The sequence below is a fragment of the Hydra vulgaris genome, chromosome 12 (genome assembly GCF_038396675.1).
Source record: "Hydra vulgaris chromosome 12, alternate assembly HydraT2T_AEP".
NCBI classification, from domain to species: domain Eukaryota; kingdom Metazoa; phylum Cnidaria; class Hydrozoa; order Anthoathecata; family Hydridae; genus Hydra; species Hydra vulgaris.
The window spans coordinates 56,222,801-56,291,799 of record NC_088931.1 but is presented as its reverse complement, the minus strand read 5'-3'; the positions used below and the strand labels follow the sequence as shown (position 1 = coordinate 56,291,799).

General features: G+C 27.5%; 1 protein-coding gene across 2 annotated transcripts; it reads left to right on the top strand.

The window, feature by feature from the left end:
• The first annotated feature begins 10,766 nt into the window (after positions 1-10,766).
• On the top strand, positions 10,767-51,863 carry LOC100211135 (dnaJ homolog subfamily A member 3, mitochondrial). Of its 2 annotated transcripts, XM_065813790.1 has the most exons (14): positions 10,767-11,006; positions 24,735-24,782; positions 30,461-30,546; positions 39,772-39,852; positions 45,996-46,062; positions 46,176-46,309; positions 46,429-46,584; positions 46,673-46,820; positions 46,928-46,992; positions 47,131-47,259; positions 51,030-51,145; positions 51,220-51,314; positions 51,497-51,598; positions 51,792-51,863. In XM_065813790.1, the coding sequence occupies exons 1-14, from the start codon at positions 10,877-10,879 to the stop codon at positions 51,836-51,838; spliced, it is 1,404 nt and encodes a 467-aa protein (XP_065669862.1). In that variant the 5' UTR covers positions 10,767-10,876; the 3' UTR covers positions 51,839-51,863. The 2 variants fall into 2 exon arrangements, with proteins under 2 accessions (XP_065669862.1, XP_065669861.1); XM_065813789.1 differs by having other exon boundaries at positions 51,497-51,863.
• Positions 51,864-68,999: the final 17,136 nt, after the last annotated feature.

The window sequence follows — 68,999 nt, the reverse complement described above, 5'->3', positions numbered from 1 at the left end:
GGTTTTACATAAGCAAGTTAACACAAACCCACTCAAAATGTTGGTTGCGATTGATGCCTTTAAGCAAGCTTTTTCCAAATGTTCCGCTAGTTCAAAAATGGAAACTGTTTTTCTAAGGTTATTCATGCGCCAAAAATAATTTTACTATAATATAAACGTTTAAATGATTCATAAACATCTTGAGCTTGAAGTTTGCGTGATGTATGATGTAGTAAAGTTAGCAAGTAAACTCAATTTTCTTTTGCAAAATCAATAAAGTTAATTGTCAATGCAATTCATGATTGTCTAAAACTAAAACAATCAGATTCTACTTTGACAAATGTGGGAAAGAAAAATAGTAAATGAACCACACCTTGAATGTTTCCTCTGTCATTCATCTGGTTCGCTGGGCTGCGCCAGCGCAAGCGGAAGCTGGAGGTCCATTTTTTAGAAATATGTCCTTGAAATGTAACCGTGGAAATATATAAAACGGGAGTACTGAAGTACCACACGCATTTATTGCGTTCCACATAGTCACCATTTTTCCACGTTCAGCACTGATGACAGCAGATATTTGTCATTCACCTTTTTAAGCAATTACGGGTTTGGACACTTGAATTATCCTCGTTTCGTCAACATTTCAGATCTGATGAGGCAAAAGCTGGAACTGTTGCAATAATACTTAAATATTGTTGTAAAATATGTCAAGATGAGTTCTGGTTTTGAATTAGTCATTGAATTTGAAGTGTACGGATTGCATTCAAACTTTCCATTTGCAGATGTTCAAACTGTTATTTGTGCAGTATTGACCTGTCAACTTAAAATGTTTTGGCAGCTTTGTGGAGTGTGTGTGTGTGTGTGTGTGTGTGTGTGTGTGTGTGTGTGTGTGTGTGTGTGTGTGTGGAAAAGGGTGGGGGGGGGGGGAGGGGGAAAGAGGAGGTGGAGGGGGAGATGAGCCTACGGGCTAGGTTCATCTCTCGCTCCACCTCCATATATATATATATGTATATATATATTTATATTTATATATATATATATATATATATATATATATATATATATATATTTATATATATATATATATATATTTATATATATACATATTTAATATATAAGTTAAATTATAATTTTGTTACCAAAGTTTGAATGCAAAAATTTAAATCAAAAAATTTTTTAATTTTTATATGGTCATAATTTTTGAGCGCTGAGAGATAATACTATGAAACTTAAAAATTATTGATGAATATAAGTCTAGTTGAGAATATTATAAAAAATATTTCATCAACTTGTTGCTCTCACGTTTGGGGCAGGTGTAGCAAAAACTTTAGGGCTTTTTTGTTCCCAGCCTCCAATCATCGCAATTTTTTGCAAACCCTCATTATTTGTTATAAGTATAAATATATAAATGTTTGGAGTTAGCTCCATGTCTTGAAGTTAGCTATCTCAAAGATCAAAAAACGCTGGATCCGTCCCTGATATATATATATATATATATATATATATATATATATATATATATATATATATATATATATATATCTATATATATATATATATATATAAACTTTAAATTTACTACTTATTATTCTGAGTAGGAATCGACAATATGCTTATGTATTTATCGTATTGTAGTGTACTTACGTTGATTTGTTTTTATAATTAGTGTCAGATAAGTTTTGTAATTTAATTATTTGTTTCAATTTGAGTACTTCAACACACCAAAAAGGAAGTGTTCCTTTTCACATAATTTTCCAAAAAAATGACCCTGTATTGAAAAACGAAAAAAATGAATACAAAGTATTTTGTTCCATCATAGGAAATATCGTTTTTTCTGATAATAAAAAATTCTCATGAAGATATTTTAGCATGTGCTGCAGAATTAACAACTACATTTAAAACTATTAAACACCATTAGACATTCAATTCATTAGACTGCACAACTAAACTCAATTTCATCAAGTTTCCTGATTCCAATCTGGACACATGCAATTGCAAGCAAACAATTTACTGCAAAAAACTGCTTTAATCAAAAATTTAATAGTACCTCATTCCGTAGAGATAATTAAGCAGGAATTACAAAAGATTCTTTTTTTATGGAATTTTACAGATTTAAATAATCAAAAATATATGAAGATGTTTCCAATACTCATCCAGTATTTCATGGAATGTGATGGCTTAAAAGTTAAACTCCTTGAGTTCCAAACCTTGCCTAATAAAACTACCCATACAATAGCAGCGTTTTGTAAAGATTCAACAGTTATAACATTCCAATAACATACTAATAAACAATAATAAACCTTCAACAATTATAATATTCCAGCAAAAGGCCATGTCGCATTTAAGGATGATAATATTAGCACTAATTTTGGTAGGAGAGAAAGGTACGCAACAAATAGTGTGTTTTACAAATTAAAAAAAACTTTGTCTGCAAATATAGAAGTATAGCGAATATAGAGTCGTTGGGCTTTTTAAAAATTTATTATCGGAAGAATATACTTTATTTGAACAAAACTGTTTTTATTTGAAAAACAAATTAGGAAACGAAAAAAACAAAAATTGTTATTGAAGTGAAAAACATTTTGGAGGATTTAAAAAAAAACTTTTTTATTCTTGTAAAAATATTGCACCAAATTATTGGACCCGTTATAACAAAAGTCAGGAAAATTGATAAAAATGTTTAAAAGGTCCGCCAACAAAATTATTACAGTACGTAAAAATTGAGCTTGGAAAGGTCCATCCATTTAATCATAGACTGCAAATCCCGATGGAGCAGTTTGTTGCTGATGCTAGACTAATTGGTGAAATTAAAATTAAAAATGTTAATGTGATAAAAAAGCACTTCTAAATTTAGAATTGAATTCCAACATCGATGATTCAATTAAGATGAACAAAACGGAATGTAGAATAACATCTGGTTTAATAGTACTTTTGAATTCCGTTAAAGCAACTTAGATAGAATTTTGTCGACGAGACGCAATTTTAAGTTCATGTTGACAAAAATAAAAGAAGATCAATCTGAAATCGGAAAGCATGTATGATACTATGAGTCACCAAATTAAAAGAGAATGACGCCGTTAAGGACATTAGGAAATCTTCATGGCTTGGTTACTTCAAAGACAATTAAGTTTTACCAAATGTCAAAATAATTAGTGAACAATTAAATAAAGTTATGGAAAAAGGATTGGCAGCAATACGAACACAACCTATAAAGGTAGAGAGTATAATTTTTTAAATTCAAAAATGCTGTTATTTGAAAGTGGTAGGTCAAGATAGGATCACCTTTAAAAAACCTATAACTATATACTATCTATACGCACGGCAAATGTGGATTCCGAGCGAGCATTCTCAGCCGCTGGGTTTTTATGTTCAAAAAATCGAATACGATTAGGCAATGAAATGATTAACGCTTTGGTTATTTAGGGTGGTACTTTCAAAAATAAGTATAACTCATGTATATTCTAGCACACGATTCCCGGGGACAAATTTCTCAATCCCGAAAATATCTGGGATTTATGCCATCCCTAGTGGCTATCAATAAATGGTCTTTTACATTATAATTAAAAAGGTGATAGTTATTTTTACTTTATAATTTACTTTATAATTTACTTTATAATTTACTTAATAATTTACTTAATAATTTACTTATAATTTACTTTTAATTTTGTAAGAAGTATGAAGAAAAGAAGTAAAAAAATCCTGATTGTTGTGAAACATTTTAAGTAATTATAAGTTAAAATTTTTTTATTTTTAACTTCATTGCATACCAACGCTAGCTTCAACGAAAAATACTGCTTTATATTGTATCATGGCCTACTGTAATTATACGGCCTGTTGCAATTTTCCGGAAAAAATTAAGAAGCCAGTTTTTTTACGGCTTATTTGTAAATTTTAAATTATGTATAAAAGGTTTTAACAACAACAACAACAATAACTATATATTTACCAGTGAATATTACACAAAAGTGTTGAATAAAATATTAAATTATAATATTGTAACAATTACTATATAAATATTTGCTTGCATGCGTTGGTTTATGCTTTTATAGTCATTTAATATGTAATGTATTCTGATCTGATTAATATGTGAATGTATTCTGACTGATTGCCTGTTTCATTATATTCCATTAGAGAGTGGAATAATGAAAAAGACACACAGACAGTCTATTATTATTACTGTATATAGTCGAACTGCTTTTTTATGAGATGTTATTAAAGTGGAGATAATTCCAATAATAAATGTAAGTGAACTTTATATTTAAAAATAACTGTTACATTTATTTGATTTATTTTAGTAATAAATGGTTAATAAATGTGTTGTTACAAACTGTAAAACTGGTTACTCTAATGGTCCAAAAAAGTCAACATTTCATTTTCCTGAAGATTTTGATTTGCGAAAACAATAGATATACTTTGTTAATAGAAAAGAATGGGTTCCATCAAAATATTCAGCTATTTGTGTGAATCATATGATGAAAATTTTATTAATTTATTAATAAAATTTTCATCATATGATTCACACAAATTTATTAATTACGGAAAGAGATGCACCTTGAAATGGAATCTTCTTCCAGTTCCAACTATTTAAACCAATGAAATAAGTGGATCATCGACTCTAAGGTTCCAAAGTTGCCCCGAAAAGAACCAACTTTGAGATGTTTAGGAAAAGATGAGTTTGAAGATTTTCAAAGTGTTGATAAAATAATTAATCTTGATTCTTTGACAGAATAACATTCTCTGCCAGGCTTTACATTTAGAAAAAATTCATGATAGTGTGGTTTATTATAAACTATGTTTTGATGAAAAATCTGGCATACCAACTGTTTTTGAGTCAATAACTGTAAATAAAGATCTTTATGTTTCATTGTCATATAAAGGTTATCATATTTCTTTATCTGAATGGTTTCGTAGTAGTCATAATTGCAAATTAACAAACTGTAGTATGTTAGAAAATTTTCCTGTCTATATTAGAAATAAAGCCAATGATATGAATTCAATTTTGACAGAGTTAAATAAAATTAGATACTATTCTCAAGGCAGACCTCCATATTCTGCATCTCTTAACGTTATGCACTAGTTTTACGTCACACTTCAGCACAGTCTTATACGTTATTGTTAGAACAACTACCTTTACCATCTTTTAGTTTATTTAGAAAAATCCAAAGTGATATAAATGCATATAAACGATATAAAGTGATATAAATGATATTAAGTGATATAAATGCATATAAAACTATAACAGTTTTGTTACAAAAACATTGTGTATCAAGTGATTGAGTGCTTCTTGTGGATGAAATGTATCTGAAAAAAGCAGCCCAATATCAAAGTGGGAAATAAATTGGTGAAGATTCAGAAAGTAGTCTTTATAAAGGTGTTGTTGTTTTTATGATTGTAGGGCTTCAAAAAGCTATTCCTTATATCGTGAGATCATCATCTGAAGTTTGCACAATAGGATCATGGTTGAAAAAAGAAATTGATGAGTGCATTACCTCATTGCACCAATCAGGTTTTAAAGTAAGTTAATGCATTTTCAGAGTTAAATAAATCTTATACTGGAGATATAAAACTATTTATTTATCATCCAGCTTATAATGGAGTTTTAAAAACATATCTATTATATGATATAATCCATTTAATAAAAAATGTTAGATATAACTTGGAAAACATTATGCAAGATATTGCATTGTTGTCTTCAGAGATATTAGAGTGTCAGCTTTCTGAAGATAGCATGGAAGTTGCTGTTACTATAGCAGGCTACATTGCTATAAATATTGAAAAAAAGATTTAAATGTCTATCTTGTGGTCAAAAAATGGTTTCTACAGACCAAGATGTTCTTAATAACGAATATCTGAAAATATTATCCAGAGGTGGATTTATATGTCCAAGTCAATCCTTGTCTGATTTTATTTATCATCTTTTTAGTATTCTAGTATTAGTATTTTTAATATTATTTCTCCTATTCTAATCAAACATTGCACTTATTCTTTATCACTTAAAAGTTTTGAAGAACAAATTTTTAAGATTTATTATAGCAGTGATGATTTCACATGCGAGTATCACCAAGAATTGGGAATTAAATATGGATCTCGAATCGTTATTAATATTTTTTATAATAATTTACAAAAAGAAACTACAGATTCTGTAAGAAAAGATCAGGTAAAAGAGTTTAAAAAAAGATAAAGAACTGATAGCTAGTGCTAATTAAAAAAATTTTCTTAAATCCTTGATACATATAAAATTACGAACGTTTTTTTTTTCATTTCCTGATAAGAGTTGTAAGTAGTCTTTGCAATATGTAAGTTTGTTTTAGTAGCATTTTGATACATAGCTATTTGAACGCCTATTTCAGTATTTCATATGATATTGGAATATACTGAAACAGGAAATCAGTTAGCGAAAAATATTGTATAGCATAATGTAATTACACGATGATAATCTCAGGTATTCCTCGACCATTTTAATAAAATAAACATTTGCCGTAAAAAAAACTGGCCTCTTAATTTTTTCCGGAAAATGCAACAAATCAGGCCGTATAATAACAGTAGGCCATGATTGTATATTGTTTTCAAATGTTTTAAAATGTTTTTTGTGTTCAAAAGTTTTGAAATGTTTCCATGACAATTAAGAATATATAATATATAATTTATAATGTTCAAATAAAAAATAAAAAACTTTTTTTTTTGCTAATCCATCATTAAATGTAAAAAAAAGAAAAACAATAAAAAAGAAAACAACATTTTCTCCACTTGTAAGTTTAAATTTATTATGTCATAAAGAAATCGACATTTTCTTTATGACATTAAAAGTTAAAACTTACAACTTTGGTAGATTATATTGAAAACCTTACTAGAAAAACTAAAATTAATATTTATTTTTAAAATAGTTCCTTTTTAAGTTTATTAGATATTATCGATGCAAAAACCAAAGGCAAAATATCAATAAATTCGAATGGAAATAAGTTTAAGATTAAGTGTGCGCTCCCACAAGCAGCCGTGGCGCAGAGGTAGCGCACTTTCCTCAGAAACAAAAGGTCTCTGGTTCACCTTTGGGCAAGTTTTGCGTCATCGGTTAGGAAGGAGACGTGAACTACCAATTAAATACTCATCCGCGGGGTCTGTGGCAAAACCGTAAGGACTTCTTGGGGGGGGGGGGGCACTTTAATAAAGTTAAAAACTAGCTATATTAAACAGTTGCAGCTAATATATCTATAAATAATAACGCTTATCTATAAATAATAACGCTTAAACTTAAGCTCTATCTATAAAAAGTTCTATCTATAAAAAACAACGCTTAAAACTTAAATCCGCTGGCAAATGATTAAAAAGATGATATGCTGTTTGCAGTCATACAAAAAATTACAACTGAGAAATTTTCAAACTTTGAAACATCGTTATTCAAATTTTGAAACATGATTCGACTCCATCTTTCTCTTATTTGCAACTTTAACTTTTTGCAAATTATACAGACACAAAAATATAAATAAATTTAAAATTTTGGTTTTTAGATTAATAATAAATTAAGCTGGTATGGACATTACAAAGTAAATTTCATACTCACAATCAACAAACTCCATTGTTTAACTTCTTTTTTTTGTTTTGTTTTAAACCATATCATGTTATATATGGTTGAAAACCTAGTTAAATTTTAAAAAAATTGGCTAATAAATTAAAAATCAAAATTTTGACTAAAACCGACAAGTTTTTACTACGCAACCGCCTTAAGACAATAAAAAAGTATAATCAGCCACAGTTCACATCAGGGGCAAATCTAGACTATCAAGTAAGGGGGGGCGTTTTTCAGCAACCACATATATATATATATATATATATATATATATATATATATATATATATATATATATATATATATATATATATATATATATATATTACTATTTAATTTTTAATTTTAATCTTTAATTCTAAATAAACTACTTTAACCATTGTAACTATGAAATGACGTAATAAATTGATATCTTAGTAGTCCGGTTTAAAATTTGTGCGGCACAATTTAATTGAATCACTTTTAAATAGTAGGGGAACCTGTTGTACCTTTGACCACTTTTTGATTTAAGGCGTTTTTTGCGTAGTCTATTGAGTAAATTTAAACCATTCAAACTATATAATGTTCTCTCATATTTTGCTCAAAAGTTATACTTAGGACTTTTTTTTCATTCAACCAAGAAGTATCTTTTTCCCGAGTTTAAAAAAAAAAAGTCAATTGGTCAAAGGTACAACACGTACGTTGTACCTTTGACCGATGCGCGTTGTTCCTTTGACCAAAATGTTATTGTTAAAAAATCATGCAATGTTTGAACCTCTTTAATATTTTAGCTTGTTATATATTATATAGCAACTTCTGGCCTATATTATTTCAATAAAAAAAACAAATCTAACTATTTTGTAATCAATCCTAATTGTCTAAAAAAAAATTAGAAAAATCAATTCTTACAATCTTGCAAAGACTTGTGTATCGAAGTTACGATACTCAGTATTAATAATAGTATTACTAATTTTTATAAATAAAATCAGTTATTATAACTATTTAGATAAAGTCACATATTTTCTTTAGTTTTTGTTGGTCAAAGGTACAACATCCTAGTCAAGTCAAAGCTACACGATATGGGTTTCTTTAACAATTATCGTCTTAATCCCCATTTACGGTCAGACATAATCATTCAAACTTTTCCATAACAAAAAAATAATGCTGGGTAATGTTTATAATGTCGTAGACGAATCAAACAACAATTTATCACATTTTTAAAATCAGAATAAGATTAACACAAATATTTACTTTTTAAGAGCCAAAACTTATAATTACTTGTGGATCGATAATATCTATCCCAAGTATGATGTTTTACGGTAAGAAGAGTCGTCATAGACTATTATTTCAAAAAAATAATAGTAAGCCAACAGAGTAGAGTGACCAAAGGTACAACGTGGTCAAAGGTACAACAGGTTCCCCTACATAGCAAGTTTAAAAGCAAAAAGGAATTTATAGGAAGATCTAAATTCTCAATTCTTTTTATTTAATAACTTACCATGGTTTTTGCTTTTGCAAATAAAACATTACAACACATTTTTATTTTATTATTTTACTTATCATTTAGTTTTTTAAAAATGATACAATTTAATATTTTATTATTAATTTGATATTAGTAATGCATGCTTCAAATATATTCAAAGTGATATAATAAACTGAACGTTAGGGATAGCCAAAATGTAGAAACATTCATTAAGGTTTTTAGTTTCCAACAGTATACTTTTATTATGTTATTCTGCTATTTTCTGTCTTGTTCTCTAATATTTGTTTAAATAATTATCTCCACAATTATCTCAGTTAATCTTATTGTTTTTTATAATTTTGAAAGAATAATTTACCTAATACAAACCTGTTAAATTAATGTAATAGTTGTAAGTCATGTCCTGTAAATGTGTCGCCAGTGCTGAACGTAGCTTCTCAACCTTGCGAAGAATTAAAAATTGGCTGAGAACAGGTATGACAAAAAACAGACTAGTCGGATTGGCTTTACTTAATGTGCACAGAGAAATTCTAGTAAATATTAAAGAATATAACTTGAAGAAAAATATTAAATAAAAAGAACTAGTATAAGCAAAGTTAAGAGAAAAATGTTCTTGAGATATTCGAAAATAAAAAACTTCAAAAAGTTATTAAAAGAAAACAAACAAAAAAACAACAACTTTTAAGTTTTATTAATTTACTTTGTTTGCATTGTTTATATTGTTGTGTGTTTTTGTGTATTGATTATATTGTCTTGTATTTTTGTGTATTGTTTATATTTACGTGTTCATATGTGTGTTGTTTATATTGGTCGCGCATTTTTTTTAATTTTTTTTTGTGTGTGATGTTGCTGCTAATTATTTTTATTATTGTTGCGTTTTTCATTTGTTTCTAATATTCAAGTGATTTCGTAGTTTTTTGTCTCATCATAATATTTACTTGTATCTTTTTGTTTTCATTTAATTTTCTTATAATGAATGAATGAGATTTTAACTAATCTTAATTAATTTAATTAATTAAATAATTAACGATCTTAATTAATTAATGAATAAGAGTTTAACGATCAGAATCTGATCGTTAAACGTTGTGTTATCTCATTCTTTCGTTATCTCTCATGTCAGCTCATTCACTTTTTCATTTTTTTGTTATTAGTCTGACTTTTTTTTAATAGTTATTGTTCTTTTTTTTATTATAGTTATTTTTTTGTCACTATCTATTTTATTACTTTTTGTTGTTTGTTTGTTTTTTGCTTTATTTGTTTATTGTATTAAGGTGTTACTCCAAAGACTAGTTTTTTATAAATTTGTAAAATTATAAATAAATCTGTAATTTTTTTCAATTTTATGGTTGAATAAATGGATTTAAATAAAATAAAAATAAAAAATTGTAACATAAGTTGTTAAAATAATCAACAACTCAAGTATGATTTTTCGGCAATTTTTTTTTTACAAATACTAACATACAAAAAAAGAGGGGAAGGGGCGATCGCCCCCATAATCCCCATATGGATCCGCCCTTTGTTCTTATGCACTTTTATGCGTAAAGTTAAAGTTGAACGGCGGCTTCTTTGCTTTCTAGATTCTTTAACTTCATAGGTTGTTTCTACAAAAAGTTTTTAGAGTTATATTGATTAATTTTGCTTAGTTAATTAATTTAACCCTAACTACTCTGTACGAAGTAAGAAATAAAAAATAAAAAAAAAACTAAATATAAAAAAAATTATCGCGGAAAATATCACAGTTGAAAAAACGGGATTGTTTCGAAGGTCTCGGAAATTTTTCCGCTCCCAACATGTAAAATTTAGTAAACATAAAATGCAATTTTAAAATTATCTGTAGCGTAACGTGCTCTGTAACAAATTTTGTTATAAAATTAGTTATGGCAACTCCAACTCGTCGTTTGTGGACAACCATTTTTAAAGATAAAAGAGTTTTCCCAGCAGTTCTAAAAAAGGCTTCTTATAATATAAATGCACATTCGTGCTGTCTTCTATTACCTAACAAACCAAGTACGTTTGCCTTATTAATATAATCATTTTATTGAAAAATATTTAAAAACTTGATATAACAAGTTATGGAATTATCCAAATCATTGAAAACCTCTATTTTGATATTTTTTCTATTTTTGTACTTTTTATTTTTATTTGAAGTAAGTTCAAGGAGGGTTAAAAAATTTAAAAAAATATTTTTTTTGTAAAAGTTATCGTGTTGGGCAAATCATCAAATTGTTTTCAAAAATGATAAGTTTTCTCAAAAAATCTGTTTAAAAAGGTAGTTTGAAAATGTATACAAGCTTTAAACAATTATTACATTTTAAAGTTGAATGTCCTTAAAAGTCTTTTTTTCCAAACCTTATTATTGTGTATTTGAATTTAAATTAAAGGGAAAAACAGAATTACTTACAGAATTTATTTACTTATATTACTTGAGTTTTTTTATAATACTTTACGATTTTAAAAAGATTAATGCTACACTAGCTGATAGGACCAAAAAAAAGTGAGAAATTACAACAAAACTACCAAACAAATTTGATAAAAATTATCAATGAAGAAATTTAAAGAATTTTGAAAATTTCAAATTTTTAAGAACATTTAAAAAAAAGTTTGACTGTAAAGTCAAAGCAGAAGTTAACATAAGGAAGATTATCATTGATAAAGAATTATAAATGCTTTCACACAAAGTATAGTTAATAGGTTTTCAATTTCTTGGTTCATAGACAAATTATTTTTATTTTGTAATTATTATTTTATTTATTATTCTATAGTATTTTTAATACAAGTTGTTAAAAATTCAAAATGATTTTATTAGTAAAAAGTTACTTGAATATTTTTTAAATAAATATTCCAGTTTTTGTATATTAAGACATGAGTGATTTTTTTATTAATATAGAAGTTTTTTTTTTAAATTGTTGTTTCATATATTTTTTTCTATAAAAAAAAATTGTTTATGTTATTGGTAATATTTAATTACCATTATACCTTTATCTTTTTATTTCTGATAACAAAATTTGGTTTTGGACACCCTGCCAAGATTTTTGGATCATTTATATATTTTTAAAAAGGATGTTACTTAACTTTCCATGCATTGTTAAGTGCCATAGATCGAACAGCTAATAATAAATCATGGTTCAAAATGGTTGAACAATCAAAGATTTATAGTTACATTTTAGAAACTGGTTTATAAGTCCAATAAATCCATTTATAAATTTTAGAAACTGGTTTATAAATACAATTGTATATTCTCTTAAATATTCTATAAATTTAGAAAATATGAACTCAAATAATAGTTTAAATTCATGTCTTCTATAGAAAAAGGGCCTCAAGCTGCAGAGCAATACTCCAAATAAGAAAATAGAATATTTACAAACTATTGCTTCAGCTACCTGGTTGTGCCACAACCAGGAAGCTAAAGCTATAGCAATTGTGTATCATAGCACCAATCAAGCTCTGTGTAGAGTTCTTTAAAAATATGTATGATGCTTGTGTCTGTTGTGGTAAAGTGAAAATGAGAATCCTTAAATTTGTCAGCAGGATTTGTTTCATAGAAGTTACTGTGATGCTTTTTAAAAAGCATGTAATTGTCTTTGTTAAAGCTTATTTGCCTTTGTTAAAGCTCATAAACCATTTGCCTACAACTTATCTGTTAATCTTGGTTTGTATATGCATGACTATTGAGGCACATCACTGAGAATATTAACCCAAACAGTTATGCTAGAATAAATTAGTATATTTGATTATTTTTTTAAAATTAAAACAAGCTATTATGCATTTTTATCTTGTTCTAAAATAAAAATGTATTGCGATTAGAAAAAGCACTTAAAATAAACATATTTGTATGAACATATATTTAACTAAAATATTTTATGATGCTTTTAATATATAATGTTCTATGTGCATTCTCTTTTTTTTTAAATAATGAAAGTTGCACCTTTAAAAAATGTTTTTTTTTTCTTAATCAATACTTGTTTTTCAAAATCTAACTTAAGTTTAGTAGCCTGTTAGTTTGTAATTAACACACACACACTCACACACACTCACACACACACACACACACACACACACACACACACACACACACACACACACACACATACACACACAAACATACACACACACGCGCACACACACACACACACACATATATATATTTATATATAGGGGCAGACTAAGGCTTGAAATTGACCCGGAAATTTTACATTTGTCCGGCCCACATCAAAGAAAAAGAAAGTATACAAACCCAAAGTTGATTAAATGCTCCACCTAGAAAAAATAACAAATAGAAAGACGCAAATTTAATTTTAAGAATGTGATTAAGAAGATACTATTTTATTATTAGTTTTTTAAGCAGATCACTTGTTGAAGCTCGTCAATTATTTTGTCTGCATTTAGGTGCATCAAAAAAAATTTTTCTGTGTTCATCATTATGAATGATTCTAAGTTGTCTTGAATCATGATGCAAACGGTTTTTAATGAATTTTAAAATGGAAAAGCTTCTGTTATATGCAACTTGAGTGGATGAAAGCGACAAAATATACTTATATGCTAAACCAATTCTTGCATATGCTTTATTTACTAAATTGTATTGAATCAAAACCAGGAAACAGCAATTTTTGCAGGCAACACATGACTTATGAAAATTATTTCTAAGTTCTTCAACATTTTCTGAGTTTTCTATCGCTATGTCATACGTACTTAAAACAGAGTCTTTAATGCTATCCCAGTTCCAAATGAAACTGGTAAGCTCTGTACGTAAATTTTTTGTTGTTGCTTGTTCATCAAATGGCAGTAGATGTTCACTTAATTTTTCACAAATGGTAGTTTGTACATTTTGAATTTTCAACTGTTCAAAGTTTTTAAGGCTTAAAAGAGAGAAATCAGCATAAAACTCTTGACTTCCTTGAAAACGCTTGCTTATGCTTTCTATGATGGTTTTAAATATTATGTCATGAACTTTTACTTTATAAGAAGTGAGAATATCAAGAGGAAGTTCAGGTTGGCTTGGACCATCTTCATCAGGAAATAGTTTTTTCTTTCGGATTCCCTTTTCTGGCAGAGTACTTTTTGCTTCCAAATCATGTAAATCAAGTTTTTCATTAACTTTACTGACAAAATTATTTATAACCGCTAATACAGTATCAAACTCCGTAGAATAAGTTTTTAGTTTTTCTGTAGTTTTTGTTACCATGTTATAAGCGATCAAAATGTTCATATTAACGATTTGCAAATATTTCGACAGTGGTGTTGTTAACTGAAAAATTTGTAGATATATCTGTGCAGTTAAGATCTTTTCATATTTCAGGAGTCCATCTTTGAAGCCTTTCACCTTTATACAAACATCAGGTATAAACTTAAATTGTTTTTAATGTGAAACAATGTAATTACAAATTTAACCTATAAACCAGAATCTGGATTCGCAAATTTGCTAAATATTTTTGTAAGTGCAGCATTGACCACCAACATGTTTCACCAATAGTTGAAATCCTGCAATGATGTTTGTTATTTTGATTTTTTGCCAAAAAAATGTCCATTCTCTGATATGATCCACAAATAAAACGTCATTCAATAAATTAAATAGTGAAATACTAGAAAGTACTGTACTACAAATATCTGACATAACCAAATTAAGAACATGAGTATTACACCAAACATGTATATGGTTGGGATTTTCTTTGAACATCCATGCTGCGAATTCTTTGTATTCTCCATTCTTGTTGGCAGCTCCGTCTGTTGCCTTACCAATGCACTTTAATATATCAATGTTCAATGTATGCAGAGTTTGCGACATTATACTCGATAAATATTCCCCAGTAGAAAATTCGTGCAACCATTGTTAATAACCTTTCGTAAATTCAGTCGGTTACATATCTAACGACAGTTAAGGATTGATCCTTAGTCATTATATATTGTGTTGTATCAATTTGCAGCGAATACATACCAGCTGTGTTAACTTCTTTGGTAATGGTTTTCTGTATCAAGCGATACATAATTTGAATTAGTTTTGTGATTGTGCTCTCGGAGAGCAAAGTTACCATGGAACCTCTTCCAGTACTTCCTGTTTCTTTTCGTTTTGCACTTTTCTCTATGCAAGTATTTATATGCACATTAAGGCAGATGTCGTATTTACTTACAAGCAACACCAATTCTAAAAAGTTGTCATGATCAAGCGATTTATCTAAAAATGTGTATACCGCTTCAAACTCCTGTCCTCTGTAACTCAGACCATGTTTACCAATCAGCTTTATTATTTCTATCACTCATAACATTACCTGATATCACTTTTAAACTTGTTCTCGTTGTACTGATAATTGTGTGGAAAACAGTAAGTTTTGAACATTAGATTCTGAAAAATATTGAAAATATGCTCTGTTGATTTGTTATAGCATGATGTACGCTTCTATTCTTGGATGAATGTGTTATTTGTCTGTCATTCCTTTTATAAAAGAGTTTAATACATCAATTGAAGAAAATGCTAAGCATATTGAACAATATAATGCATTATCGTCCTCAGAATAAAATAACCATTTACCATTCGTACCATTATGTCGCACAAAAGATTTCATAATAATCAGATATGTAGCAGTTTGAACTGGATGAACTTCAAAAAATTTGTTAAGAAGGGTTGATGGTGGATAAGAAAACCAGTGTATATGTTGTTCTGCTTGATCAACAACAATTTTAACAATTTGTTCACTTATGGTTTCTATGCAGTTAGTGTTTGAATTGATTTGGCTCTGAGTGTGAGTCTCATTTTGCATATATGCTGACAAACTTTCAACTATTACCTCTGTAGTACTTAATACTTCATCAACTACCTTAGTAGCATCATGCACTATTTCTGTCGGTGTTGGTATGTGATTAATATTTGAGCTGACCATAGCCTGTTCAGCCTTTTCTATATTTTCATGAGCTATGCTTGTACTGGAATCTCTTTTAGAAATGAAGTCACTTATTTTGAGATATTTATTAGCTGCTGATTGAATCAGTTTTTGTTTTTTATCACATAATTTTTCAGCTCCTCCATTTCTTTTCTTGCATTCACTCATTTTGAAATTTTTGACCGACCTGATTTAGGTCGGCCCACCTGCCAAAATTCATACGGGCCCACTGGGAATTCTTCCGGTGCTCCCTGGGGCCAGTCCGCCATTATATATATATATATATATATATATATATATATATATATATATATATATATATATATATATATATATATATATATATATATATATATCAGGGATGCGGAGTCCCAAAAAGACTTTTGGTTTATAACTTTATATTTTTATGATCTCTAGTGGCCAGAAGCTCTAAACATGTTGGTTAATTAATGACCTGCTATAAGAAAAAAAGTTTTGATGTATAATGACTTGAAATATATTGTTTTGGAGCCCCGGAGTCCTTGCCACCATTATACCTGAGGACTCCAGGTTCAAAAATTGATTTTTCTTCTGACCTACAAGTCTTGATTTTTTCCCCATTTTAGCCCATAAGCTTTTTTATATTTTTAAAGCTCCTGGATACCAAAAACTAGAAAGAAGTAATCTTTCTAGTTTTTGGTAATCTGTGACTTTCAAATCTGGAGTCCTTTTTGGGACTCCGCATCCCTGATATTTATATATATGTGTAAGTGTGTGTGTGTGTTATTCACTGTTCCGTAAAAGTTTAGCAGAAAATTGGCGTTTTTTCATGAAAAAAATAATATTTGCCATAAAAAATGTAAAAATAAATAAGGTCCTCAAATTTTAATTTAGGCGGTGCCCAAATACGGTTGATGCTGTTGAAAATGGTCTATAATAGCCCCTGATATATATATATATATATATATATATATATATATATATATATATATATATATATATATATATATATAATTTTGCAATTTTTCCACAAAGCTTTTGAATAGGTTTCCAATCAAATACCTATAGAAATTGTTTTTAGAATAATAAATTTTTATTAAAGAATTCAAATTAGCGATCTAGCTAAAAAGCATTGCAAAAAAATCTAAAATAAAATATGAAAAATGTCAACTTATTTAAAAGTCGATTCTAAGAAGATACACCACTAATTTGGTATAAATGCGCAATACTCAAACAATGATGAAATTGTTGTGATCAATCTTGGCACCATTGATACAAAGGGAAAACAAACAGCAGAATACACTAAAAAACGCGCTATTCAAAAATTGGTTGTTTTTTGCAGCAGTTTTTGTGGATATTAGGCATGACTGCATGCTGACAGTGACTGAAGACAGATTTGTATTTTTAATGAAACTTTGTATGTTTTTTTTTAAATATATTTTATAAAATTCATATTCAAAAAAATATAAGTACTTTTATAGATAGCTGCAGTTGAGGGTCTTTAGAAAATTAATTACAAACTGATTCAACTGGCTAATATAACTGGCTAATATAAATAAGAATGGAAACTGACTAATATAAATAAGAATAATGAACTCAACAAAACCAAAAAGGCAATATTATGCAACTCGTTAGCATGTATCAGACTCCGATAAAAAAAATGAGGAGAATGTTTAACCAGTCACAAAGGGACAACCAAATTTATTTATACTGTGTGAACAGGAAATAGAGAATTCTTCCCAAGAAAAAATTCAACTAGATATAATAAAACAGAGTTTCAAGCAGCTCTAAAAAAAATTCCAGAATTTTGTTCAATGTTTCTATTCCTCTAACCTAGACGAGTTTTAAAAAATTAACCCATTAAAAGCAAATGGTAGGTTCCCTGAAGTTTTATGGTATGCCTGCTGAGTCGCGATACGCCTGCTGTTGTCACTACCTAAATCCCAACTAAGTGTCGAGCAACTGTTTTCGGTCTTAAAGCACATGACTCCAGACCATCATAGTCGCTTTATATCTGAGTTAATTGACAATATGCTTTTTTTTATGAACAAAGTTTTTAATTTGAATATTTTTGATGATATAGATATTGTAACAATTTTTTCTTTATGCATGTAATTAGTAAAACTAAAAATTTAAATCTTTTTATAACTTTATGACTATATGGTTTAAAACAATCTGAGAAAAAAAAATTTGTGCATTAAATACAACATATTTCTCAAATAAAATCTATCTTTTGAGTTCTATTATTCTCATTAATTCTCACTATCCTGGAAAAGCGGGATAAATATACTTTTCAGTAAACAGCAGTTATGTAGTGGTAGCATCATTTTGGATTTAAAATGAGTAGAGAAAACATAAGAATTATGTTTTCTCTACTCATTTTAAATCATTACTCATTATTATTATTATTTTAAAAATTACTCATTAAAAATTATAAGAGAAAACATAAGAATTATGTTTTCTCTACTCATTTTAAATCCAAAATGAGATGCAATTTTTCCACAAAGCTTTTGAATAGGTTTCCAATCAAATACCTATAGAAATTGTTTTTCGAATAATAAATTTTTATTAAAGAATGGCAAAAAAAAATAATTTTTTAAATTTTGAAATGTTATGCAGCTATGACTTTTTTTGATATTTAATAATAAATAATAAAAAAATAAATAATTTAAACCTGGAATGAAAGACATTCAACTAAAACCAGCTGGTTTAAGGCTTCTAAAAACTGGTCTTTTTACTATGTGCAAATTTGCTGCAGCGCAAAACACTTTAATATGGATTGCTGTGAAGTGCTGTCTGTAGAATTAAATCAAAGAAATTTTGGAAAAATGCATTGAAATTAAATGTTAGTCCTTCTGTAAAAGGAATCATTACACAAAAGAACTTTTATTTATTTGTTGAGGTATTTTATAACCTTTTTTTTTTGGTTTTTTGTGACCTAGTTAGTATGTTATGATTTTTTACCTTGTTAGTTTAACTTAAAAATTACAGAAACATTTGATTTTTATTAACTTTTTTTGTTGAATTTATGGCTTTCATCCTGTTAATTGACACAATTTTTTTATTGCATGTAACTAATTTGTTAGTTAAATAATTTTGCGTATCTAAACCATAATGCTTTGTTTCAATTTTTCATTAGCCATTATTAAAATAAGAGTTCTGCATTTTATTAGCATAGTATACCAAAAAATCAATGCCTTCAAACAATGCCCCAAAAAACATTGAATTATGTACATTAATTTTGGCATGCCACAGTTTGTTTTATTTATCATCTTAGCAAGCATTTGTGGTGTGATGTTTTGCATATTGGGATTTGGCCATCCACAATTTTAAAACGTGATTTAAAAAATATCTGCTTTGTAGCAAATTCCCAGTCAATACTCAATCTAACAAAATGAATGAATTTGATAAGGAAGAAGATGATCTTTCCGGTTAAATGCTCTTTCCCAGTGCTTTGTGACAAGATCATGTTTTTTTGAAGCACAATAACAAAACAAAAATGGAGTCCCAAAATTTTTATTGACTTCCAGAATTTTTTCGTTTTTCTTAAAAAATTAATTAGGTTTTAAAAAGTTATAAACATACACACACATATATATATACATATACATATAAATATATGTGTGTGTGTGTGTGTGTGTGTGTGTGTGTGTGTGTGTGTGTGTGTGTGTGTGTGTGTGTATATATATATGTTATAGACATGTGTATATATATATATATATATATATATATATATATATATATATATATATATATATATATATATATATATATATATAGAACCCTTAGATGTTGTCCAAAAGTTTTTTCCATATTTTGTTGACAATAAGTAAAAATTAAAATGCAAGACCGGAATTTTTTTTTTAATAATGCTAGACTGCCTGCCCCAACCAAACCCTCAGTCGATGTAGCAGCACTTCCTCGCGGGTCAGGCTAATTGTCAGTCGGTGTAGCAGCACTCTCTTGCAAGTCAGGCTATTTGTCAGTTGATGTAGCAGCACTCCCTTGCGAGTCAGGCTATTTGTCAGTCGATGTAGCAGCACTCCCTTGCGAGTCAGGCTATTTGTCAGTCGATGTAGCAGCACTCCCTTGCGAGTCAGGCTATAAGATAGTCGATGTAGCAACACTCCGCGCATGATTTACAGTAAAAAAAATAAAAATAAAAACATTTTATTAAAAAAAATAAAAATAAAAACATTTTATTAAAAAAAAATAAAAATAAAAACATTGTTTATATTGTTAAAACATTCAGAATGTTTTTAAAAACATTCTGGTCAATTAAATTTGCGTTTTTGTGGTTTTTTTATATAACAATTAATTTGTAATTAAATTAATGGTTTTGACTTTCGTCCAACACGAAAATGTTGGACGAAAGTCAAAAGTAATTAAAAGTGACGTATGTGTTGGCGTAAGAATCACTTTTTTCCTTCCGCTCTTCCCAAAGCCAACAAACTATAGATCTATATATATATATATATATATATATATATATATATATATATATATATATATATATATATATATATATATATATATATATATATATATATATGTATAGAGTATCCAATGCCGGTCAAAAAATCAATACCGGTATTTCGGTATTATAAAAGTATAATACAGGAATACCAGTATTAAATATTTTAAATTTTTAATGCAAAGTAATTAAATTTAAGAATCATAAAAACTTAAAAATAATGCAAGTTTATTGATCTATTTGGTAGAACCTTTATCTTTTATTCCATGAAAGTAACCTCTTAAAAAACAAAGAGCATCAAGAGTTTTGTTGCCCATTCTGCACCGCAACTTGTTTAAAATAATACCTGCAAGCAGAATATGCTCTTTCGAATTCAATGCTAATTATCCAAATCGTTAAAAGAAGATCATAAACCTGTTGAGATATTTTCCTCACACCTTCATCTTCAAAGAGACTCATTTCTTTTTTTAAGACACTTGATTATATCACCAGCGTGTTGTGGTTGTTTCCCAACCTTATAGTTTATTTGTTTACAAATGGCCTTGTACATGTCTTTTTTTCATTGATTTCTCAGAATTTTTTCCTTCGTCCATCTCAACTTGAAGAACCTCAAAGTGAAGAATTTCTCGGGCTCGTTCTTCAACAGCAGTGCTTTGATTCCAAAGTCCCTTTTGATTTACAATGCCCAAAATTGAGAAAACTCGCTTTTGATGCACATGGAAAGTTAATGCTTAATAAGTTTGAGTTTCCAATATCATCTTCTAGACCTTTATGCAGATAAGAAATTAAATCGGACAACTACGTTCTTCTTGCAGTAATACGTTGTTTTAAAGCACTCATAAATTCTATGCTCAATGAGGACTTAATTTCACATAGCCTGTCAAACATAAAAGTCAATGCTGCATCCGCAGAAATTAAGTAAGCATCCTTGCAACAAAGTGACTCAACGGCTAATTTTACCGGCAAAAGTGCTGAGATAGTAGTTGAAACTGTTTCAAAATCAGTTTCTGTAAAGTTTATATTAAGTTTTAAATCTATATCTGATTTTTGAATGCATGACTTTAATTTGTAAAAACGTTTGAGCATTGCTAATAGGCTATTCCATCTAGCTTTGGAATCTGCAATTAAGAAGTATTCTTTACAAAATTCGAGCTTAACATAATTCTGTAAAACCTTATTTTTTTATGGTGAAGGTTTGAATATTTGCACAATTTTCCTTACTTTTTGTATCAGGGGACCAATTTGACTATGTAGTGATTTCTGTATCTTGTTCTTGTATATTGTAATCCATCGCTAATCCTTCCTCGTATATATTTGAAATATTTTCAAAGGCACCATTGTCTTTGAAAATAATTCAAAAAGGAAAAATTGCAGTTTTTGTGCTCTTCCGCATCTGAATATGAGTCGAAGTCTATTGATTCATTCGAGCAAAAGGTTCTTTTTTTGGTTGTTTCTTTTTTATATAGAACATCTACAACTGCAAGTTGAATTGCATGGGCCAAACACAACTGCTGGGCAGCCAGTATTAATTTGCCTACTTTTTGTATAACTGCTGCACCATCATTTGTTAAACAAACAATATTCTTTTCTAATGACAAGCCATACTGATTCAATTTTTTACTTAAAAGTAAGACACATTTTTCTGCAGATAAATCTCTATTGATTCGGAGAAGTCCTAAATTCCAAAACTTTGACTCCAAGTGAAGATTCGCGTTTATGTATTGCCGGCTCCATAAGGAAGTCCACTCATCAAAAGTAATACTAAAACTTTTTCCATTTAATTTATATTCTGATATTTCTTTAATTACTAACTGTCGAATAGTTTCGCTCTAACTTGTGACAATTTTTCGTATAGTTGTGGCAGATTTTAGAAGTTATCACTTAAATTTAATGCTTTTAATAGTTTTTGAAGATCATTGGATGTTATGAAAGTTCTGAATGGAAGCCCATCAAGTGCTGTCATTCTAGATCAGATTTCTGCCAGGGAGTCTTCTGTAGTTTTTTAAAAATATATAGTAATTTTTGGAGGAGGTGTATCAGATATGGAACTAGATTCACCAAGAGGTTCAATAGCATCTCGTTTTCGTAATATTACATCATGCTTTGTTTTTAAATGCTTATGAAGGCCGCTTGTTGAGCCACCTGCTCTTTTTAAAATTTCTGCGCACTTCTTACACTTTGCATTATTCCCTTTTTCATCTTTGAGAAATAAAAACCAAACAGAATATTTATCTCCGCCTTTTAAATGCTCAATAAACTTTTTAATTTCACTCTCCATCTGCTAAATTAGAATATTATCTCTATTTGTAAATATGTGTCACATTTTATCTTCACAATGTTTATTTCATATGTGACTGATATAAACATTTAATATTTAAATGAAATGAATTTAATTAAGTTTAAACTTAAAATTTTTTTAAACTTACCAAAGTTATTCTTGGTAATTATTTAAAAAAAACTATAAAAAAATCAGGTATATAAAGATTTTGTAATTTGTAAAAATGTGAACTTGTTTTTTACTTTTAGATCCTCGCAGTATAACTAAAAATATATAATATAGAACTCAAGAACTAAAAAATGTTTAATGCATTGCTTTAAAGTATACACACTTATGATTGTTTCAAAAAAGAATAAAAACAACAACCTGTAATTATAAACGTCCTAGGAATTTAAATGATTTTAAAAATGAGTCAAGTAATAATGAGAAGAGTTTCATCAAAGAGTTGTCAATGAATCAGAGTTTGACAACTTTACTTTTATATATTAGGTTTTTACTCAACAAAGATTTTAAACACATTATAGAATAAAAAGTATTTCAAGAATAAGCAAGAAATGTTTACGAATTTTCGTATATTTATAATCTGAAATACAACAAATTAATATCTACTTAAATGTTGCAATACTTTAATTAAAAATTTTGTTATAAATCAATTAAAAAAAGTACATGAAGTATACAAATATTGCTAAAAATAATAAATAAAAAAACAACCATTCTTATACTGAAATACTGGTATTTGAGCCTTTTAATACCGGTATTTGAAACTAGACAAAATCAACTGAAATCCCGGTTTTCGGTATACCGGTATGGGATTCCCTATATATATACATACATGTACATATACATATAAATATGTGTGTGTGTATATATATATATATATATTTGGAGCGGTAGTGGTGTAGTGGTAAAGCGCTCGCTTCATAAGCGAGAGGTTCCGAGTTCGATCCCCACCACGTCCCTGGTAGTACCGCGCTCAACTTGTTTCTCCACGCAGCGGCCTTGTTTGTCAAGGTTCATGTTTTGGAGTTATAGAGTTGAGAGAGGGTTATAACCACTATTAAGTAGCCTCCTCATCTGTAGTCTGTAGTGGCCTTCTCGGCCTTGAGGAGGTGAATAACAAAAGAAAAAAGAAGAATATATATATATATATATAAATATATATATATATATATATATATATATATATATATATATGAATGTGTGTGTGTTTGTGTGTATATGGATCAAATCATTATATTTCAACCAATGGCCTGTGGGTCACCATTTTCCTGATTTTTACGTATTGTTATGTGTATTATGTAGATAGGTTTAATTTGAAATTTCAGACTTCCGAGTACAACGGTTTAGAAATTATAGCCTTAGAAACATGACACAGTAGCTTCCCTCGATTTACAAATGGTCAAAACAAACTACTTTAGAGCTGTATAACTTGTCTCTCATTTTTTCTAGAACTATTTTATGAATAGTTCTCTCTTTAAAAAGTGATTTTTATTAACTTGTGTTAAATTAGAAAAAGTATGACTTCCTCAATTTTGGAAAAAATTGCTAAAATATGCCAAAATGAAACTAACTGTAGCATTATTCTATTCATCCACAAGTCTTTACAGATAAGTTTTCTGATTAGCTTTTACTATTTGCAATAAATGGACAAATTATAGGCACCTTGCTGCAGTTTTGAACTTAAATATATCTAAAAGCAAAATGTCCAATTGCCTACAAAGTCTAATTTTCAGCCATTTTATGGTGCTTGTAAATTTTTCTAACACTTTGTTTTGATCTAAGATTAACAGTATATAAGACCATTACACCCAACTATCAGATAATGCAAACATAAACTTGTCAAATCCACACCAAAAATGCCAGCATTTTTAGATAACCCTATTTTTCAATTATCAACGGTTAAATGTGTTACTAGAAACCAGTGCCCCTCTAATCTGCCATCTGGCCTATGTGAAGGATGCTAAGGTGAGGATGAGGGGGGAGGGGATTTGGGGTGGCACCAATCAAAGAAGGGGAGGGAGCAACTTCTGATATGCTGTGTGTGTGTGTATATATATATATATATATATATATATATATATATATATATATATATATATATATATAACTATTGTTATTTATTTATATTTTAGAATATTTTCTACCTCAATCATCACTTAAAAGGCATCTTCATTCAACTGGTAAGTTTTGTTTATTTTAACCAAAATTCTCACTATAAAAAAAATTGCTATCATGTCTGTTTTTTTATATACACATGTGTATCTTCATAATTAGGTTTGTTTTTATGTAATACTGTTGTTAAGACATAGAGAGACATAATTTGCTAAAATACAGCAATCAGAGTTGAAAAAAAAACTTTTTTTTTAAAAGACCCCAAAAAACACGGTTTTTTAGGTTTCAACTCTTTTTTTCATAATAAACTGTGTTTAGTCAACTTTTTTAATGAAAAAGAAAGCAATAGGGGTTGTCTATAAATTTTATCATGCTGTAGGAAAGGAAGGAGGGAGGAGTTAGTGGTTTTGTGACAACTCTTAGGGAACTTTTGACTAAAGAATTACAATGTTGTGGCAAGGGGTTAAAAATAGCCAAAAATTGTGTGAAGTAATTTATGGGCGACCTCTTAAAAGTTTTGCTTGAGTAAATGGTATTTTTTATCAATATTACTGCTTTAATTAATCAGTTAACACATTATTATTTAATGTTCTCTATATAAAAACAATATATGCCGCTCTTACCGCTCCTGTCTTTCTTAATTTCTTAATGTGGTTTAAACCATGGTTTAATCCAGCCTTTTTTTTTAAAGAAAATTTATATTCACTAAAATGAAACTCAAAAAACTCAAACTCGAAACAAAAATTTCTTTTTGTTACGCTTTTAATTGCATTTAAAATAAATTACTTTAAAACTTATCTTTTAAAACATTTTATTAAAGTTACGCAAAATGCTTTTACAAATTGCTTTCAATGATTGTTTAATGAATAAACAAATTTTATTTAAATTTTTAAAAACTGTTATATATATTATTTTTAAATTTTATAAACTTTATTTTTTTTTAAAAATTTGCTAAAAAATGTTAAAAAAATACCTCAGTCTATTTAAAATAATTTTTAATCATTTCTCCGATTAGTTAGTCATTGTCATAGTTAGTCAAAATAAATAAAAAAAGTTTTGAACAATTCTTTGTAAAAATAGAAACAAAAAAAAATGAAGCAATTAAATTAATCCACCGCAACGGAAGATTTAATTAAACTTATTCATAATTTAAAGTAACTTAAAACATTATCTTTCAAAAGATTTTTAGAAAGACAAGGAAAAATAGTTTCAAACGTTTAAGTTTATCAAAAAAAATATATCCATACAAATTTAAATATAACATTATTTGTTAATTTACACAAAATTGTTTATTTTAAACAATCACTATAATTAATTTTTTATTTTATTTAAATCCTTCGTTTAAAATAAAAACTTTAGAAAAGATCAGCAAGTAAAAGTTATTCATAACGTAACAATTTTTTAAATAGCGTTTAAATTGTTAAAACATCAAAACTGTCATGCTCAAATTGTAAAGAAAAAAATTTATAAGCGTGGTCAGTTACAGCGTGCGATCGCACAGCATTCTTGTCCAAGACTGTATATATATACAACGTATGTGTGGGATTTAAACACAATTTTTTTTCTTTAATCATTACAGAGGTATAGTCTGCATGGCAAATCCAACTTTATTATAGCAATAAGAATTTCTAAAAAATGCAAAATTTAGGAATTTAATAAAATAATTGCTGAATTTCATTTAGTAAACAACACAAAGTTTCTTTTTTATGAACAGGTTTTTTTTTGAAAGACAATGATTAACATTTTTCGTATACTTTCCTTTAATTTTAAGACTTAACTGAAATGGCTTTGATAAAAAATAAACATACAAACAAATTTAAAAACATTTTTATTATTTTAAAATATTTACACTACAAATGTATAAAAAAAAATTTATTTTAATTGGATGAAAATAAAGTTTGTAGAAATCCTATAATTTGTAATTTACTATGAATGCTTTATTAATTTAAATAGTTTCCCCTTTATGCGTGAAGTAAGAAATGGTATCAAATCGAGGAAGAAAAAAACAACTAAATTTGTGACATTCAAATAATTGATTTTCGTTATCAGCTATGGGATCATTTGATGATTTTTAAATGCCTTTTTGTTTTTGAATTAAAAAATTTTAAATAGACAAGTTAACTCACATAAATAATAGACAAAGAGTTAAAATATAAGTTAAAGAAAAAAGCAAAATTTTCCTTCTCAGCGTTCAACTACACAACATAAAGAGTAAATTCGATTTTTTACATCTTTCTCTATTTAAAAACCTATTAATTGCTTTTTCTCTTTTGTTTACATTTATTTAAAAAAAATTTATTATATTTATAATTAGTGAAAAAAAATATGAGTATAAAAAAACAAACTCTATTAAGGGTAATTCCATGTCAAATCAACCAAAAAAAAAATTTTCTGCACCATCCATTTCAGATTTTGATGATTTTCCGAATACAAGCTCATAAATAAAGAAAACTTCACTCCAAATTTTAGTGTCTAACTCCATACGGTTTCAGAGATATCAATACTCAGTCCCAATCTCTTTTTTGATCATATAGTCCCAATCTCTTTTTTGATCAAATTTTTGCATTGTTTTAAAAAGATTTTAGAATCTCAGGTACAATTCTAATATATAAACTTGTTTGCATTTCACATTAAAGATCTTTACTTTATACAACCTTTATGCTTAATGAAGGATTTTCTATTTACAACATTATTTTAGGGAAAGGAACTCAAAAATGATGGCTTAAACACTAAAAAATTATAGCTTCTATATGAAAATTCAGTTTCAAAATAATGTTAAGTTTTTTGATGCCCCGTACAAAATATGTATATCTTGAGATGCCTGAAAGACATGATTATAAATTTTTTTTCTAATGTTCTATATATAACAAATGCCATAAAACAAAAAAACTGCAAGGGTAATCTTTTTAAATCAGATTTATTTGCATTTAAAGTTTTATATTTCTAAACCCTAAAAGTATTGAAATTCCAAAATAAACCATGGAAATAATTGTAATAAGAAAAATAAAATTAAGGCAATAAGAATTAACAATCTTTAACCGTTTCATAAAAAATTAGTCCTCTGGTTTAAAGTTTACTCAGCTTTCCTTTAATGCTTTGATGATCAATTTCACTGATTTTGTATTGTCTTCCTGTGACAATTATTGGAATATTAATCATTAAGAATAAGTTTGTTGATGGAACCTAGCACACACCATCTCTAGAAGGCTGGCAATATAACTTTGAAGGGTAAAATGGATGCATGAATCTAACTTAAAAGTCTTTAATTTCAACATCAATATCCTCCACTAGTCCAATCTATGGATTGTTATTATAAATCAAACATTTCAATGCTTATATTAGGCAAGCAATCTTTAATAATCAGTTTAAAAAACTGATGAGATTATTAAAGTTTCAACATTTTTGTTTAAAAGCTTTGAAAAAAATTTCAATTTGAGTTATCATGTTTGACTCCTTAGATACGTATCAAAAACTAATTCCTATGATTTCATTTTGGTAAAAAAAAAAACATTCCAGATGCTGTAAGTATGATTTGTTGTTGCTCAATGAAGACTAGCAATTGAAGTTTGTCTTTGAACAGTCCTACCAAAATCATCATAGGGTGATTTACCATGACTTGTTGCAAAGAAAAATCATGTGCATTTCATAGCAAAATCTTGCCCATGGTAGCATATATTTATGAAGTGTTCGCAATTTTGTACTGGCCAGCACACCCATCTGAAAAGTAATAAACAGTTTCTATTTGGTGAGAAATATTGCTTTTAATATGTTCCATTGATAACTTCATACATGATATAACATATCTACATCATGCAGTAAATCATCTGAGAACATATTGAATCATATTTAATGACATTATTTACTTTATAATAAACTACTGTAGGATGCAATGTTGTTTGAATTTTGTTCCAGTGAAAAATTTGTACTTCGTCTTGTACAACAAACTCATAATTTTCTGAAAAATCACAAAGGAAAATGACCTCAGTACTACGTAACTCATTTTTTAGTTTCTATAAAAAATCAGCAATGTATGAATGTTTTGCAATGTAAAAATGAACAGTAAGTTTTTTAACTTATTTATTAAAGTATTAATTAAGCTACTTGATTTCTGTTAGACTTACTAGCACAGATCAGTCTGTTGTCTTCCATTGTTTGTAATCTATACAATAACCATGATCTTCATCAATATCTTCTTGAGAGTAGAATTCATTTTCAAGATAATGTCTTAATATAGAATCTTCTGGACACAAAGGGCAACAATGTAACATGCAATTCTTGTTAGCCCTACTAGAAATAAATCAATAAGTTCATGATAAACCTTGGATAATTCAACCGCACTAATCATTAATCAGCTCACACTGTAATGCACCATTTTGGACGATTTGAGCAACAGAGAGAAAAACAAGTTTTTATATCAGGATAACTGATTTTAAACTTAGCATACAGTAAATGCACATAAGTACAAATGAGTTATTTCCTTTCTTTTTCTTTTTTCAGGGAAAGATAAAACACCATTTTTCAGCAGCAGTTTGCGTGATATCTGCACCATATAGTTAGTAACACTAAATTCTTTTTCTATACATTTGTTTGACCAAGGCATTGGAACCAGTAGTAATTAAATTTTCTGATTCCATTTGAAAGTTAAGATTTTTTCTTTAATTTTTCCTAAAAGTATATATCATTTCAAGTATATATCATATCCATATCATTTGCTTTTTATTTAAGTTTATATATTAGAACTGTACCTGTGGTTCTAAAATCTTTTTAAAACAATGCAAAAATTAGTGTATATAGTTTTTTTTTTTCATTATTAATATCAATTTTTTTCATTATTAATATCAATTTTTTTCATTATTAATATCAATTTTTTACATTATTAATATAAATTTTTTATTTTTTTTTATAAAACTTTCAATGCAAAAAATTCAGATTCAAAAAAGAAAATCTCTGCAGTTTTTTTTTAATAAGGAGTTTTGTTATATATAGAACCATAGGAAAAATTTCAGAACCATATCTTTTAGGCATCTCAAGATATTCTTTTTTTTGTACGGGGAATCAAAAAAACTTTTAAAAGGTATTACACCATTTTGAAATTGAATTTTCCTAAAGAAGCTTTATTTTTTTAATGTTTTAGGTATCATTTTTGAGTTCTTCTCTCTAGAAAATAGTTAGGTACAAATTTTCAACACTATTGAGCAAGTATTTCATAAGTTAAAGCTAATATTGCTATGTAATTTGCTTAAAAAGTAAATGGTGCTAAAAAAAAAAGGTTAACAAAGAGATTTGGACTCAGTATTGATATCTCTGAAACCGTAAGGATTCAGACACTAAAATTTAGAGTGAAGTTTTCTTTCATAAATATGAGCTTGTGTTGCAAAAATCATTAAAATCTGAGATGGCATGGTGCCAAGCATAAATTGAATTGAGTTGGAATGAAGTAGTATTTCAGAAGTATATAAGATAAGTCAAAAGTATATAAGATTCAGAAGTATATAAGATAAGTCATTAAAGTTGATATTTTTGCATTTTTTTTAAATCAATAAAATTTAATGTACTGATATTATTGTAATGGTTTTGACTTATAGCTGAACAATAGTTGCAGGTTATTAAAGCATCTATAATAAAATGTTACTGCAGCAAAAGCAAAAAAAAATTTTTTTATTACTATTCTTGGTTCTAATTTTTTGTTTATATATTTTTATATATTTTTTTATATATAGTTTATATAGTTTATATATTTTAACAGCATCATTGAACAAGAAAGATTACTACAAAATTTTGGGTGTTCAGAAAGGAGCTTCTGCTACAGATATCAAGAAAGCATATTATCAAGTATATAATAATAAATAAAAATAAATATATTTAAAATTTTTATTGCTTAACTGTTACTTAATATAATTGTAATACTGTTATACCGCCTTTACCTAAAAATATTTATCAGCATTAATATTTGTTGTTATTTTTGTTTATGGTAATTAATTTTGATTTACTTTAATTAGATTTTTTGTATCATTTAAACTTTTCATTTATATTAGATTTTTATGTAATATTTAAACTTTTTTTTTTATGTATCATTTAAACTTTTTTTTTAATGTATTATTTAAACTTTCTTTTTTGATGTATCATTTAAACTTTTCATTTATATTAGATTTTTTGAAAGTTTGTTCAATTAGGTTTGTAAATTTTTGCAATCAATTCATTATTTGTTTTAAATCTTTATCTTTAAAGGGATCTAAAAGTGCAGAGACAAATTGTTTTTTAGTTCATAAAATTTAGTTCATAAAAATTTAGTTCATAAAAAAGACATTAGAAATTAAGTTTTGAATTAATTTTTACAGAACAAATTTTCTATTGAGATATCAATAAAAAACTTTTTTTCTCACCATCATACAGATTTTTGACCCTAAAATTAAACTCATATGAGTTTAATTATAGGGTCAAAAATCTACAAAAAAATTTTCTGTTATAAAAATATCTGGTTTCAAAAATGTGTGCACTCATTGCAGAGTTTCTTAAACAATTTAGTTTATATAATTAGATTGGATTTTCCTTTTTTATAGTTAGTCTGCAGTAATTATAAAATGCATTTGCATGTTATAATGTTATATGCTATTGCAGTGATTATAAAATTCGCATTTACATGTTTTTGTTAATGTAACATTAAATATTTCAGTTTATGACTTGACAAAATGAAAATTGTAATTAAACACAACAACTTTCCCAATTAATTATTCTAATTCAAGAAATTGTTTTATACATCAAAAATATTATATACATCAAAAAAGCCTAAATTATTTTAATAACTTTATTTTTTTAAATTCTGATTCACTCCCAACGAGCCTGCAAGCTACCACTATTAAGTTGGGAGTTACTAAAAATAAAGAATAGAGTTATAGAGCAAGGAAGTTGACAGAATCCTTAAAAAGTTGTTGATTGTTTGAGTCGGAAAAACATAAAGATTGGAGAGAGTTCTAAAGAGTTGAAGTGCGAGGAAAAAAATAAGACAAATAAAAGTTTTTAGAGTATACAGGAAGATAAATACAGTTAACAAATGAGACTTTGCTGAATGATGAGTCAAGTGACAATTAGTTTTAGTTAATGGAACTAGAGATGATAGCTCCTTTGGGCATCGACCATGAAAGTATTTGTAGAAAAAATAAATTTTTTGGACCTTGTCTAGAATAGAAAGATCATCTCTAGAAGAACTAGTCCAAATAAGACAACAGTATTCCATACAGGGACGAATAAGAGTTTTGTAGAGGTAGAGAGTGGAATCAGGAGTAAGAAAATGGCAAGTACGATTAAGAAAAGCAACCTTAGTAAGTGCATGTATATATGGTTTCCAAAAGAGGTCAGTAGTGAATGATAATCCAAGAAGACATAAAAAAGAGGACTCAGTGAGAGAGTTGTCATTCATCAATATAGTAATGTTGACAGTATAGTTGTTTGCAGTAAATATCTGAGTTTTGTTGGAGTTAAGATTAAAATGCCACTGCAAGCCCCGTTGCAGAAGTAAGATCAGATTCAAGAATAAATCCTTGAAAGAGTTGATAAGATCAGCCCTATGAATAAAAGGTAGGTCTAACATTCCACTATATTCCATAAGGTGGAATGTTTGACCTACCTGTGTTAATGACACGATTGAAGATTTTCCAAAAGTCTCTGGAGCCTAATTTCTGAGATAAGATCTGAGATATGAAATTTAGTGAACTGAGAATAATGAAACTTAACATCAGAAATCACATCAATTTCTTGTAATAATGTCCGTTTGTTCTCAAAAGAGTTATTCTTTTGAAAAAGATGAAAAAAATTACAATTAATTATAGCAGCTGCGCAAGAAGGTGAAAAGCATTGAATAGAATGAGACTTGACTTAAAACCAATTAGAAGAAATAAAAGCTTCCATTCCTGCCTGAATCCAGGAGGTTAATTAAGAAGTATCAGCTAAGAAAAAAAACATCAGCCCAAGGATCACCACAAAGAAAATCATGAAAAGAATCCCATATATATAGATAGACAGATAGAAATATGTATATACATATATAAAGACATATGTATATACATATATATACATACATACATACATATATATATATATATATATATATATATATATATATATATATATATATATATATATATATATATTTATATATATATATATATATATATATATATATATATATATATATATATATATATATATATATATATATATATATAGCGTCATCAGGTTTTGAAAAGATTTTCAAAAAGATTCAGGTTTCAATCAGGATTCGAAAGAAAAACAAGAACTGTTTTTTAAAACTTTAAATGAACATAACCCCTCTATAAAATATACTGTTGAACTTAAAAATGGAAGAAAACAACTTAACTTTTTAGATATATCTATTACCAATACAATGAACGGATTTTATGAACTTCTAATACACTGTAAGGATGCGATAACCAATGTTCAAATAAAACCAAACTCTAACATCAACCCAAGCATAATTACTGGCGTCTTTAAAAGTTTTCTTTGTAGAGCAAAACAAATCTGCTCCCAAAAACACCTCTCACAAGGAATTGATTTCCTCATAGATACATTTTTAGAAAACGGCTATAACAAAAGTAATCTTATTAAAATAACCAAAAACTATTTAGACAGCGTTTCAAAAAATACTACATCTAAACAATTAAATAAGCAGTTTGTTAAACTACCTTGGATACCTATTATTGGCCCTAAATCCCGAAGAGAATTTAAAAAGCAAAACATCAGAGTTATATTTATTTCACCTCCTAATTTAAATAACATACTATGCAACAACAAAACAAAACTACCACCAAACTCGAATCCGGGTGTTTACAAGCTTAAATGCTCATGCAGAAGTATATATATTGGTGAGACCAAAAAGAAAATCATTTCAAGAAGTGCAAAACACCAAAGAGCCTGTAAAAATCAAAAATGGTCAAGTTCAGGAGCCACAGAACATTCTAGAATATGTCGTGGTACTTTTGATTGGCTGAATCCTAAAACCTTGGCAGTCATTCCAGATTACAGGATAAGAAAAGTTAGAAAATCCCTGGAGATAAATAAAGCAAGAATTCGACACAAGATAGGTATTGGGCAAACTGTTCCAAATAGAGATGATGAGGATAATGTGAAAACAAAATCTTTAGGACCAATTTTGACAAAAATTTAACTGACGTCACTATTATATCATTTGATTGGTTTTTATATTTTACGCTTTTTAATGTCTTCTTTTTAAATGGTTGGTTTTATTTTGTTTTGTAGCATTTTTTTCATTACCATGACCATGCGGGTAAAACCACAAATGTCCACTTCTTAAAAATTTCAAGTTTTAGGTTTTTTTATGATATTGTAGTATTAATTTATAATTTATAATATTAATATAGTATTTTAATTTAAAAATTCATAACAAACAAACTATGGTATAAGGATCTATGGTTTATGTATTACAAAAAAAGGGCCTACCTAAAAACAATCGCTGTTGTCCAATGTTTACTGGGTAAAAAACACAGTTGTCCAAGTTATTTATAACTAAACCAATGATAATAAAAGGATAAGTCACATGACTAACTTTTCTCCTTAAAAAAATAATTTAGTTGATGTAAACAACATTATATTCACAGAAAAACATTTTAAAAAATTGCAGTTAAAATAGGAAAGAGAGAGTTTGCACAAGACCTAAGGTTATAGAGTTGTGTAACAGGAATACCATGTAACTGTGTTTATCTGAGTTGTTTTTGGAATAACAACAGAAGATGGCAGAATAAAAGTATCATTTTAACAATTTAAAAACAATGATGAGCAAAGTTTGGATATTTCTTAACTTATTTTTGTTATAGATGAACCAGAAAAATAACAGAACAATTTTAACTCCATAGTTATTTATATAAGTGCTCCCTGAACATTTTTAGAGATTTTATTCACAAACCAATCTGTGTGTGTATCTATATTTGATTTGAAAATAAAATTGTGTAAGGGGAATTAAAGAAATTAGCTATTATGACCGTACAGGTCATGGTAATTTTGTTCTTCACCCAATCATATCTAAACTTGTTCTTAATTTATTCTTTTTACATCAATGAATTTTAATAAGCCACAGAAAATCAATCAATTTAAATTTCTTGGCTTTTGGTTAAAAATTAGTTTACTATACTTTAAAACTATACTTAACTTCAATAATTTTTAACATAGATGACAGTTACATAACATTTCTCTCGCTGTTTTAGGAAACTTGAGGTTTTAACAAAAAAAAATTATAATTTTTTTTTTTTAACTCTTTTATTAAAATTTATTTAAAAAGCAAAGAGGAAACAGAAAACAAGTCACGGGTCTTAGTTATGTCATATAAGTTAGCTCTACCTGTTTGACTTTTTTATAGAAACTTTTCTGTAAAGAACTCTTAACAAAATGTTTCAATTAAGCTGTTTTAATAACAATTTTGGCAATTATTAAAATTATTAAAAAAAAATTTTAATAGTAGTTGTTTGTGCTGAAATTGATGCTAAATACACATGGAAAAAATCTAGATCGGTAATGAAAGTTTAAACGGTTTCCATTCCCAAATAAAGATAAACAGAAATATAAAAATACAAAGTAAAAATGGCTAATGTATCCATACAAAATAATAATTTCAAAGAGAAAGAATGTCAATATTTATGTGAGAAACAGAAAGAACTATTTTTTCTTATAAAAATTTTTTTTGTAAAAAAAAAATTACAAAAAATATTATATTTAACATAAAAAAGTATCAGAAGTACTTATAAAAGCAACTTGAATTATAACATTCATTATTGTATAGCTAGTAAATGATATGAAGATTATCCAAATTTAATTTTGGTTTTCAGGAAACGATCAATGTTCAGAGCATTTCTTAAATTCTGCAATTCTGTTGGAACTTTCAAAAATCAATCATAAGAGAAGTAAAAATTAAAACAAAATTATTGAAAACACTTATTACTAATGTCTTATGTACTCTATTTAAGAATTCAAACGTGACTAAATAGATAACAAATAAGAAACTTACTTTGTAAGATGTTTTTCTTTTGTAAAGGTTTGTTGCAAGTTTGGATTATAAACTTATTTTAAAAAATACTAAAAATAAATAATCAAAATAAAATAAACCTTTATTTTTTTTATTTAAAAACTGAATTATATGTAGTCAGTTTCAGTAATTAAACTACCCAATAATCATTTTAAACAATAGACACTTATGTAAAGGTAAGCAAGGTCATCTATCAACACAAAACATCACAACAATAACATCCAAAATTAACAAATAGCATAACATATTACAATAAACTCTCAAGCCTCCGAAGGGACCAAGAAATGAGCTTGTTAGAGTTATTGGGAATTATAATCTATAAATCAGCTGGTATTTTAAAGTTAGTTATTATGGGTTATTGAAAATTTGTTGTACATTTTTTAACTACTAACAGTATTCACATAGAAACACCTCATATATAACAGACATTTACACATTTATGACACGTAAACACTTATAAATTATAAACCCATATAACCTTATACAACACATATTAACACATAATAATAAGACAGATTACCATATCATAATGCACATTACCATATCATATAGCACATAAGAATACTTATCAAAAAGTATAAGTTAAGGACATTAACAAATGCAACATTATTTGTGTATTATTTATTCAATGACATACCTTATAATGCATGTTTATCAAATTTAGAAAACAAATAATTAAACGACTTGGTTCTGGAACATGCTACATAGAATTAATTGGTAATAACCAAGGCTTTTAGATTAGCACCAACTTTATAAAATATTTTACCCTGACTTTTATTTGTCATTGATTATCGTTAATAAAAGTGTCTTATTTAAATGATTTAATTTGAAAGCATTAAAATTAACGGTAAAAATTGAAAGACAACACAAAAATTTATAATCAAAATAGAAGTTTTCTTAAAAACTGTCTGTTTTACATTAATAAAAATTTTTAAACAAAAAAACTTATACTTGTTTTATTACATTGATTAAACTGGAAGAAGCATCTGTAGCTATATTGAAAAATAAAAATACAATCAGTTAAAAAAATACAACAAAGCAACCAATCAATGTAATAAGTCATAAGTGTTTCATCGTGACAGTACACTGCTTGGCTGGCAATGACAACATTCTTGATGTAAACTGAGCCAAGTCACAACACTTTGAAACCATAGAAATATATGATAATCACTTACTATAAACAGGTAACATAAAACACATAACACACATAGAAACACTTCATATATAATAGATATTTATAAACTTATGACACTTTCAGAATATAATCCATATAGCCTTAATACATATAAATAACACACATTACCACATCATATCACACATAAAAATATTTAAATATATAAATTAATAAAGATAAATGAATTAGGAACATTTACAAATACAACCTTATTTTTGTAATATTTTTTCAATGACGTACCTCATAATGAATATTTATCCACTTTAAAAAACAAGCGATCAAACAACTAGTTTTCTATATTATAAAAGCAAAGAGATTTTCTGTAATTTCTTTAATATAAGGTATTAAATGATCTTGTTCTTGAACATGCAACATAGAGTTGACCGTGTGAGACGCAAAGGTTCTAGAGATAAACACCAACTTTATCAAGAGTTTGACCTTTATTAAAAGTTTGACTTTTGAAAAAAGCATTGTTTTCTAGTTCTTAAAATAAAAATTACAGACTAATATACTTTAAATACAATTGACAAAGGACTTGAATTGTGTTATTATTAAAATGCATGAATTAAATAAATTAACTGACTTAAAAAGTTACTCTACTAGTTTAAAAATAGCATAAGGTTTATCTATTACTACAGAAGTCATAAAATTATTATCAAATGCAAAAGTTTTAGATCTTATTACTGATTAAGCAGGCATTGACTGATTATAATTGAGGTAATAAAGATTTAAGAGTACCTTATTGCGTTGTCAAAAAAATAAAGGGAAATATTTAAAGGCCAAGCGTGTTAAATCTTCTTTAAAAAACTCAGTGTCAAATGCATACAAATGAACAAAGGCAGCAGCAGTATTAAATTAAACATTAGTTATAAGCAATTCTTTCACCTACAAGTTTGTGAAAATAAGTAATTCTATTTAAAATCATATTTTCAAATATAATAAGGATTTTTTTATTAGGAGTTATTTAACTTCCCTAATATTATATATATATATATATATATATATATATATATATATATATATATATATATATATATATATATATATATATATATATATATACATCTATCTAGGCGATTATATCATTTCAGATATAATCGCCTAAAAACTATTGTTTTTAAGATGAAAATAAGAAAGACAATATTTTCAAGTTTTTTTAAAATAATTTTTTTAAACATGTTTTTTATGTAAATGAATTATTATTTTTGAAGTTTTTATATAATTTCGCTTCTTTTGAGTACCAGGTTGACTTTAGAAAAACTTTTTTTTTCGAAATATTAGAGATCTGTCAAATTTTTATGGGTCTTGAGGCACCCCTCAAAATATTTTTTATTCAAAAAAACTTTAAACCTAGTGTTTTTGTATTATATAGAACACATTTAGTTAAGTGCAGCAGACTATTTAAAAAAAAGTTGTTTTTGAACATCCCCTATATATATATATATATATATATATATATATATATATATATATATATATATATATATATATATATATATATATATATATATATATATATATATATATATATAGAACCCTTAGATGTTGTCCGAAAGTTTTTTCGATATTTTGTTGACAAAAAGTAAAAATTAAAATGCAAGACCGGAATTTTTTTTTTTTAATAATGATAGACTGCCTGCCCCAACCAAACCCTCAGTCGATGTAGCAGCACTCCCTTGCGGGTCAGGCTATTTGTCAGTCGATGTAGCAGCACTCCCTTGCGAGTCAGGCTATTTGTCAGTCGATGTAGCAGCACTCCCTTGCGAGTCAGGCTATTTGTCAGTCGATGTAGCAGCACTCCCTTGCGAGTCAGGCTATAAGATAGTCGATGTAGCAACACTCCGCGCATGATTTACAGTAAAAAAAATTAAAATAAAAACATTTTATTAAAAAAAATAAAAATAAAAACATTGTTTATATTGTTAAAAACATTCAAAATGTTATAAAAACATTCAGAATGTTTTTAAAAACATTCTGGTCAATTAAATTTGCGTTTTTGTGGTTTTTTTAAAAAACGATTAATTTGTAATTAAATTAATGGTTTTTACTTTCGTCCAACACGGAAATGTTGGACGAAAGTCAAAAGTAATTAAAAGTGACGTATGTGTTGGCGTAAGAATCACTTTTTTCCTTCCGCTCTTCCTAAAGCCAACAAACTATAGAACTATATATATATATATATATATATATATATATATATATATATATATATATATATATATATATATATATATATATATATATATATATATATATATATATACATATATATATATACATATATATATATATATATATATATATATATATACATATATATATATATATATATATATATATATATATATATATATATATATATATATATATATATATATATATATATATATATATATATCTTTATATAAGACATGTTTTTTATTTATAGTTTTTTTTTTTAGTATAATTAATGACACAAGTTTTGTCTTATGTTGTTTCGCTTATTTTGTTTTTTAATTTGGATCCCTAAATAGGACACTTGCTTATTTTGTGACCTAACAAAGTAAAAAATAGACTCAATAAGTTGTCTAATTCTGATGTTGCTAAAAATGTTACAAAATAAAAATGTATTGAATGCTTCACTTCAGCCCCATCAGAGAAAAACTAAAATGTTTTATCAGAGAAAAAGAGCTGCATGTCTTATAAAATAAAAAATCTTTAAAATATATACATATGTGTGTGTGTATGTGTGTGTGTGTATTTTAATGTGTATTTAGGTGTGCATGTAATGTCACATGATGATATATCATACTGAAAAGACACCATTAGTGCAAAACAATTTTTTTTATTATAGTTAGCTAAACAATACCATCCAGATACAAATAAAGACAAAACTGCATTAGAAAAGTTTCAAGAAATTCAACAAGCATATGAAGTAAGTATTTTTAAAATAAGTCAAAAACAGAATTTTGCTACTCAGCTATTCTCTTTCTATTTTTTATTTCTTTGCGATCAACTTATAGCTGATCAAATTATATTGAAACTTTTTTTTGATAATATAAAATTATCAAAAAAAAGTTTCAATGTCAAATTTTTTTTTTTTTTTTTTTTGTTACTATTAAATATCCAGTTTTCTGACTCTGACTAAAATAATTAAACACTCCAATCACTAAGTAATTTGAATAGCATTCCAGTTATTAAATAATTATTCACAAATTCCAACCATTAAATAATCCAACACAAATTTTGATCATCAAATAAAAAAATATTTATTTAATGATCAAAATTTACGTTTGGTCTTTAAACTTTATACAAGCTCCAATCATTAAATTTTGAAAAACAACATGAGATGAAACTTGAATTAAAACATTTCAATGATTGTTTTAAATGTTTTAAATGGTAAGTGTAAGCTGTGTAATTCTACACCTAATTGGAAAATCAAATCAATCATCTCTATCAAACGTGATTATTTTTAAAAAAATGTTAAAGTTTCATTGTACATTTGTGATAATATTGGTCTTGGTGTCTCATTGAATATTGATACCACTGTCAAAATGAGTTAACCTATGATGGTTAAAGGCATATATATCTATATTTTTAAGTATTTATCTATCTATATATGTGTGTAGGGCATGCAATACCAGTCTTTGCTTGAATAATAACTTTCGGTATTACTGGTATTTGTTTTATAAATATCAGTATTAAAACCTGATTTTTTAAAATACCTTTAGATAATAACCTTGTTTTGTTCACTTTTAGTTATATATCTATAAACTAATTTATATTTTATCCTAAATAAACTAGTTTTAGAAATTTTAATAAAACGTCAAATTATTTAATTTTCCTCCAAACATGGAAGCATAACAAATGTGGGCTTGTCTGAGTTAAAATCATGTAAGGCATCTTTAAATATTTAAATTGTTAGTTATGCTTACCACTCTAAATAGTTACAAGTACTTAGGGTTCTCCTATTACAAGAATGAATTTCAAGAAAATATAAATAATATACAAAATAAATTTCTAAAAAAAGGTTGGTGTTATGGTTGCTATACAAGTAATTTCTTTTTGAACATTATTAACAGTTTGTATAATTTCTTTAAGACATTATTTACGATTTGTATTATTCACTTTAGACATAACTAACAATTGCAAATAATTATATACAAATAATTCCCCAGGACATTATTTCCACACAAAGGAATACTGGTGAGATTGCTTATTAAGGTAAACAAAGAGTAGTATAACAACATATAGATAATATAGTTAATTGTAATATTTAATACAAATCTACAAATCTATATAGATTAAAGTTATATAATTAACATTGTTTTCTTTCAAATGACAATGATTGCAAACAGACATAACAAATATAAACAAAGTTACATTATATTTTAATAATAAAACTGATCAATCATTTCCTGCAATTATTTCTTTATTGGTTGCTAAGGATAACTGGTCATTCACACAAAATTTTGTTTGTCAACTGATCTTTGCAGCTGGCTACAAGCTTTAGGCTTTAGAAATATTCCTAATTCTTTAAAAGTACAAAGTGTTGAGTTCAGTGTAACATTAGACAAGTGGATGTCACTGAGGAATCCACTGTATATGATTGTTAATGTTCATCATATGGTAAGTTTTATAATCTTGACCATATTCAAGTGCATAGAAAATGCCTGCAGATAGATGTTTGAAAATTTTGAAGTCTAAATTGGCCCTGTTTATTTTAAATTTTAAAATTTAAAGGGCTGTGTTGCCAGCACTACTATTGGTAATCCCAAAATAACTGAGAAAAAAAATTCTGCTCCAATCAAAATTCAACAATCTACCTCGTTATCAAACAAATTCTTTGCGCACATATGGCCTTAAGCACAAGCAAACTATATGGCCCTAGGTACAAGTCTTAATAGCCTCTTGAAAAATGTCTATTAAAAAACGTGGATTGAGAGGAAACTTATGGAACATCGCATTTAGTACTTAAGTGACAAACAATATAGTATACAAGAACTTATAGAAAAACAAAATTTACTTTAGATCATTAAAAAGCTTTTCCCAATTATAACTTGCTGTAGCAACACTCTCTGAGAATCAAAATAGGATTAAAAAAATAAAAAAATTTATAACTAACCACCTGACTGTATATAATATATATAGTATTTTATTCCTCCATTATGACTAACCCCAACTTAAAGGTTATGTGCCCAGAAGCCAATACCAAAGTGTATTACTTGATGGAGAAAAAAAGTTTGAATAATAGGAAATAAAAGTATAAATACATTTAAAACATTTAAAAGAAGTTATCACTGGAACTCAAGAAGTTGAAGATGACAAAAATGAAAAAGTATTTACAGAATTAATTCAGTACCTATACAAACGACCACTTTCAAAAGTTATGAGAAATGACTGAGATAAAGGAAAAGAAGTGTTCTTGATCCAAGAGCACTATGCTGGATGTAGTAATCCCAGAATCATAACATTGTACAATCAGCTTACAAAACTTCAAAAATTTAGTTTAGAGTTAATTATTGGCTACATAATTCAGGCAGAGACATCAGCAACTGCGATAAGATCTGCAGATGAAATTGTAAGTGATACACTTTTGGTAGCAATAGTCTTAAAAGGACTACCTAATGAGTATAACTTTTTAATAGCGGTTATAACAAAATCATTTTATAACGGTTATATCAAAATCATTTTATAACAAACAATGTTAAGCAAGTTCAATTTAAACTTGGAAACTTTGAAGAAACTTTGAGAATTCAAGAACTTGGAGGTTGAACAAAGTATAAGCAGTGTTATGAAAAATAATGTGCACTTCAGGTCACAAGTCTACAGATTATTACAAAAACAAAGAAAAAAAAAATGTGGAGAATATAGTGAGGTCTTACCTCACCATATTCTATGATGGTACTGCTGAATGAAACTGGCAAACTTTATTTGATGTTGCCAGATGCATGTTTATTGAATCAAACTTACTGAAATTTCTATGGACATTGCCATAATGACTGCAACTTATGTTAGAAATTGATGTTATAGTAGTAGAATTAGGAATACTCCATATAGAATTATTACATAGTCAAACCTTTTTCAAATAATATTTCTCCGAAACAATATGCTATCCCTATAAAAATGCTAGTAAGAAGTTTGAACCATGTAGTAAAATTTATACTTTATTGAATATGACAAAGAAAGCCCTTCATATTTTGTATACTACCATGAAACAAGTTTTGTTCTAAAGCATAGATTAGTATAATTTACTAAAAATTTTAGACTTATATTATAAGTCTAAAATTTTTAGTCCAAGCCTGCATTAGGTGTTATAATAACACCTAATGCAGGCTTGGACAGGAAGGCGTGCAATTTCAAGTCTTTATATTACCACGCAAATAATATTTTGCTTTGATGATTTAACTACGTTTTTTAACAAATATGCTAAAGAAATTGGTTTTTAATTACCTTGAAAATAAATAACTTCAATACGTTTATCTTTACTAAGGTTTTATATTGACAAAACGCATTTAAATAAAGTAACTAAGTTGTATAATTTTTTATTTATATTATTTACTTATAAGATTCTTTTATAGGTAAAAATAAAAAAAGTAAAAATAAAAAAATAAAAAAAAATTAAATTTTATAAATGACGGCTTTAAACAGCGAAGGTTCCTTTAATAAACTTTATATAAGAATCATTTAAGTTTTTTTATTGAGAAGAAAAAATAAGACAAACTTTTTTGAACGCCGTTTGAATCACTTTGATCTTTACTCATTTTTATATTATTGAAGCACATTTAAATAAAGTAAAATCAGTAAAATAATTTTTTATAAAAACATTATTGAATAATATATATTTTTTTTTATTTATATTAGTATTTATTTTTTATTATAAATGTTTTTAAATAAAAAAAAATTAAATCAATTTTTTAAATAAACGATTTAATAATATTTTCTTTTATGCTTTTGTGAATCTTTTTTTAAACTTTTAAATGTGCGTGTTTATTAAACAAGCATCAGTTGTAAGTTGTTACTTTACTTAAAAAGGGTTTCGCATAATATTACATGAAAAAACATTAATAAAGATAAACGATTCAAAGTTATTTATTCCAAACGTAGTTTAGATAATCTTATCGTTATAGCTCATTATTTATTTTAGTTAAGTAATTTTATTTTTGCTACTTTTGTTTTAGTTAAGTTTTTTTTTTTTAGTTTTTTTTTTTTACAAAGACTCATTTGCTTCTTTAACGACAAGTTTTTTTTGTAAGTTTCTTTGTGGTTAAACTAAGATAATTTTTTTTTAAATGTATACAAATTTTAAAAACATATTAACAGTCGTGGTCAAGTAAAATCAAATAGTATTTGCGTGGTCATATTATGACATGAAATTGCACGCCTTCCCGGCCAAGTCTGCTAATGATATTGATGAAGATGAAATTGAAAACTTATCTCAAGAAAATCAGCATCAACAAACTAAGCTACAACACATACAACCTATAAAAAATTGTAGATTTTTAATAGGTTGTATGTTTTGTAACTTAGTTGAATCTTTAAATGATTACATAATTAATAACTCTGAAAGCAGCGATTAGATTGTATTGACTACTGTTATCTTGTAAAACTTCTTATAGTAATACCACCCAAAATGAAGAAGCCTGTAAATGGAGGAAAGCGATGGATAAGGAAATAAAATCATTAAATGAAAATCTTACAAACACTCGTACTGCTGTTCCAAATGGTAAAAATCTAATAGGAATTAGATAAGTTTACTCAATGAAAGGTGAACCTGATTGTCCAATAAAGCTTGATATATAGCAAAAGGTTATATTCAAATTGAAGGAATAGATTATTCTGAAAGATTTTCACCCACCGCTACAATCAATAAAGATAATTATGAATATCTTTGTACATCTATTGTACATGTACATGTACATCTATTGAAGTATATATGGATGCTCAAGTAATAATTGGAACTAATGAATAATATTAAAAATGAAACAATCATACAAACATCTAAAACAATCTACACATGAGTATTTAAAAAATAAATAATGGAAACATTAAATGCTGTTCATGCAGTAATTCAACATTTTCTGAAAACCTTTTCAGATATGTTTTATCAAGAATGAAATGCTACTAAATTGTAATATAAAAATTTCTAAAAATTATTCATTAAAAGTATTTTTGATTCTTATGATTAAAAAATATTTTAGGCCCCAAGAGCTCTAAAAAGTCTTAATTGTTATCATCACTATTGTCAGGTTGTGACATTTCACACTAAGATATTTGATACCAATAATTATTTCTAGGAAACAACCAGAAATTAACAGAAATAAGAACTCTATGTAGTAAAAATTTTAGCTAAAGTTAGTTTGTTTTTGTCATGCTGTTATGTCACAATGGACATTTTCAGACTGGAACTGCAAATAAGGTTGTATTAGCTTTAATGAACAAGATTAATGTAAAAAACCCTCTTTTTTTTTTGACAATTTATACACTTTGCTCAAAACTAAAGTTATTTTAAAAACTAAAGGTATTTTAACACAGGCATTTGGAGGATGAATGCTCGGCTATCCTTGATGCTCATTTTTTGGGAAACATTGAAAAGTTGTGTACATTGTGATGTATGTAACACACAAATTAATTACTAAAAATTAATTTTATGTGTTTTGTTATTTAAAAAATACGAGTTAAATAATGTTGCTTTTTATTTATTTTGGTGAATATCTGTTGTTATCATAAAGACTTTTATTACAGTGTGATAATAGAAATATTCATCAATCTTTTTTATCATTATTGTTTATTATTTATTTTATGCTATGTGTTTATACATCAGTTTTATTTTTTGCTTTAACCTTTTTTAGTATTAAAAATTAACTTTTTGATCTTTTTACCTTTTTATTTGATTTATATTTATGCAACACAAACATTCATAACAGCAACATTCTTATGTTTGTATTATATATTTGTACATATTTGATTCTGAAGTTGCTTACCTGTAAAAGTATTAAAAAATAAATATGATTTTTGATTCAATTTGCAGTTCTATTTTTCATTCATCAAATGAATGTTGCTCATTTAATTTTAAAGGTTTTAAGTGATGAATCTAAACGATCTGCCTATGATCAATTTGGTCAAACAGATTTTGCTGGTGCTAGTAAGTTTTGTTTTATTTTTTTGGTTTTTTTTTTTCATATTTTTTTGTTCTTCAAGGTTTATGATCATTTTTCAAGGTTTCATTTTTTTTATGTGCTATTTAACTACCGTTAGAAGGTGGAGGAGGTGGCTACCAAAATCCATTTCAAGATGCAAATATTGATGAAATTTTTAAGCAGTTTTTTGGCGGAAATAAAGCTAGTGGTTTTTCTTCTTCATTTGGCTTTGAAGATGCTAGATCGACACAAGTATAAATTATTTTAAATTTTTTTAGTTATATTAATTTTAATTACTTTAAATTAATTTAAAGATAGTAAGGTGTTTCTTTAATTCTTTCTACTTAAACATTTAGAAATTAATTTTTTAGCAATATGTTATGAACTTGTCATTTATGGAATCTGTTAAAGGAGTCAATAAAGATATTAGAGTACAAATACAAAATCTATGTAATAGATGCAATGGAAAAAAAGCTGAACCTGGGTCTACTGCTCAAAAATGTCCAAAATGTAATGGATCAGGCGAAGTAATTATAAATTTAATTTAGTTGTAAAAAATATATAAAACTGTAAGAAAAATATATATAATACTAAGAGAATCTTTAATTTTCTTAGGAAGTTTTATCAAATGGTTTTTTTAATATGAGATCAACTTGTCGTCGTTGCCAAGGTCAAGGTTCAATTGTAAATAACCCATGTCGCAAATGTACTGGAAAAGGCACTGTACTTGAAGACAAAGTTATTACTGTTCCTGTGCCAGCTGGTTTGTACAAGTTTTCACTGTTATATACTATTGAAATAATTGTTTCTTTTACAAATTGTTTTTTTACAAATTAAAAAAGTAAAACTATTTTGAATTTAAATTTTTAGGTATTGAAGATGGACAAACAGTCAGAGTACCTGTTTCTCATGGTGAACTTTTTGTTACTTTTAAGGTAAAAAAGTCTTTCATGAGTATTAAGATTTTATTTAAGCATAATATAATTATAAATTTTGTTTTATTTTTATAAATTATTTCTATATACCATAATACAGTTTAAAAGACAGTATCTACAAAATAAAATTTCTTTTAGGTTGCAAAAAGCAAAATATTTGAGCGTGTGGGCACTGATGTTTACTCTGATTTGTCTGTTCATTTCACTCAAGCCATTCTTGGAGGAACTCAAGTTGTGCCTGGTATACATGGTGATATTGAGATAACAGTAAATCTTATTTTGTTTGATTATTATGAGATAAAATTTAAATTTGATAAAATTTTTGCTTTATAGTTTTTTTTTATAAATTTTCTATCAATTATTCTTTATACTGCTTCTTTTTTTTTTTTTTTTTTTTTGCTTAAAAATTAACCATTAAAATATTTCTTGAAATTGTTACTTGGTAAATTTGAATCATAATTCTATTTTTGAGTGCAACTTTTTTAATTTTTGAAATTTTTTGTCAACTACAGCTTAATATTTTATTAATTTGTGATTTGTGTTTTGTAATTTTTGTTTTGTGGTTTGTTTTGTGATTTGTATTTAGCAAATAAAATTTTATTAAATTGTTGACATATTGATCATAAACACATTGCATAACCTTGTACAAGCCATGATTTCTTTCAATGAAAGTTGTTTTAGTACACATTGTACTTTTTTTCTTCTTTTAACAATTTCACTCACAACACACCTAACCAGCTTACTTTTTGGTTGATACAACAAGAGATGATAAATGACTTTTTTTCGAGATTAGAGAATATAGTTGTATTTAATATCATTAATACAGATAAGAGCTAACAGCTGAAACCTTGAGTTACACACAAAGTTACTGTATATGAGGGAAAAGTGTTTTCATCAAGGAGTTCGAAAGAAATGATTTAACGGTTTTTAAAACTTTCATATGATGTATCATATAAAATAAACTTATGGAAAAGACCAACATGCCACACTTTATTAAAAGCTTTTAATATGTTAAGAACAATAGCTTTTGTCTTATCTCTTTTTTTATCGCCATATTCAGTTGAACCAAAAAACTGGTTTTTGGTTCAACTGAATATGGCGATAAAATATATAGCAAAAAAATGTGTCAAGTTTAAGTGCCTAATTTTTTCAAATAAATATTTAACATTTAATCAGATTAAAACTCAATATAATTTGGGGAGGGGGACAAAAACCTCAGGGTTTTATTGTTCCTATGTACCAATCATTCCTTTTTTTGAAAAACATCCTTATCTGACATAAATGTTAACATATAATTGTTTTTACACCACGTTTGGAAGTTAACAATCTCAAATGCCAATAAATGCTGCATCCATCCCTGCTTAATCTGTAGTGAAGTTTGATGAATTGAATTATTAAATTGAGTTTTTTGTTTAATTGTACAAATAATCTGGAAACTCAATTAAAGAGAGTTAAATTACTGTATAAGTCCAGGTTTCATTTTGCCAAGATCTTTGGTTATGTTTCCTAGTTACAAGATTAAAGTTGTACATACACAACTGACTTTTACCAAGATGGAGAAGTGCCTTTTTTGATTGTATAAATTATCCATTTCTGTCTATAATAGATTAAAAATATATATAATTTTTATTTACCTGTATGGCTTTACCAATTGGTCCCTAAAAAACTTCTGTTGGATATTAAACCATCAAACTGTTGAAATATATGCCTTAATTTATTAAGTAAATGTTAAATTTATTTGTGTACAGAAGATAAATAAACAATTATGGTGGACTTACTAGCGCTTTTTTCTAGTTTTTTATTACTCTTTCTTTAGAACCTGTGCATACATTGGTACTATCACAAACAATACTAGTATATTGAACAATATGCAATCTGCAATGTCTTTAAATTTACTAGATTTTGGTGAAGCATGTGATAAGTATTTATTTTCAGGTTCAGCAACCATCACATGTACTCTTCTTTTTTAGTACTTGAATATATCTTATCTGTTTTTTTTTCTCCCTGATTAATGTATGACCATTTCTGCCATCAAACTACAACGAAATAATATTATCAGTAAATGTGTTATCATTTTCTTGAAGCTGTTTTCTCAACTTTGTTCTCTCTCTTACTTTACATATTCTACATTAATCACAATACCAGAATTCACCAATACTGCTTTGGTAAGAGAGGCTTCATTATAATTTGAAATGCCTACTTTTCAGCCTCTCTTTCTAGATTTGCTAAGAATACTCTCATCTGTTCACCACCTTCTAAACTTGAACTGTTTTTATTTGCTTCGCTTTACTTGATCTTTTCCAAAACTAGCGCCATCTCTGAATTCAATATTCGATTGTCATTCTCAGTTTCATGGTCACACAATTATTCCATGAATTGCATAATTGTTCTATGAATTCATCTGAATTGCCTGCTTTTGTTATTTATTGAACTTTTTTGTTTTTCATCAATTTCTCTATTATTTAAAGCCATCTCCCTTTTCAGCTCTCTAACATTCCTAATAACTTTAACATTGACTTCGTCATATTGCATTATATGTACGTTCTTTTTTGTAGTATTGTGTTTGATTTGGTTAGCCTAAACAAACCTTTTTATTTATTATGACAGTGAGCCAGTAATAAACTTTTTAGAATAAAAAGGAAATGTTCAATAGTTCCAAAAAATCATTTTTAGTTATATCAATAACTGTTGCATTCTTTGCATTTGGCAAAGAATTTTTAGTTTTTTTACAAATTACATTCACTTATATAAAGACACAATACTACAGTTTTCTTTGTAAATATTTATGATAAAAGTTGTTTTCACCCCAGCCTAATAATATATAAATATATATATATATATATATATATATATATATATATATATATATATATATATATATATATATATATATATATATATATATATATATATATATATATATTTGAAAGTTAGCCCATATATATATATATATATATATATATATATATATATATATATATATATATATATATATATATATATATATATATATATACATATATATATATATATATATAAAAAACCAAAGGTAACTTTAAGTTATTCTTTTTTGTGTGTTTGTTTTGATTTGGTTTTATAAATGTGAAAGTTAATGACAATTTATCAATGCTGGCATTGATTTCTACCAAAAATAAATAGATTAGAACAGGGTCAAGTAATAAAACTCATTTTATAAATAGGATAAGTCAATTAAACTTTAAATTGCTGTGGCGTACTGTTTTTTTTCTCCTGCAGTTTCTAAGTAACTTTTGCTTAAGTGTGCATTCTACAAATTTTTGAAGATATCTTGCTAAAAATTACAATCATTGCAACCTCGGAACAAAAATAAGGGAGATAAAATCTAATTGATGCATCACCTCATATAATGAATATAGGTGTAATTAAAAATATGATATTGGTTCATAAAACTTTAAGACATTTTGCTGAGAAACTGCTTTGCTCGATGTATACCTTTATTCTTGGTATTCTATGTCTTAGACTCTTCAGATGATTTTGATCAATGGCTACACATTAATTGAATCATTTTTCATTAAATGTTTTCTGAAAAAGCTTAAAAATTTTTGAAAATTTACAAGAAAATATGGCTGCAAAAAAATTAAAACCTGTTTCATTGTTTTTTGTACATATAAAATTTCTTTTACACATTTAGAAGTCACAAAAGAAAAAGTTTTTTAATTATTAATACTTTATTTATACTTTGTTTTTAAATTTACTTAACTGCGTGTACTAAAAAAATTGAAATTAAAGGTTTTGGACATGTGACCCACTGTGTGTAACACTAAACGTATGGTTTTTAGCATGCCAGCATCCTTTTGAATATAATAGATTTTCAAAATGCTAATACTAGACGCGCAGTGCACTTAATAAACTGTTGTTTTTTTATGGGTACAGAACGTTCGCTGGATGTCTTAAGGTCTCTACGCACTTGTGACATCCAAAAGACTTGGTATAGACGTTTCATTGGCGTCTGTGCCCGCTATGAAATATACATTCAACATTGTTTTATTTTTTAATAGCTTCTTCCTGGCACACAATCACACCAACAAATGCGTCTTATTGGTAAAGGAATACCGCGTTTAAATGGTCATGGAAATGGCGATCATTATTTACAAATCAAAATACATTTACCCAAGTGAGTACTTTCTATTTTTATTTATTTTAAAATTTATTTTTTGGGAACTTTTTAGCTTCTAAATTTTTTTTCAGATATCTCACTGAAGAGCAAAAAAAGTTAATTGTTAAATTTGCGGAGATGGATGACACCATCCAAGGAAGTGTTCGTGGTGTTGACAGGGGGAAAAGTATTTATAATTTTTAATTGCATCGTCTATTTTCATCTATCCTTATATTTTTTTATCTTATTTGAAAACATTTATTGCAAATAAATATTTTTTGCGTGTCAATGATTTTTTTACTCATAAACTTCTTTTGTTAATGAGGATTTAACTGTGCATGTATTAAGTTCTTTTTTTTCTTTTCAAAGGTAAACATAAACCACATGAAGAAAATACTTCAAAGGGTAACGAAGGTCAAAATGCATCATTCACAGAAGAAACCAGTTCAAAGAAAAAGGAGGAAAATGAAGGTACTGAGGATTCAGAGAAATTAATATTTAATATGGACCCAGAACAGGCGAGGATGGTTATGATCCTTGCTGGGCTAACTTTCATATGCCTATTAACTTATATGCTATCTAGTGATCTTGAATAATAGATGATTGAGTAAGAGAGAAATATTAAGAAAGGAATATGGTGTTTAGAAGAAATCTTCTGTTTTAGAGCTGAACGTCAATGATAAAGACAAAAAGATCAAAAGTCGTGTCTAGTTAAAACGAGTTTGCAGCCCTCGATTCCGAAAGAAAAAACTTTTCGATAACAAAGTTTAGCGATTCTAAATTTCTGGTCTAATATATATATATATATATATATATATATATATATATATATATATATATATATATATATATATATATATATATATATATATCCCATGTCATGGTAAGAATGAAATATAGTTAAAATTGTTCGATTTGCCTATAAATGATTAAATAGAGGATGAAAATTTCTTTTTTTTTAAACTGTGTGGTACAATCATAAATATACACGAGTTTGATAAGAATATTTGAGATAAAGGTTATATTTTAAAGAATATTTGAGATAAAGGTTATATTTTAAAGAATAACTATTAAAAGAACCTCTTATAGTTGTAGGATTTAGTTAAATAAAAACTAACTTTGAAACTAATAAATGCTTTAGGAGTCGTCCACAAATTACATCACGCAATTTTTGACCGTTTTTGAATTCCTCTTTCCCCCCACCCACCCCCTGTCAACTTTGTAACTCTTTAGTTATGATGTTGTGACAAGTTCCGTATAAGTCGTCACAAAACCACTAACATCTCCCTCTCCCCCCTCCTCCTCTAAAAGCGTGACGTAGTTTATAGACAACCCCTTAATGCATTCAGTCGATGAGCAGCTTAGTCATTAATATAGTTCAGAGTTAAACAGTTGTTTTAAACTATTTTAACTACTTTTAAAATCCTCATATCTTTTTATTAAAAATTTACATGCATATTTACTAACTTAAGTTGTTCTTTTTTCGAAATAAACGCACAGTTTGTATTGTTTTATCTTTTTACGCTTAGAGCTGTGCAAATGCTTTAAGAAAAGAAAGCTCCCGAATTTTTTAAAAAATAATTTTTTTAGACAAAATGTTTTTTTGTTTATGCGTTTCGTTTCCCTCCGGAATTTCTTTTTTCACCTCGAAGTATCCTCTTGTCTTTCTCTAAAATATAACACGTGTTTTTAAATTTTTGTCGTTGTAATTACATTGTGCCTACCCAAACCCGATTATAAAAGTATACTGAAATTTAAAAAAAGTTAATATTTTTAATGATTTTTTGATTCCCTTCAAAATTATTATCAGTCATTCTGATATCGAAGATCTGAGTCAAGCTGTTGCATGAGCGGTCTTCCACTTGTATAAATCTAACAATCTGAATCAATGATTGCTCTCACGCAGTGCCATTGTTCCGTGTTTTTCAGTCTGCCGTTCTCTTTTGCGTCTACCGCAAATAAAAACCGACCAAGGCCACTACAGAGGAGGAGGCTACTTATTTGTATTATAACCTACTCTCAACTCTATAACACCGAAACAAGAGCCTTGACAAACAAGGCCGATGCGGCCAAAACCGTGTTTTGATTGCCCATTGGGCACAGGACCTAAATAAAACGTCTTTTGAACATTTAAAAGACGTTTAAACGTTAAAAAGACGTCTTTTTTACGTCCTGTGCCACTGGGTAGGTTTTGGTTCTTATCATTTTTTTCTTCTTACACATGCGGTAGTGGTAGAGCGCTCGCTTCATAAGCGAGAGGTTCCAAGTTCCTGGTAGTACCGCGCTCACCTCGTTTCTCTGTGCATCGGCCTTGTTTGTCAAGGCTCTTGTTTCGGTGTTATAGAGTTGAGAGTAGGTTATAATACAAATAAATAGCCTCCTACTCTGTAGTGGCCTTCTCGGCCTTGAGTAGGTAAATGAAAAAAAAAAAATAAAAACTAAAGTTAGTTTAATGAATACAGGCAATTTCAAATCTTTATATTGGCTACAAAAATTAGCAATTTGAAATCAGATCAAAATTTTTATTTGCTTATTTGAAAAAAATTATTTAAGCATTCATCAAAAACATGTATGAATTAGGTATTTTTATAATTTTTTTTAAAGTTTTTATAGACATTTGCACAAAAGAAGCTAAATTAAAGATGAATTTTTAATAAGGCATTTTGCAATCAACAGCCATACCCTGGTGGTCTAAAAAAGTAGACTTTTGTTTTACCCCATTAGGATAACCTAGAGTCAAAAATATGTTGCCAACAAATCCAAGTATATACAAACTGAGAAATTTTTTCTTTAGTTCCTTGTATGGCAAGCTGCTCTCATGGTTTGAAAAGTGCACCATTCATTGCTCGTTTGACTTCCAAGTGAACACTGAGACGTCTATAAGACATCTCAGACTGGCGTCTCAATGTCATCTAAAAACTTGAAATTGATTGCAAAAAATTACAAGGATTAAAATCTTTTAAACTAAAATAGTTTTTTATAAGAAAAATATCTTGTATTTAACATTAAGAAGATAAAACGCTCTGATTGCTTCTACGCGGGATTACAAAATTTTTCTGAGAGTAAACGCACACTTTAACTTGACGCACACTTCAACTTGACTGTGGTAAATATTTCTAAAACATGTAAATCTCATAGCACTAATCAAATCCAGTATGTTTTGATTGAAAATTTGAATACTTCAAAAATTTGTATTACACAATGTTTAGATTGTACGAATATTTAACCCAAAATAAAATCCTAAACAAAAAACAATTCGGTTTCCAAATACAATATTAAACTATACACACAGTTCCATATCTAGTTAATAGTGTAAGTGATTATTTTGATAAAAAACAGTTTGTTCTATACATCTTTATAGACCTGTCAAAAGCGTTTAACACTGTAAATCATAATGTCTTACTTAAAAAGATGGAAAGCTCAAGGATAAAAAACATCAACCTTGACTGGTTCAAAAACTTCCTAAGCAACAGGCAACAATGTGTTATTTTCACATCTAAAATAATATTGCGAACATCAATCATATTAAGTGTTAAGTTTAAAATTGAAATAGTTAATATATTTTCTTTGCTTGGTGTCATTATAAACAGTAAATTACATTATTCTCAAAAACTAATATATTTATCCTAGCCTTCAAAGTTCATTTAAAATTCTTTAAAACATTCATATTAACTTTGATTACTGCTCAAGCTTTATAATTTACTACACGAAAAAAGAAATACAAGGTCTTAGCAAAGCATACTATATAATATTATTTTTACTACACGAAAAAAGAAATACAAGGTCTTAGCAAAGCATACTATATAATATTATTTTTACTACACAAAAAAAGAAATACAAGGTCTTAGCAAAGCATACTATATAATATTATTTTTACTACACGAAAAAAGAAATACAAGGTCTTAGCAAAGCATACTATATAATATTATTTTTACTACACGAAAAAAGAAATACAAGGTCTTAACAAAGCATACTATATAATATTATTTTTACGACACGAAAAAAAAAATACAAGGTCTTAGCAAAGCATATTATATAATATCATTTTTACTACACGAAAAAAGAAATACAAGGTCTTAACAAAGCATACTATATAATATTGTTTTTACGACACGAAAAAAGAAATACAAGGTCTTAGCAAAGCATACTATAAAATATTAATTTTACTACACGAAAAAAGAAATACAAGGTCTTAGCAAAGCATACTATATAATATTATTTTTACTACACCAAAAAAGAAATACAAGGTCTTAGCAAAGCATACTATATAATATTAATTTTACTACTCAAAATTATTATTCAAAACAAAGATACATTTCAAATCAATTTATAACTTAAAGCATACAACCGACAAAGTTTTCATCATCGATTTTTAAGCAGAGCACTAAAACAATGCAATAAACTAATTTTTTACAAGAAATCGATATTCAAACAATTTGATTTTATTAACCTTGATAACATCAAATACAATACTAGAAATAAAAACTCTTTAAGCTTCAAAGTGTCCAACAAACACGATGATCAGTCATTTGTCTTTTTTTCAGCAATATAATGAATAAGCATTGCAATAACAGTATCAAATTAGCGCCAAAAGAATTTAGCGCCAAAAACAGCGCCAAAAGAATTTAGTGATCTATTTTTACTGAACAACGTCAATTCAATTATAGCACATAAAATTAACAACAACATTAGGTTTTATATCAACATAAACAGAATAAATAACTTTATTGACTTTTATGTACGCGAAAAAATTAGAAAAAAAGAAAGACTAGACATAATTTAAATTTTTTAATATCTTTTATTTTATATTGAAAATAATTTATTATACTACTTGTATTTTATATTAAAAACACTTCTATTCACTAGCAATGGTAAAAGACAAATGAAGAGTACACGGGAAAAAACGGCAGTCATATTTAAAAAGTTTTGAGAAAGTATATATTAATCATTTTTAAAAGTCTTTGTATAAAGTTAGGAAAAAAAACTATTAATAAAAGTTACAGATATTTTATTAAAAATGTAAGCTTCAGATAATTTAATCAAGAAATAATTTTTTCTAATTTACTTTTATATGAAAACTTTTATAAATGATTAATATATACTTTCTCAAAACTTTTTAAATGTGACTCTGCCGCTTTTTCCCGTGTACTTTTCATATTGTCCATAGAATAAAAGTTAATAAATTTATATAATCTACATTGTAGAGTATTTATACTTTTTTAGAAGTATAATAAAAAAGTTTTAAGTTATCTTGGGATAATATAAAACTTAGATTACCCTAAGATTATCTTGTGACAACATAGGTTTAACTTTGTAGAGTCTACAAAATAGGCTTTACTAAGTTAAACCTATGTTGTCCCAAGATAATCTAAAACCTATGTTGTATTTTAAAACACCTCATACTTAATATCAACAATTATATCGACATGTATTAAAATTAACAACAAGATTTATATTTAAATATTTATGTGTATAACTGTTTATTGTTTAACCACTTTTGACTATATATATATATAATTATAAATTAGATTTTATTGGTAATTTATATGAGTTTGTGTTATTTAAACTCTAAACTATTCTAAATACTCTAATTTATGAGTTTGTGTTATTTAAACTCTAAAAGTATTCTAAAACAGCTCTTCTTAGAAGCTCTCTATGGTTTAATATAGATTCAGAAGTTGAGATCTATTCAGAGTTTTAAACATGCAGCAGTGAAGTCCTTAGGACATCCTAATTTTGTTTAAGAAAAAAACGAACTGGTGTTCAATAAATTAACCTTTCCATCCAAATAAAAAATTGTGGTTGAAATTAATCTTTATATAAATTTAAAAATAAAATAAATAAATAAAGTTAAAACTAAAAGCTAAATTAATAATATAACATAAAGTGTATATAAATAAGAATTGCATTCATGGTTAATTCAACTTCATATTCAACAATTTCTTTCCTCAAAGTTCTCCTAATTTAAATTTAACTTCAATTTTTTAACATACTTTGCATTGGCATCTTTATAATCTTCATGAAGTTTAATACCAAAGCACCTATTAACTACCAAAGATTGATGTTAATGTTTACATTATGTAATGATTTCATATTATATTAAATTATAGCCAAACTATCCAATGATTACAATAATTAGCCAGACACCGATAATAGATTCTTTACACAGTACATTTAAAACTACTGTCATAGTATTTATCAACCGATAAAGTTCTGGCGGAGGATATACATCAAGTACATTCTTATATCCAGCTACATCAAGTAGAAATGGATGTATAACATTAGGCAGTCCCGTTTCCACATTTTTTTAAATTTTAAGATAAACTTTATATGCGAGGTGCATAATCGTTCAAAAATAGTTAGGGGAGAGGGGGGCACGTTGATACACTTTTTAAATTTTCTGACATTAAAAGCTAAATATTATATTTAGAGTAGAAATAATAACTTGTATATGTTACACTAAGTATCCTGCATATTTTAGTATCACAATTTTATTGATTAGAACATAATTAAAATAAATACAGCACAAAAAGTAAGGTAAAGATTTGTGTATCAACCTGCCCCATGCTGGGGCAAGTTGATACACACCATGGGAAAATTAGGTAAACAAACACAAAAGATTAGGTAAACAGGTAAACAAACACAAAAGATTAAGTAAACAAATACAAAAGATTAAGTAAACAAACTAAAAAAAAGATATATTTTTTTTAATCTCTCTTAAGAATTTTCACAAATAAAAGCAGGAGTACCATCTGTACATTCTTCATGGGCCCACAATTTACAGTCTACACACTGAACCCAAGTTTCCCTTGATCTACTATTTGAATAGGGCTCGCCATACACAAGACAGAAAATATCATCAATGTTTACATTTGAATTCGAAAATGAAGTCCGTACAGTTTTATTTTTTGATATGGCTGCAACCAATTTAAACTTTGGTTCTCCTTTTTTCTTTTTCTTTTGTTCTGCCAGGTCAATAGCCAGTTTTTCTGGTGTATCGGTCAAAATACGTGTTTTGCCCTGTTTTCTCCCGCGTTTACTCTGGCTGCATGGTCCGGCTTTAGGAAGTGGCCGTACCACATAGGGAGAGGCTATAGTTTGACTATTGGCACAAAAAATAGTTCCAGCAGATGTGAAAGCTACTGGGTTTTCCTTACATATTGCTAACAAATCTGAAAGAGCTAATGTCGTCGGTTGAAATTCAAATGAAGCTAAGTTCATAGTGACGTCTACTTGAAGATGACCATTGTTTTCAGCAGTAGAAATTTCCTCCACGTTTAAAGCAGAATCGACACCTCCAGAAACTGCAGGATCTGGCCCATCACTAACAGACGAGGGCAGAAACAACACAGCGTCAATCCGAAAATTATTGAAAGGAAAAATCCCTGTAGATTCGAAGCCTGACTATATGTTAGCAGGTGAAATGGCAAGCTTGAATGCATTACAACATATAGCGGGAATGTCAAGAGGCTGCATTGGCCGCTCGGGATGGCTATTTAGCCATGCATCGCACTGAACATTATAATGTCTCTTTAGTAAAAAAACATTGAACGATCCAAAGGCTGCAGTCTGTGCGAACAATTAGGAGGGAACGAAAGCATATGAATACCATTTTCCTTGGCATATTGAATAGATTCAAGAGATACATGAGATTCATGATTATCCAACAGCAGCAGGACAAGTTGTTCAACTGTTGGTTTACAATGTTTCACAAAATGTTTTAAAAATAGAAAAAAATTCTCCCTTGTCATCCAGCCAGAAATATGATATGCTCCAACAGAGCCGGGGGACCTCCATCTACTATTCGTTCACTATACCTTACCCTAGAAAATATGAACATTGGAGGACATGCGTGTCCTAAGGCATTGACTTCACAGCACAAGGTTCTAATTTACCCCGCTCTGCACTTGTTACAGCTTCCACTTGTTTGACGCATTTTTAAAGAAGAGGCCTCGGGCGTTCTGATAGTCAAGATATTTTCATGTTTTTTCATAAGAACCAGTCTACTCCTGCAGATTGAATGGCATGCCAGGAACAAGGAATTATTTTTTGTAGACTCTTAGCATACTGATATGCAAGCTTTCTTGTTTCTTTTGGCGAAAGACCAAAAAACATTTTCGCTGCGTCTAGCAGATAATTAACAAGTTCTTGCTCCTCTGCAGCAGTAAATAATAGTTTGCGTTTGGAATAATCAGATGTGGAAACTCCTTCCTTGGCTTTTTTGCAGAAACGAAGTAATGTCATTTTATCTAAGCCATGGGTCAAGGCAACAGTTCCAAAACTTTGCTTTTTTGAAATGACTTCCTCAGCAGCAAGTTTAAGGACTTAAACTTGCTGCTGAGGAAGTTTAAGTCCTTAAACTTGCTTATGTTTCGACAAAAATTTCGTATATTTGTCGAAACATAAGCAAGTTTAAGTCCTTAAACTTGCTTATGTTTCGACAAATATACGAAAACATTGATACTAGTACTCAATAATAAATGATTGGAAAATCACTCTTTAACTTGTTAAGATACTTAATATACTAAATTCAGCATAGTACATACTTACGAATGCAAGATACAAAAATCAACATTTTCAAAATAATTTATTTAAAAGCAATTAAAGTTTAATAGGAATTTACCTAAGATTTTATTATTAAATTTTTTTGTATATTTCCTGGCAAATCAAAAATACTGTTAACTTGTACTCTATTAAGTACTCAATTATGGCAAAGTAATATTATTAACTGCTAATTTTTACCAGAGTTTGTTGATCTTTAAGTAAGCGTGCCATTCAGAACGGTTAGCAGTAGAACTATATTATTTCAATTTCAAATTTTTAAGTGTATTAGTAAATAAATAGAAAAATCTAGAGTGGTGAAAACTTTACGCGTAAAAAAAGATTATCAAGACGAATTGATTGGATTTGGTCTCGAAAAAAGTTGAGCTATTGGTTCAAAACTTCTACTAAAAGTTTTTAAGAAGATTATTTTTCAAGCAACCTCCAAGAAGTTGAAAATGTTAGTGGAAAAGGATCGTCTTCCACTCATGATATTTTTAACACAATTTCAATCGAGGTTTAGGATAGAAAAAGAAAACCAATCGAGCGAAAGCGCATGATACTTTATCTAAAAGAAGATAAATTATAGTTACAAGTGAAGAAGTTGCGGAGGCGACGATTGTGCCTCTCCACTTAGACACCGGTGACGGATTTCATTGCATTTTTTCATCACTAACAAGCAGTGGTATCGCCAATTTTACAGTACAGCAGCGGATGACACCCTTCAGTCGCATTATAGACATCTTTGGTATTTAACTCAACGGTTAGTTATTTTCATTTTGTTTGACGAACCTATTCCAACGAACAAACGATCTGCCGCACACTGTAAAAAAAAAACAAATTTTTAAAAACATAACGCAAGAATTTCGTGTTTTATAACGGGTAATTACCGTTACGTTCAATGTATAATTCGAATGAAAAAAACATAACGGCAAATACCGTAATGTTTTTTTCGTTATGTAAGCGTTATGTTTAAAAACCTGATATAAAGGGTAATTACCCGTTATGTTTACTAAATTGAGTAACTTTTAAATTAAAAAAAAAGTATTATTATTACCATATTGTTATTATTAATATTATTATTATTTTTATTGTTATTATTATTACTATTATATATATATATATATATATATATATATATATATATATATATATATATATATATATATATGCTAAAATTATTCTTTAAAGTTCTTGAAGGAATATTAAAGTTTTCAAGCAATATTTAAAAAAAGTTTAATATGCGTTCTATTTGAAAATTTTAGCCAAAAGTTCTGACATCGCTAAGTCGAATGTGTTTGTCGTTTCCTTGTTATTTATTTGAAATGTTGGTGGATTTATATTTTGAGTTGATTATATTTTGAGTATTTAAAGTCTTCATATATATGTAAACCTGAATATTAATTTTTTTACAACTTATAAGAGTAATTGATTGAATCTACAATTTGCTTGTTATTTCCCTCACTACAACCTCCTACTTTATAGATACACCCACAAAAAAATATTTCTGAAACTGTACAAACCGAGCACCATTCTTACTCAACATTGCGATCATGTAAATAACTATAAAACAAATTAAAAGAACTGATGCTTTTATGACCATAAATGTGTTTTGTTTGAAAAAGGAATAACTCGGAATATTTGTTGTAGATGATTTACTTCTCCATGTTTCGCATAACATTACATATGTGGTCGCTTAACTTCAATATCAATTAATAATTCATCAAACTTGTTGTTTAGCAATGTTACGTTAGTATACCAGCAAGACAGATGGCGGTATTTTCTTGTCAATTTACTTGATTCAGATTTTGCAGACTCTTTTGATATGGTATTCCTCGAATACCATATCAAAAGGGCTTGCTGATAGTTCCTCCTATAGCGTGTTTTGTTGCTTTTGAATTTTTGAAATTAAAATTGCTTTGAACAAAAAGTTAAAACTATCCTTTGAAACATAAAACAAACAAACAAGGAATATCAAAATGATCAAATAAAAATTTAAAAACATTTACATTATATTATTATAAAATATGTATTAAACTATGATATTATAATCTAATATTATTAATACGCCATATTATAAATATAAATTTTTAAAACACTTGTTGTGTTATAACTTTTATGAATGCTTTGAAAACTCAATCAATCAATCAATATATTTCACACACAAAAAATACTGTTTACAATATGGTAAAAAAATATTAATGCAATGCAAATAGTAAAACAAACTAAAACAATACATATAGTAAAAAACAAATTAAGAGACTTTGTTAAAAGAATTTATACTATGAAACAATTCATATTAAAAGTACGAGCCTCGGTAACCAAAAATAATAATAAACAGTTTTAATATAACTTGTTTAAGCACTCTTATTGCTAACAAAAAAATATCGTAGACATATAAGTTATATGTCTATAATCGTAGCCATATAAGTTATATAAGCCTATATCGTAGACATATAAGTTATATATCGTAGACATATAAGTTATATGTCAAAAAACGGGATTTTTTGCAAATTGTGTTATATTATAACACAATTTGCAAAAAATCCTGTTTTTTCACAAATATTTCTATGAAGTCATACCCTAGCAAAACCGTACAAGTGCAACAAGTGCAACTGCACTGGGCCCCCGATTCTTAGGGGGCCCCAAGTATTAAAAACACGTTTTTCTAATATAAAACTTATTTATAAGAAACTAGCACTAGAAGCCAAAACTTCAGAATCTTTAGTACTAAATTACTTTTCGATTAGAAACTTATTTTATTAAGAGTTCGAGTTTTACACGCGCAATCGAATGAAACTCAAATGAATATGGAATTCCGCTCAAAATTTCCCTTTGGAAAAGTTTTAATCTAAAAATCAATCAAATGGAAAGGAAATTTGATTAATTTGATAACAATTTAATTTGAAAAACCATATTTTTCAAATATATTTAAAGTATACTTAAGAGTTCTGTTGTTTTATTATATATATATATATATATATATATATATATATATATATATATATATATATATATATATATATATATATATATATATATATATATATATATATATATATATATATATATATATATATATATATATATATATATATATATATATATATATATATATATATATATATATATATATATATATATATATATAGGGGAAAGGTGCCTATGATGGCGTACTTAACTTTGAAGCTTCATTATTCAGTATCCTGAAGACCAATAATAAAAGTTTTGATATGGATACATTCCTTGTTACATCTAGAACAATAATTACTCTGGGAGTTTTCATCAGTTTTATTTTTTTATAAGTTATTCTTATTGCAAAAAAAAGCACAAGTATGCCATCATAGGCAACCACTGCTCCTATGATGGCATAGGGGAGGATGGGGCTAGCTAGGATCGAGGGTAACTTAATAATTTCATTTAACCTTAGAGTCTTCCCTCAGAAAAGCCAGAAATTACTCGAAACCATCCTAATTTACCATTTCATGCTACACACCAGCATTGTAAAATTTTGCGCATGCGTACAGGATATATTGCGTTTTACGTATTTTTTGGACCAAAAAATAATTTTGGAGCATCACTTTCTTTTAACTTTACTAAAAAATAAGTTTTATCTTATAAAAAAAAAAGGTTTTCCCAACTCGTCAATATTTCAACACCCCCAACTCGTCAGTATGCCATCGTGGGTAAAAGTCATCATTTTCATTAAAACAAGCTGTGTCTGCTTTGTTCAAAAGATAAAATTAAAGTAACTATTCCACTAAATGCACAAAACTTGAATATAAAATGCATGAAAATTTCATTTCTGCACAGTTGATAGTAAAATCATAATCTTAAATATATGAAGGAAATAAAACTACAACAGCACATCCCAAAATCGATTTTTGTTGATTATAAAAACAATACTTGTGCACAAGGAACGTTTTTTAACTAAAACTAATGTAAAGTCAGTATAGTCATGTAGGTCTAATCATTTTTTTACCAAAACCGATTTTAATGGAAATATGACCGGTATGCCATCATAGGCGCTATGCCATCATAGGCGCCTTTCCCCTATATATATATATATATATATATATATATATATATATATATATATATATATATATATATATATATATATATATATATATATATATATATATATATATATATATATATATATATATATATATATATATATATATGTATATATGTATATATATATATATGTATATATATATATATATGTATATATATGTATATATGTATATATGCCAAAATAGTACTATTTTAGTAAATTTAATTCAGTGCCAGTATGTTTAGTATGTAATGAATCTGTTTTAGTACGCAAAGAATATAATTTAAGGAGGCAGCATGATTCAAAACATCTAAAAAACATAACCAGCTTTCCGTAATTCTCGACGAATTAGGGAAAAAAACAAAAAAAAATTCATAGTTAGTTCGTTGGAAAACAAAATTTGTTAAAAAGAGGCAATATCTTAACAGTAAATGCTACTGATGCAAGCTATGAAATTAGTCTCTCTTTAGTTACAAATTCTAAACCATTCAGTGACGGGGAAAGATTACTTAAATTTTAAATTATTCACACCCCTTCCCTCCTCAATGCATTTTGTGTGCATTTAGTCGGAAAAATTTACCCTTTTAAAGAAGTCGGCAAATGTAGACCTTTAAGACCAGTCAGTCGTCGAATTTCAAAAAACAAGGACCTTATATTTTACTTAGCAAAAATTTTAATTGCACCCCACCACGTGACACTTACTAGCGCCTGCCCTGGTGGCACCTCAATGATTGAAGACTGGTGTTTTTTCCAGACTGGAAAAGAAAACAACTTGTCATTAATTAAGCTGTTTGTAAAAAAGTTCATCAGATAAACAAAAAAGAATTCAAATGTTTTAAGTTACTAAGAATTATAAGTGAAAACAAATTTCAGTTCAATTCGAACTCTTTTAACAAAACATTATTTGATAAAGAAATGTTTTTTATTATTTGTTTTCTTTAATAAAAACTAACTGCTTCAATAAGCTCGGCGCAAGCTGGTTCCATAGCTCCGTATCTACTAAACCGGTTGAACCGGTTGAACATTCTGATGCCACTAATGTCGCTGGAACGGAAAGTATTACCCGTACAATTTATGTCAAAACCGGAAACAATTTTTGATTAGTTTGGAAAAATTCAATGGCACTATTTTCGTAGCTCTGAAAGTATTGCAGACTGTATTCGTTTATTTCTTTTTCAAGTTATCATTGTTTTCAATTAAATCATAACATGATTTATCTGTTACTAGTTCAATTAAGTTGATTGGCTTTTCGTCTTTTGTTCTTAACTAAAGTAGCAGTATTTGCAAACAATCCGTTGACGATTGCTGAAATGTTTTTATGGTATTGTCAGTTGAGCTGTTTGATGAGTTTAAAGTGTTATTTAAACAATTTGTTTTAATTGTTATATCGATTTCTTCGGATTCTTTTAGATGCATTTTATAAAATGTTTTTATAAACATTTTTGCCTTTGTAATGCATTTATATTTATAGATATCTTTTTTGATAAACTCAAATTTACAAAATTTGAAATCAAGAAAAGAAGCTGCTAAGAAAGAATCATTAGCAAAAATGTATTTAAAACGCCCTTTTAGAGACCTTAATAATTTCTTTTGAAAAGTCTTAACTAGTTCTGTAAAAATGGGTTGCGATTCAAGTATTCCGTTTAGTAGAGAATACAATGTTGGAAACAGATATGTTACTCTAACATATTTCTTTCCGCTAAAAAGTTTTGTAAGCTCTTTAATTGGGTGTAACAAATCACATAAATCATCCGGCACCTTAAATTCATTAGCAGTGGGAAGATAGTCTTCTTATACTTTGGTATTCGATGCTTATCACATCTAACACAGTTTTATTAGTTAATATAGATTCATTCATATCAAATTGGCTATTCCAGCGAATAGCTATATCCTGTACTAACTTTATTTTAGTTTCATATCGAAATGTTTCTTGAGCTTCTCTTAACTTTTTTTGTAACATCTCCAAATGCTTAAATGCTTAAAATGCTTAAAAAAACCAACAATGGGCCTGCAGAATGAAATTACCTTGGCGATTTCCAATTTGCTTTCATTAATTTTTTCAATTTCTTTAACTTCACTTTCTGTAATTTCTTTATTAACTAATTTTCCATTACCGTCGTAATCTTTTACTTCGTAACGCTTTGACGCATTTCTTAATTTTTTTACTTTTATATCTCTCGTGTTAAGAAGATCGTTAACCACAAGATTCAAACGATAATCAGCACATGGCATCTTAAGAACATAGTTATCAAATTTATTTACTGCAGAAAATGAAATAGAAAATGTTTGCACCTGAGTCAGTAACTTGTGCAAAAATCTTATTACTCATTGACCATTCACTGAGGATTTTGTTTAACATATTAAATAAATATTCAGCTGTTTTCACTTCAGACATAAACCTAAGATCTAGGTTTCGGTCAACCAGAATTATATTTTTGTCAATATAATGATAAGGCACGAGGTAGCTGTTTTTATTCAATGATGACCAACCATCACAAGTAATTGTAATGAAATGACATCCCTTCAATTCTAGCATTAAAATTGACTTTAGATTGTCTGTAATTGATGGAATTCATTTCTTGCTCACCGTATTTATGCATGACATTTTGTAGCTTTTGTTTAACTTACTAACTAAATTTACAAAATCTGGATGACGTACTATCGAAATCGGCTGATCAGTACCAACAATAAAGTTCACCAATAACTTGTTTAATTTCTTATGACCCGTCTTTTCAAAACCATTCTCATTACCGCTCTCAATATCGGATATATCTAAAGATATTCTAAAACTATTAAAAACAGAACTCTCAAGAATTCTTTCTAACATTTTTAATATCTCGTTCTCAAGTGGTATTTTCCCAGAAAACTTAAAAACTGCCAAAGTTGTACCTATTTTTAAAACTGATTCAAAACTATTAATATCAAACTATAGGCCAATTTCCCTCCTCTCCAACATTGATAAAATTCTTGAAAGGCTAATGTTTAACCGCTTATACAAATTCTTCAATGAAAATAAATTGTTTTGTGAATTACAATTTGGTTTTCGAACAAACTACTCTACATCACTTGCTTTATTAAGTCTAACAGAAAAAGTTAAAGATTCTCTGGATGAAGGAATGTTTGGATGTGGCATTTTTATCGACCTTCAAAAGGCTTTTGACACTGTAGATATTGACATTTTACTTTATAAGCTATCGTACTATGGTATTAGAGGAGTCTCAAACTCTTGGTTCAAATCTTTCCTTACTAATAGAACTCAATTAGTATCCATTAGTGGGATGAGCTCAGACCTAAACGATATCAAAGTAGGTGTTCCTCAGGGATCTGTCCTTGGCCCTTTATTGTTTCTTATTTATATAAATGACATGTCTAAAGCTTTAAAATTTTGTAGAGTCCAACACTTTGCAGATGACACAAACCTTCTCTATTTTAATAAGTCCATAAAAAAAATCAACAAATATGTTAACTATGATCTTAAAAAACTATGCCTCTGGCTAAATGCCAACAAAATTTCCCTCAACTCCAAAAAAACTGATTTAATATTATTTAAAAGCCGTCACAAAAAATTAGATCAGCAGCTCAAAATTAAGTTAAATGGGAAAAAACTTTGGTGCAAAAAATTTGTAAACTACTTGGGTATAAAGCTAGACGAAAACTTAGCCTGGACTTACCATTATAACAATTTATCTAATAAGTTGAATAGATCCCTTGCCATCCTGTCAAAGCTAAGACATTTTATACAACAAAAAACTTTAAAATCTATTTACTATGCTTTGTTTCACTCTCATCTCACATATTGCCTTTTATCATGGAGTCAAAACATACGTACTGTAAATCGCCTATTTATCATGCAGAAAAAAGCAGTCAGGGTTATTGAATTTCTACCAAACAATGCACATACATTCCCATCTTTTAACACACTACAAATTTTAAAACTGCATGATATTATCAAAATTGAAAATTGTTTATTTATTCACAGCTGCCTTAACAAAAAACTACCTCCTATATTTAATAAATGGTTTACTCTACGCAGTACAATTAGCTGCCAACTTACAAGAAATTCTTGCAGAGGTGCACTGAGTGTGCAAAAATATAATACAAAATCCTACGGCAAACATTCCTTTAAATACTCTGCATTAATGGACTGGAATCAAATTCAAAATAAATTAAAATCAATCCCTTTTAGCAATATTAAAAAATATGTTCTCAAAACCAAATTAAAATACTACTTGCTACATCAAAATAAATAGAAACAGCAATAGTATCACTGGTGATAATAGATAAATCACCATATAAATTATATAAGATACAAATATGAATGTAGACTAATTGCAACCTTCTGTGAGTGTATTATTTATTTTATTTGCTTCTTTTTTTTCTTTTCTTTCTTTTGTTTTGTTTTGTTTTGTTCATGGTCGCTCTCCTCGATTTAGCCTAGCTATATGAGAGTGAACCATCCAGAATGTAGACTGTACAAATATTTTTTATAACGTATAACATTCTTATGTAAAACATCTATATTTCTGGTAAATATATTGCTTTTTGTTGTTATATCATCATCGTTAAGTAAAATTTTTCATTTTTTTAGACATTTTTGAAATAACGCAATGATCAATTGATAAATGAAATTGAATCAAACTGGTCAAACTGTTGTAAGATAAAATCTTATAATATATAAGTTGCATTTTGTTTGATACTTGTGGTCTATTTCGAAATATTTTCAAACGAAGCTTCGTTTTCTTATTTCTTTCTTAATAACGGATTTATTGTTTTTGACATGTTTATTCAAACTAAAAAGCAAGAAGTTTTTTACTCGTACGCATACAACAAATATTAATAAATAAGTAACTTATGTTATTAGTAAATTTGTAACACATGTTACTTCACTAAGGTTACCGAGCGATTTGAGGAGATTATTCTTACTTTAGTTACATTTTAGAGTTACGTAACAAAAAGATTGCTAAGGTATAAATATAATTGTTTGAAATCGTTGTAAATCTCATCTAAATAGCCACTAGAGAGTAATTAGCCGTTTACGTTGCAACAATGATTTCGTATACGTGCGTTAGAGGCCACAAGGGAAATGCATATTATAACTTTAAATATCATAATTATATCATTTAGGAAAAGCGCACAAACTTTTATGTAAATTCTAAATCTAAAGTTACTTACTTTATGCAAATTTAAAATTAAAAAGTGTTTAGACTAGTGTTGTTATCAACTTCAACTAGTCGAAATTAGTCGACTTTGAAAAATCTAATAGTCTATCTA

Coding starts and splice junctions, on each gene's coding strand:
- LOC100211135 (XM_065813789.1), top strand. CDS start 10,877: ATGGCAACTCCAACTCGTCGTTTGTGGACAACCATTTTTAAAGATAAA. Junction 46,585..46,672: donor AATGTAATGGATCAGGCGAA/GTAATTATAAAT, acceptor TAATTTTCTTAG/GAAGTTTTATCAAATGGTTT. Junction 51,146..51,219: donor ATCAAAATACATTTACCCAA/GTGAGTACTTTC, acceptor ATTTTTTTTCAG/ATATCTCACTGAAGAGCAAA.